Genomic DNA, 64,658 nt, shown 5'->3' with positions numbered 1-64,658 from the left:
ACACGTCAATCAAAACTCATGCATACAAAATAAAAGGACCAAAACTCAAATTTTGATCCTAATGTTCGATCTAATAATAATTTTTAATTTTTTAATGCGACTAAAAGTTAATGTGAATTGTTAGATAATAAAATAATAGGCTATGTTATTGGACTTGTTAATTTAGAGTCCATTAGGTTTTATATATATATTCTCAAGTAATGCAATTGTAATGTTAAGCTATCCTAATAATATTCTATTGAAACTCTAGCCGTCTTTCTTTTTTCTTATTTGTGTATCTTTGAATCTAACATGGTATCGAGAGCATCGTTCGATCCACCTTGAACCACTCGTCGCTTCCGCAGTTGAATTCCTAAAAGTTTGGGAATTATAGTTATATGTTTTTCGGGTCATGTGGTTCTGTTGAAATTGGTGAATATGGTTTTGGTTAATTCTATTTCGGTTTCAATGTTGTTTGGTACGGTACTTTTCTTTTACTGGCTTTTTCATTGGTATATGTTTCTTTGGTCAAAATTTGATTCATATGGTTGAATAACATAATTGAAAATTAGGAGCAAGTGTGTTCTAATATATTGGTATGATGTGTTGTCTCTCGGTACGGTGACAAATTGCTTGCTGTTGATTTGGTTCCAATTTGTTTGTAATGGCACAGAATTAAAAAAAAAATATATTTCTCCACTCTTTCATTCTTTTCAAGGCTTCAAATAGATTTTTGATGGGTTGCATGGAGTTGGTGGTTCCACTTGAAGGCCGTTGGCTCATTAAGGACACAAACCACTTGCAACTTTTGGTGAGTAAATTTTGTTGGTCTCTTTCTATTGCACTTCTCCTTGTTGATTGTTCTGATTGCATTACAATTCTCTAGTTTTTTCTGATTGCACTTCTCCCTGACTTCTTCTGATTGCACTTCTGATTGTATTGCACTTCTCCCCACTTCTTCTGATTGCATTGCACTTCTCCCATATTGCACTTCTTCTGATTGCATTGCACTTCTCCCTATTGCATTCTTCTGATTGTATTGCACTTCTCCCCTATTGCACTTCTTCTGATTGCATTGCACTTCTCCCTATTGCACTTCTAATTGTATTTCACTTCTCCCTATTGCACTTCTTCTGATTGCATTGCACTTCTCCCTATTGCACTTCTTCTGATTGTATTGCACTTCTCCCTGTTGCACTTCTGATTGCATTGCACTTCTTCTGATTGTATTGCACTTCTCCTTGTTGCACTTCTCCCTATTGAGTTTGATTGCATCTCTCTCTATTGGTTGATTCTTTTGTTTGGTCCGGTTTTGTTTGATTTGGTACGATTTGGATTGGTTGACTTTGGATTGAATTGGATGTTAGATTAATTTGATTTGGTTATCCCCTCTTTGATGGTTTTTCTGTTGACTGCGAATTGTTGCTCTCCGTTGGTCATGATTTTAATTGGTTTGATTTATTTTTGGGGTTAATTTGTAACAAGCTTAAAGCTTAGTAAGCTTTAGCTTGAGGGGTAGTGTTAGAAGTTTATTTTATTGGTAGATGTTTTTCGTATTTTATTTGACAAACTCATAATGTTTCTTGTTGATGCATCATGAGTTTGAGAGTAGGTGTTAGATAATAAAATAATAGGCTGTGTTATTGGGCCTGTTAATTTAGAGTCCATTAGGTTTTATATATATATTCTCAAGTAATGCAATTGTAATATTAAGCTATGCTAATGATATTCTATTGAAACCATAGCCATCTTTCTTTTTTCTTATTTGTGTGTCTTTGAATCTTACATAACATAAATGAATCGGCAAAAACTGCAATTTGTGATTCAACTATTTTAAATGTGTTGCCAAAATTTTCAAATAATCAATTCATAGATTGTACCGTTCAAACAGTTGAACCCTCTAATCACCTTTTAAAATTCATAGCATTTAAATTTCATTTAAAATATGTTTTCAGATAAAATTAGTTACTTTCAATTACACTAATAATATAAATTCTATATATCTAACATAAATATCTAAGTTATTTATTTAGACCTATGTTGAGTTTGTTAGACTTCATGTGAGTTAGCTAGAGCATGAAGAGAAAGAAAGAGAACTTGGAACAAAAATGAATTGTCATTGATTGAATAACCAATGGATACATACTACAAACTTACTAGTATATGAATAAGCTAATGCACAATTCTAACAAATTAAGCAAAAGTAGAAGCATTGCTTTAGCGGTGGAGTAACTCATTCCGATTACATATATGATTGAACCAATTGCTCAAACAAATGTTTAGGTGAAAACAAATGTTTGAAATAATTTACGGCTAGATTGGTTGTCAAAGGTTACATAACTAGCTTCTAATCTATATATATAATTCCTAGATAGTTCTCCTACTATCCATCTTAACCCTAATCCACATCACCCACTTACATCCAATTAAAACACACAATAATGTCACATCACTTCCTTATATTATATCATTTTCATCTCTATTTTTTTTTTTGTAATTTTTATATATAAATCCTAGATAGTTGTGGAATTGCCTATCTAAACCCTAATCCACAAACCAATGAAAACTTTTCATTTAGCCACATCATCCACTTACATCCATTTAATATGGGGTACTATTTCTAATTATTATTATTATTATTATTATTATTATTATTGTTTTGGGTTATTATTCATTTTAATTTTTTTTGTTCATTTTATTATTTTGTGTATTTTATTGTTTTTTTTTTCAAAAAAGTTAATGTTTTTGCTAATAATCTTTTGTCCAATCTTTGTAAATATAAGGAGTTGGTCGATTGTCATGACTACTTTCTAATGTTAGTAAAAAAAAAATAGATAAAATAAAATTTACTAATGGTTGTTATGCCCTGTATGATTTTTATCATATTCGATATTTGAATATGAGTTAAGTTAGTTTATCTTTGCTGCAATCAGTTTCAAATTAATATAAATGTCAAATTCGATAATACAGTAGTTTTTTGGTAAGAGATAATGAAGTAGTTTATCCAACTCAGAATCCTCCAATGAGATTTATAATATAAATAAAAACTTATGTTTCAACATCGATTGTTTTTCATGGTCAATTATATGTTGTCATTTTCATAGTTATTTTGAAGAATGAGTTAAAGATATTGCTAATCAATGTTAATGAAGAAAATACCAAAGTAACTTCAAATGTGATGTATAAATAAGTTTTTTAAATGTATAAACATCTATCTATATCTATCTATATATATAATTCCTAGATAGTTGTGCAACCACTAATCTAACCCTAATCCACGTCAGCCACTTATATCCAATTAAATCACTCAATAATGCCACATCACTTCTACTTACATCATTGTCATCTCTATACACTTTTTCATATGCCTACATTTATATATACCTATGACTTTTCATTATACACTCACTCAACTAATAATAATAGTTTTTACTAAATTATACGCACTAATTAATCTTTTATACTATATATTGAATTATAGTGTTCAATTAAGAATCAAATGCACAGTGTATGAGTATGACCACAAACCGTTTTCATAGTGACATGACAATTTATGGATTACCAACTTATTTTGGTAGATGCAATAGGATCCATTGTAATCTTTTCGAAATGTATAAATACATCTTAAATATCTATCTTATATTTACATCACTTTTATTATTATTATTATTATTATTATTATTATTATTATTATTATTATTATTATTATTATTATTATTATTATTATTATTATTATTATTATTATTATTGTTATTGTTATTATTATTATTATTATTATTATTATTATTATTATTATTATTATTATTTTGTTGTTGTTGATGTTATTATTATAATTTTCATAATACTTATTGTTTCAATTTATACGAATGATTTTTCAACATTATAATATAAAATACCGCATAACACCCGTGCATCGCACGGGTCTTACCCGTGCGATGCACGGGTTTTATGCGCTATTTTACATTATAACGCGGAAAAATTATTTGTATAAGTTGAAATAATAATTATTATCAAAATAATAATAATAATAAAAATCATCTAAATATATTGATGTCAATATGTGTTTATACATTTCGAAAAACTTCCCTATGCACCATATATTTGAAATTACATTAGTATATTACAACAAATCAATAACCCAACAACTAAAGAAATCTAGAGTAAACTATCAACAAAATTGATACTAATCACTAAGTAAGAGAATGCAAGAATATGTATGTACCCAAAAAAAGTAAAAAGAATCCAAGAATAGGACTAAAATAATTAGAGAGATTATTTTTTACAAGATATATTGATGATGGGTATATAGTTGTTGTTGGTGTTATTTTTTATTTCAAATGCATGATTATAGTTACATTTTTTTTTTGACGTTATGAATATAGTTATATTTAATTCATAAGAATGAGAGAAAATCCATTGAGTATGAATCCTCTAATTTTCAAATTTGATTTTTTTAATTTAAAATTAATAAAATATTCATTTTTTTTTATATTTTCTATAATTAATATTAATAACACTTAAATTTATAAATAAAATATAGAATTTTGAATTTTAGATTACTAAAGGTCAACAACAATGGTAAGAGGGTGCTTTGATAAGACACAATGTTTTTGCTTCGTTTTGTTTTCATATGTTTTACAAAAAACAAGTAGAAAATCCTAAAAGATATACAAAAGATGTTAGTTGTGCAACTAACCGCAATGGTGAAGAAAGCAACGACGACTCTGACGAGGCATACAACAGAGACAACATGTTTTGTAGACGGCGACAATAGTCGTGCTATTTATTTTTGCCAAAAAAAAACATTAGAAAAGAAAATCGTGTAATAGTCATGCTATTGGCTGACGTGTCATATAAAAGTCGTGTATTCATTGTTTAAGTTATAAAAATTGTTCCTTTTCACCTAATTTTTTTTGTTTAATTATTTCCTCATTTATTTCTTTAACTAGAGTCTCAGGACCACTAGTTAGCATATCCCTTATAAAATATAAAAAAAAATGTTATTTTCACCTAATTTTTACATTTTGTTTGAGTTTGAAAAATCGGTTTGCAGACTAGGTTGCTCTATTTAAGAGATTTTGTAGAGAGATAGATAGATAGAGAGAGAGATTTCAGTTTTACGAAAATTTGAAGTAGTTTGCAAATGAGGTTGACTCCTTTATTTATAGAAGAAGTCTAAAAAGGAAAAGGAGGAATTTCGGGGGAGCCTGCAGCTGATCAGGTCACACACTAACGGGTAGAAACAAAACAAATTCAATCGGAATTTTATGTGGAGCGGAACAGACTTGAAACAAGTAGGGATGCACTGAATCAGCAAAGCATATCCGCTTGTAACTTGGTCATACGCATAGAAGACCTTTGAGCAAATTTAAACGGATAGACACACACGATAATATAATATAATATAATATTTTAAACAAACATACAACATTTGTAGGTTTTATACTCAATATAATATTTTAACTAATTTAGAAGAATTGAGCCGAATTTCCTAAAAATGTAGAAAAAAGAGAGATGAATAATTTAAAAGATAAAAAATGAGGGAGGAGCGTAATAACTCATTTGACCGTTAAATTGTATTACAATGAAACAAACATGAAACAAACAATATTATACATTATTAAAAGCCTCATGATATTAGTAGTCTTATTGCACACTTGATTTTTTTTCATCTAATATCAACATCTTCAGACTCTTCTTTCATGTGACTTTAGACAAAGCGACATCTAATTGTCGATGAGTGGATACTGATTTTGGAGTCACGTCGTCATTTGCTTAGAACCCTAAATAACTACAAAAGAAATGAACAGATTCAATATAGAGAGATTATTCAGTATATATCACTTAATGGGACTGATTTGTTAGCACTTAAGGTTACTAAGAAATTAGTGATTATTATTTTATCATTTCTAAGTATTAATAATTAATACATCACCCAAACTCAAACCGAGCCGGTCGGACACACAGCGTGCATGTTATGGTCAAGAGTTATATGTTGCCCTCCGTTTACAAAATTGGATACCCATTATGGCACATCCAAATTAGTTATCCTCCGCTATATAAACACTACTAAAGTGTGTAGTCTTACTAATGTGGAACTTCATAAACTTTTTCAAATTCACACTTAGTTTAAACCATGTCTTTAATTTTCAATTTGCTCGAACATCACATAATTTTCCTCTTTTTCACATTATTTTTTTTGTTTATTTCCTCTTTTAGCTTTTTTATCTTTAATTAGTGGCCCGAAACACTAATTAACATGATCCATGATGTTTCGATTTTACCTAAACAATATGAGTTGATGTAAAAAATTGATTTTGACAACCTTCACACGCACACACAAATAAAATAACAAAGTATGAAGATAAGGTACTAGTTTGTTCTTAATTTGCTTCTACATATAGCAAAAATCATAAAACTTACTTCTTCCGTCCCAAAATAAATGACCTAATTTTGACTTTGTGTATTATTCATATGATCTCCTTTGATTTTTTTTTTTTTTTTGTTACACCCTTTGATCTTATTTTTCTACTAATATATACATGCAAATATTATCATATAAAATGTTGTTTGATTTGTCTCGATAAATATTTTTAAAATATACAACTTTTATAATTTTTAATAATACATAACTAAAGATATTAACGATTAAAAATGTGTATTGGCAAACATAATTGTGGTCAAACATGTCATTTATTTTGGGACAGAGGAAATATAGGCTAATAGCTTCAAACTTCCCTTTTGTCAATCTTATCTATCATCAAAATCACCACCACCAACATCATCATCACCATCATCATCTTCACCAGTATCTTGACCATCATCATCAAACTCTATCCCATATGAAACACTTTTTTCATCGTTAATCAAAATTGAATTGCTTGAACTTCCACCTAATTCAATATTGCCGCCACCACTAGTTTGCAAACATCGGTAACAACAACATTAACTTCTACAATGTTTCTAATTCTAAATGTGAATCATCTTACGCAATAGAAAGAGTTTAAGGACTTTTTTAAATTATTATTTTGAGTATGGAGACTTTGTGCCGTTTTTGGTTTTTTTTCAAAAAATTTGTTGTACTCGTAAACTCGCCATAGACTCATGAGTCTATACAAGGTTGCACGAGTCTACCGCCAGTCTAATAAAAAGAAATTTTATGTATAATTTAACTCGTTTTTACCTACTAAACTCGTAAACTTGTACGAGTATACGAGTCTACCGACAAGTCTAACAACCATCTAGCTTTTATTAATAGCATGTATATATATCCATATTCTGTTCCTCCCCCCACAAGGTCATTAACAGCTAAAAATGAATCAGGTTGAGAAGTAAAAAGTTACATTTTCCTTTTAAGTATGGTAACATGTACAAGTGTTTGAAAGTGCTCATGTAAATTCTTAGACCTCATTAAGATCCTGCTTTTATGTCCAATCATTGCTACAAACAAGTGCTAGACTGAAGACAAAATATTTGAAATATAAAATCTGATGAAAAAGGGTGCCTTCATAGTTCAAATTAGTTGCCAATTAATCACTAAATGAAATTGTTCAAGAAGCAATAATAGATTTAGGAACAAAGTTAACAATGATTAGGTGGTTACACCATATAATATCCTTCATGCCAAAATTAGCCATATTCATCGATATTTTTGACCTTTTATTTCTATAAGAGCACTTGGTAAAGGATGGAAGGCTACGAGGGGTGCCAACTTAGTTGGGATGTTTTCTAGTCATCCTGATACCATTATGCTCTTACTTCGGTAAAAAAAAAAAAAAAAAAAAAAAAATCATGTATGAAAATAAAAATAAAAAAACTAAATTCATGATTATAAGCAAGCCTGCTATGTGAATTCTCAAAATTCAGAAACTATAACAATATGGCTGCACTTGATAAATTATCACACAATGGAATGGATTCCAATAACTAGCTTAATTTGATTCTCTTCTAAATATGACTGCACACACAAAATACAGACATTATTGGATCATATACATTCTTTCTATAGAAATCCAATCATTTATTCTATAAGGTTCACATGATTAACCATTTTCTTTTCCTTCAATTCATCTGCAAGCACTTGTATGGAATCCGAAACTTCAACCCTATATACATAAAACCTTGTAACAATCGCGAAAAAGACTAGGTTCAACAAGTTCAACCCTGCGAAAAACGCGTAGTAGTAATCAAGATGAGAGTCATTCAGATTGTTCAAAATCCACCCTTTATGACCATGTTCCTTAGTTATATGCGATACCGTCGATAAAAGGAATGTACTGATGAAATTTCCAATTCCTAAAGTAGTTGAGGAATATGAAGTTCCAATACTCTTCATACTTTCTGGTGCTTGATCATAGAAAAACTCGATTTTCGCCACCTCTAAAAATGCATCAGCTGTTCCCATGAGTATAAACTGAGGAAGCAAAATGAATATACTTAGAGGAACTTCTCCTCCACTTTCAACTAAACCATGTTCTTTTGCAACACTAAGCCTATATCTTTCTGTGAAAGATGCAATAACCATAATGATTGTGTGAATAACAAGACCAATTCCCATTCTTTGAAGAAGTGTTATGCCTCTTGGATTCTTAGTTAACTTCTGCATGATTTTGACAAAGAAACGGTCATAGAGCACAACACATACAAGTAAGGACAATGTGACAAATGCACCTAAACTTGCTGGTGGAATTTTGAAGCTTCCAAAGTGTCTATCAAGTGTTGTTCCTTGTTTTACAAAAAGGGTATTTATTTGAGCCATCATTGTACTTGGAACAAATGTAGCAACTAAGATTGGAATCATCCTTAGCATTTGTTTTGTCTCTTCTACATGTGTAACTGTGCATAACATCCATGGACTTGTAGAGCCTGTTTTCACACATGCCTTGTCTAGGAACCTATATGATAAATTAGTATATGGTAAAAATAAAACAGCTATGTTATTTGAACAACTAAAATTTGACAATTTTCACATTAACATATTAAACTGTTAACGCAGTTTAAATAAGTGGATTTACTATGTCCAATCGATGAAATGTGGACACGGTTAACCATAATTTTCAAGTGTTCAACCACATGTAGATTTGAACACTTGAAAATTGTTGTTAATCACGTCTAAATTTGTTGTTAATGAAGTTACAATGGTAGCTAATGAGTTTCGACATATTTGAGATGCATTAAACACTTAAAAAGTTGTCTAAAATTGGCTGCAAAATATCATTCCTCAAAGTAAAACTACACTCATCGAATACAGATGAAACAATGACATGGGCACACGACACTAACACGTTGACACCAGAAATATGCATGTGCCAGTGTCAATGTCGTGTCATTCTAACACGTATTCGATCTGAAGTGTCAAAACTACAGTTAATCGATGTAAGATATATTTGAATATATATATATATATATATATATACCTCAATGTTGGAGTGGAATCAATTCTATAAGTGTTACTCCCTTTCTTAGCATACTCTTCCATATCAAGTTCATATAGTTCTTTAGTATCATGAGGAACATTCACTTTCCATTTTCTCAAAGCAGCCACAATAACCCTAGCCATTCTGGTAAAAGTACTTCCTGCAGGCAATTTATGTCTATAAAATGGTGTTCCTGACAAGAATATCATAATTGATATTGCAAGTCCTAATGTTGGCAAAGCATATCCAAGAGTCCATCCAACACTATCTTGAACATAAACAAGAACAGTGTTTGCAAAAAGTGTTCCAAAGAAGATGCTAAACATCCACCAATTGAAAAATGAGAGTTTGTGTGATTTTTCTTTAGGATGAAAATCATCAAATTGGTCAGCACCAATGGTGGAAATGTTGGGTTTTGTTCCACCTGTTCCTATTGCTAGAATGTAAAGTGCACCATAGAACACAGCTAGTTGTAATGTGGAGGCTTTTTTGCATTTTGTTACATCTATATCTAAGCATTGTGGTGGCTTTAAGGTTGGAAGTGACACTGCTAGTGTAAGCAGAGACATACCCTGCATGTTCCAAAACAGATCAAAACAATCAAATTATTACTCCAATTAAAAATTAATAAATTTCTTGTCCAAAAAATTGTGTCCCTATAGTTATATATTATTACTTTTTAGTCATTAATACTTTTAATCATAATTTTAATCATTAATACATTTTAGTTATATATTATTAAAGATTATAAATAAATTGATATTTTAAAAATATTTATCGACACAAATCAAACTATATGCTAATATTTATATTTATATATTAATATAAAAAATATGATCAAAATAGATTACATGCCTATAGTTTAATTGTGTCACTTATTTTGAGTCGAGTATGAAATAATTGACTTTGATCTCAAGAACACACATCCCTATTAGTATTATTATTATTATTATATCCATCTTTTTCATTTAAAACTTATCTAAAACGTTAAGCATGCAAACACTAGCTATTAGACAATTTTGTCACTGCTATCTAGCATAAGATTTTTCTATATTATTTGTTAATTGTCCTTATAATGCCTTAATCTAACCCACTAGCCCCACAATTACACAATGTCCTTATCTTGAACTTATAGTTTAGTGGTGTTTATGACTTAAAATTTGCTGCACATGTATATGTACAAAAATATTGCACGCCAATAGTCATTATGTTGACTATAACACATAAATACAGTACTTTGCTAAACCATGGTCCAGTCCACTATTGAATCTAAAATTAAAATCTTTATTAATTAATATGAAAAGAATACTGCATGTTTTGAAATTTGAATTAAACTCACTGTGACTGGGACACTTTCCTACTACCTTAATGTCTTTTTCTTTATACAACACTGTCATGGGTCTAATTTCTAATACTTAGAAAATTATTATTCAAATCAAACATGTTCTCTATGAAATTTCATTATAGATGTATGTACTCACCTTCAAGAAAAATTAGCATGACAAAAGTGTGGATGACAATGGATATTTACGGACACAGATAGTGGATAAAAATGATATATATGTACAGATAATCAATTTTATTTTCAAAAATACATTTATGTAAAAGAAAAATAATTAAATTATGTAAATCTCTTGCTCCTCTTTTAACAAAAAAAAAGTAATAATATATACATAAAAATATTAATATTAATACATTTCACTTTTAATTTGACAAGATTATTTAGCCAACGTCTCATAAGCTTAGTTGGTATTACCAAATATATTATCGTAGAAGCTGAACTTCTTATTTCTTCACTTTTATAGTGTGAGAGTCTATTTATTAAACTACTTATCAATAAAAAAATTATTAATTAAACAATAAACATAAATTAGTAAATTGTTATAGGGTTTAAGTAAAAACATTTTGATAATTTTACTAATATTTTAACGGCTGTGTAGATCTTTGTCAAAAAGAAAACTATTTGATCAATAAAAAAAAAATTAATTAAACAATAAACATAAATTAGTAAATTATTATAGGGTTTAAGTAAAAACATTTTGATAATTTTACCAATATTTTAACTGTTGTGTATATCATTATCTTCGTGTCCATATCTGTAACTAATGGATATTTAGAATATTTATTTTATCAATATCATTAGGTTTAATCTAATGGTGAGAAGTTTGGGTAGTACGTTATTGGTCCTGTGTTCGATTTTCAACTCATTGTAAACTATTTTTTTTTTTTTATCCACAAATATCTGTACCATGTGTCGATAGTAGATTTTAATCCCTACACAGAAGATCAAATTTTTTTTATAAGTGGTCCATTTTAATCTTTTGGGGTGTTTATATATTTTCAAAAATATATATTATATTATTAGATGATAATTTAGTCGTAGGATGAGTAGCCGAGTGGTATAGATTTTGACACCAAAAGAGTATTATTGAGGAGACCCGTGTGTCTACTAGATCTAAGCTGCTAACAAACAAAGTATCATCTTTAACAAACAAATTAATTATATCATCGACTTAATAATTTGCATTTGCCTTTTTTTAGGGGAAAAATGTGCATTACTTTTAAGTTTTTATTCTTCACTTTATAATTGGGATAATGAGGTTTGTCAAAAAAAAAAATTGGGATAATGAGATTAAATTTTATTCGAAATTTTATATTATTTATAATCTCCCTTGGTTTATTAAAATAAAATGATTTAATATTAGTACAACTTTTGTGAGACCTATATCATTCATCCATTCGTCTTAAAAAGTCAAGGATAAGTTTTGGATGAATGGTTTGTGATTCAAGATTCTTTTGTTAAACTCGTATGAATGACCAACCAAATGCGTGAATTAATGTATTATTGGTCCTATCACTATAGTATATAGTATATATATATACTACTAGTATGTATAAAAAATAAATAAATAATTGTACTGTATTATTGGTTCACCGATAGATCCCTATCCCAGCTAGCACATGCAATTGGTCAAAAAAGTTAGAAATCTTCCGTCCAAAATGTTGACTAAATATAGCAACTTAGTCAATTGGTTGTTTCATGTCATGACGGAATATTCATATTTGTGTGGACTGTGGAGTAAACTAATCAAGTTGGTCCAAGTAACACTGTACTCTATTCGTATGATAATGGAGGAAGTTTTGAGTGATCACAAAAATATGATCATTTGATTTAATCACACACATATGATAAGATAAAATATTTATAATCATATAAATATTTTTCTATAATACTCTACAAGTAAAGTCTATCGTGTGGAAAAAAAAAAAAAAAAAATCTATGGTGTGGGAGATTCACAAATAATCATCTTCCTTTCTCCCTAAGAGCCTTAATTTTTCTCTCTCTATCTTTTTTTTATCATTCATCCATTGGAGAGAGGTGTGATTTTGGGTCATTTTTTTTTTGAAATTATCCATTTTCATCGGGTTTTTTTTCATCATTTATTTAAATAAGTGTTATTCAAGTATATTTGAGTTATTATTTTTCTGTTTTTGTCGCCTAGCGTTGTTTGATTTGTTCGTCGTCTTGTGCGACATTTTTTTGTTGTCTCATCGCAGTGCGGTGTTTTATTTGATTGGAGTGGCAGATGATCATATTTGACTTGTTATAGGTTCAAACAATGATATACAAATTCAGAGGCATGTAAACTATAGTTCAAGTAAGGACCTTATGGAGGTTATCGCTATAAGGTCAATTTTTTCTCAACCTCGCAAATTTCTTGTCAGTATGTGGCAGAATCGTTCATCTCGAAGACCACATAAAGTCGATTTTTTGTGCGATCATATGCAAATGTCTTTTTTTCAAAGTTGGATACCATCAAAGAATGTGGATCTCAAATTATTTTTAATTTTTGATCCTATGTAAAAGAATTTAATCTGATTATTAAGATTTAGACTTTTGTTTTTGAATACTATATTATCGACTTAAAGTTTTATATGTATTTCTATTAAGTATTTAGCTATTTTCATCTATATATATCATTGCAATTTTATTATTAAAAAAAATCTATCATGTGGGAATTGGGAGGTAAATGAGGACAAAAGCTATGGGCCCATGAGGGTACATTTTAAATTCCCACCATGCAGTAGGAGAGGAGACAAACATGGATTCTATTGGATAGGACGAGGTTAAAATAAAATTATAAACCTTAAACCCAATGTTCTATAGACATTTAGATGTCCTTATATTGTGATTGAAATAAATTATTTGTGACATGTTATTAATTTTTTTAATAATAATAATAATAATGAGAAGCCTAACTGAATTAAGTAATGATAACAAGTTTTTGAATGATGATTGTACATTAAAAAATATTAAAAATAAATTATTGAAGTGTGAAATTTTTTTGGTTATAATTTAAGAAAGTTAATATACTACTAGTACTACTGTATAAGATTTGCTTACCGAGAGATAAATGGTGGATGCAATGAGAAAAGTCCAAAAACGACCAAGATGAGCATCAGCAACGTAAGCACCTAATATAGGTGTGATCCAAATGGTCCCAACCCAATTGGTAACATTGTTAGAAGCAGTCACTGTGCCTTGGTGAAGTTTCTTGGTCAAGTAGAGAATCAAATTTGATGATATTCCATAATAAGCCATTCTTTCAAATACTTCATATACTGCATTCATATATTTCACCAACAAACATTTCAATGCTCAATAGTAATTTATAAGGATGTCAAAATTTTAATAACAAACCTTAAACATTACTACATTAGTAATATATTTTAAAGGGCAATATTTGGAATATACTTAAAAAATATTTTGTTAGAAAAACTACTTATTAATCCATTTCATTACCCAATTTTATTTTATTTTTTGCTATTAACTCTCGGATTCTCATGGAAAGGGGTCCAGTAATCCATAGTTCGGTCGCAAAGTTAGTAAAATTTCATCGAGAATTGTTCCCATCGGAAATTACGATTCGTCCTGAGAAGAGCTTATTAACCACTTGAATCCAAATTTATCTTTTAGTGGCAATAAACTAATTGTTGCTCAAGTGGTGAAACACAACAAAACAAAGAAATATGTTTTTCTTAAAAAAAAAAACATGACCCATGCATTCATTGGGTTCAAACTCAAGGATTGTTAAAATTACATAAAATTCATTGTCTTCTCACTCCATGTGAGTATTTGTCTTTTTTGGTACCGTTAAAATCACCTCGAGTTATATTATCTTTGGATAAAGGATTTTAGAGAGGAGAGAAGTTATATTATCACATTTATTTTTATTTTTTTGGTCAAAAGAAGAAAATTAAATGCGATTGAAATATCATTTATCGGTCGGTTTTTCAATTTTCTAAAGTATCAAATATATTTCAAAATATAGAACATAGTCATTAAACTATAGACCATATATTACATGACATTCAATTTTTTGTCTAGAATATCCGATATCCAATAATGTAATTAGATACCAGAATATTCATTTAATAAATTCTAAGATTCCCATTTTCCAAACTTATAGTTAGGAAAATCGGATATCCAATAATGTAATAGGATACTAGAATATTCACTTAATAAATTTTAAGATTCGCATTTTCCAAACCCACAAAAAAAAAAAAAGAATCCGAGATACTCTTTAGTTCCCTCCCAAACAAGGCTAGAATCAAAGGAGGGCTAGGAAAAACAATGTTTGCTCATCTCTCTTTCTCTTTGAATTTCAGAGTTAGTAAAACTGATATATACAAGTTGAAGTACCCATCATTATAATCGTTCCACGTTTAAGAGAATAACCTTAATAATTTTTATATTGAGTGTGTAAATGTAAACAAATTCCTAAAAATAAAATAAAAAAAGATTGAGAGATTTTAATTTACCAACAATAAAAGAGCAAGCTTTCCATCCACCAGTTTTGGATCTAAGGACAGGTTTCCCTTTAAGATTCACAGTTCCATCTTGTGTGTATTCCTCTTTCACTTCTCTACCCTCTTCCATAGTCATATATCTATTAATTTACTCAAAACCAAAAATCTCTCTCTCACTGGTCGTTGTTCTATGGTCCCTTGGACACGGGAAAGAAAAGAGAGGTTATGAAGGATAGAATGAAACAAGAGAACGTATATATAGACACTTCTATTTAGTCCACATGGGCCCAATCATTATTATTGCTACTATTTTCAAATTTGGCGTTATGATTTTTTTTTTTTTTTTTATAAAATGGCTTTAAATTTTTTTCTTGTTCTGTTTTTACATTTATACTAGTTTAAAGGCTCGTGCATTCGAACGGATTCATTGACTTTTATTTGATATTTGAGTTTGTCACTATATTAATGTAGAAAATTTATTTAAAATTAAATATTTAAAAAATTGTTATATAATATTGTTAAAATATAAGTGGAATTATTGTTTTAATTATTTCTTGTAAATTTATTTATTCAATATTTTATGTTTCAGTGACAAAAAATGGTCTCGTGTATATTTTTAATCAAAATTAGAAATTTTATTAGGAATATTTAGGGTAATTTAGTAAATTTGATACTAATTAACTTATTATATTATTATTAATTGGAGTAGTAAACTTTGTAGTAATATTGTTTATGTTTCGTTTATTAAAAAAAATTGTTTATGTTTTTTTTTCTTTTTTTATCAAAAATATTGTTTATGCTTTTTTTATAGAGTAATTTTTTTCTATATTTCTATTTTTATGTTGTTTCTTCTTATTTTTTCTATAATTTTTTATTATTGACTAAACTTTCTATAAATTTTTTATTGTTTTTATTTCTATTTTTATGTATAGATTGTTCTGTTTTGTTCATATTTTTAAGCTTATCATCTTTCAATATTTTTTTAAGATTTTTTTTTGTGAAATTACAATGAATGATATAAAACTTGCAACGTGGTTAAAAGTAATAAGGATAAATTAGGAAACTGTAATCAATTTTAATATATTAGTAATAAATATGGAGTGAAATAAGTCAATTCGGTTGAAAATATAGTGTTTATTAAAATATTCATTTTTGTTAAGTCATTTTTTTATAAGGCCACTAAGTCAAATTACAACGAAACTCTACAATCTTAATCTTAATACTATACATTTGAGGCTTATTTTCTAAGCTCTCATTTATTGTTCATTTTCAAATGCTTTGCTCACATTCATCCTCACACAACCATATTAAAAGCATACTTTAAAAAGGAAATATTTCAAATTCAAATAATAAAATTCCAAACATACAATTATAATTATAATTAGTATAATATAAATGAAATATAATAAATAAATCACAAATATATAACACATAAATAAATAAATTATATTATAAAATATTATATATTAAATTTCGTGAATAATCGATATTCAAAGTCAATTTATTTTTTTAATAAATTTAAGTAATAATTAACCAAATTTGTTTAAATATTATAAAAATATAACCAAGTTTAAATTAATAATATATATTTATATTTCAAATAAAGTACATATTTATGAAAGATTATGGAAGAAAAAAATTTATTCACAAATTTTTTTTTCATGATTTTTTTTTCTAATAAAAAACGAATTTAAATACTAATTTTCATATTTAAATTATTATTTTATTATTATTTCAAAAGAAAATAATTTTTAAATCAAAATTATTATTTGAAAATAATTTGTACATTAATAGCATTAAATTGACTTCAATATTTCGAGATTTTTGGCTTTTTTTGGCTTGCTTAGAAAGTTGTTATAATTTTACTACCTAAATTAAAATTTTCATTGTTGTCAAATTTTGCTTATAATAAAGTCATTGTTTGTGTCTTGATTCAAATTCAAATTTCGTATCACAGATTTATTCAATATATAAAAGGTAGTATAAATCATGTGCATAGAACATTCCTAAAATATAATATTATATGTTGATTTATTTTTATTAGGGTAATTTAAAAGGAAACATTTAATTTCAAGTGATTGATATTGAAAAAATAAAGAAAAAAATTAAAAACATATTCTAAAAATTGTAGTCGGTTTATATATTTTATATAAATAAATTATTTGTTAAATTATTTTTATAATTAAAAGTAATAATCACGAAATTATTTAAAAATTATAATAATTTTTTCAAAGTTAATTTTAGTATTGCATTATAAGCATTTAATTTTCATGAGATTTTTTGCTTCTTTCTAATGTTTGTGTGTTAAATATTAAATTTTCTACAAAAAATCATAAGATGACATTCACCAAAAAAGGAATCAATATATTTGTTATTAATCGGTTTAATTACATATTATGGATAAAGTTACTTATATACCCATGTTTTTCCCTATATAAATGGTCTTTGGTTGAACATTCAAATCACACATTTTCCATCTCTTTTCTCTTTAGCTATTTTCTTTGTATTATTTTCAATTTTTCTATTTTCAATTTTTCTATTATCGATATTCTTCTTAATCTATATATTCATCATTCTTTTCACTTTTTGCAGATGTGGAACCCAAAAGAAGAATATAAGTGATATGTGAACTAGGGTTAAGTGATTGTTAATCATAATATATGAGTTTTAAGTGATTGTTAATCTTTCTCACAAGTATGAATGTAAATTAATTTTAAAGGTGTATTGTGTATTTTTTTTATATATAGAAAAGATGTAATATTTCTACCGTAAATATTATTTTACAGCTTAAGCAATGTGTTGCTTTGGTTTGAAAGATTATGTTAGGACAAAACTTAGGTACAGTTCCCTAAGTCCTGTTCTTACTGTTCTCAATCAGATATTTACACGTGTATTTTTTTTTTTTTTTTGCAAAACATCATAACCAATATCTAATCTCCCATTAGATCTCTTCTTCTTCCATTAATCTCACGAGATGAAAACGGCCACCAATGGCACCGAATCATCTCTTGCTACAACCTGCAACACCAACGTATTAATGGAAGCAAGGGATTGAGACTATTTTGTTCCTGATTTTCTTTTCCTATTTACAAATTACATATGAATTGTATATATACCTCTCTTTTTGGGCTATGCCATTGCCAAATAAATCAACCTGAGAACGAGACTATTGTGGTTTTGGAAGGATTAATTGTAGTTACAGTTAGTTGTGAAAATCTGTTTTTGGCAAATATATTGTTGTTAATTTTTGGATCTGGGAAACATGACAGATGACAATGTTCTTTTAATGGATTGAATTGACTTGTTAGTTGTGGGATGGAAACAGAACTTACAGTCACGACGGCGAGAAACGGTGGCACTCTGGTGAGGGAGAAAACTGAACTTACAGTCGTGAGGGAGAAGAAGAGTGTGTTCGGTTGCGTTCTGTTGGCTGCAGAATTAAAAATAAATAAATACACGTGTAAATATCTGATTGGAAACAGTAAGAACAGGACTTAGGGTACTGTACCTAAGTTTTGTCCATTATGTTATTGCTTTAGTATAATTAACTTTCATCTTTTTATTTATTATGATTTTTCTTTAAGAGTCTCATACATATATATCATAAGAAAAATTATAAAACGATGTTGTCATGAAAATGTGTTGTGTATATATAATAAACTATAAAATATTTTATATGAATTTTCATGTTATAAAATGAATTTGTTTTTTTTTTAATGAATTGAAATAAATAAGCGAAATAAAATTTAAAATATTTTATAGGAATTCTCATACAGGATGTAACAAAGTAAAAAATATATATTGAATTGAAACAAATTATATTTTATATGAATTCAAACTAATTTATAAAAATAAATAAATTTTAAATATTTTATATGAATTTTCGTGCAATATATGTAACAAAGTAATGTTAAATAAAATTAAATAAATAAACGAATTTAATTATAAAAATATATAATATTAAATGTTTTCTTTGTTAATTTTTTTATAATTGAATGAATTTTTATTTTTCTCATACATAAATAACATTAAATTGATTCCATGAAATTATTGAATTCCATTTTTTGATCCGAAATTATTGGCTTCCTTTAATAGATTGAATATTGAATTTAATGAATAGATCCATCCCGCAGCAAAATATAACACAGAGGAAAGGCAGTAGAAGACAACAATGTTCACAACACGTTAAAAACAAAATATTTTCTGTCAACCTGTGCAATCGGTTACCCGGTAAAGAAAGAAAAGAATTTTAAGTTTCAATGCTCCATACGTATGACTTTCACTAAAAAAAGTCAAACATAACATTGCGTTTAATTTGCATACTTAAAAAAGAAATAATTCAAATTGTTATTATCACAAATTTGTTTTCCAATAATTTGAAAACTTGAATAAATTAATTATTTTTGGTTGCAGGAATTTTTTTAACAAAATACAAGTTTAATTTTTTGTGCTTTTTTTTAAAATATGTTTTTATTTTAAACAAAAATTATTATAGTAAGGAAATAAAATGAATGAATTTATTTGTTGTTGTTGTATATATATATATATACATATATATAATCCTTTATGGTAAAATAAAATATGATTGTACCATATTAATTTTTTTTCCTATTTTGAAAATGTAGTATCCCGTCCAATGATCGACTATTTAAGGGGATCAATTCTACCGTTCACTTGTGGGGGTCAATTTAAAATTAGAGTTTTTTTTTTTTTCTCCGAGGGGAATCAAACCTGAGCCCTTTGAGATGGGCACACTTCAAAGTCTCTAGCCAACATCATTATGTGAGTTTGTACTATATTAATTAATATTACTAAAGAAATACCGGAAACATTTATAATTTATGTGCAATTTTTTTATAATTTAGATATGATTTATATTTACTACCGGAAACCATCAACTACACACGCTTAAGATACCGTGCAAAGTTATTTTCTTAAATAAATTATTTTTTTTTTATAAAAGAAATTTCATTAATACCGGTAAAAAAATCTTTTATATAGAAAATAGAAATTTTAACATCATCACAAACTAAATGCATACTCACCATCATCTCTTTTGATATTTACTAGACCAATAAGAAAAAAATTCTAAATAAAAAATCAACAATGAATTAGTAGCAATCATTTGTGTATAATTTAATTTTTACAACGTCTATAATCAACAATGAATTATCTGTACTTTTCGTTTAAAACTTGAGGTTGACACAAAATCATTTGTTGGAGTTTTGAATTAGCACAAAAGAATAGTATGATATATGTCTATATACAACTATACTACCAAAAATTATACAACCACACTTTTTAGTACAATATACAAACTCGAAATAATTCATTCATGTTACTAACTCGACTCATCTTAAATTTTGAATTATTATAATCTTAATCTTAATCTTAATACTATACATTTGAGACTTATTTTCTAAGCCTCATTTAATGCAAATTTTCAAATGCTTTGCTCACATTCATCCTCACATATTTGTATTTATTGCTCAATTTCAAATGTTTTGCTCACAATCATCCTACAATATTTGTATTGAATATAGATATTTTAAAAAGGAAATATGTTAACTAATTTTTTTTCCGAGATTTGTCACAGCATCTGTATTATGACCGAGATTTGTCACTAATTGTAGGATATACTATAAAACAGGAATATATGAGATTGCTCACTAATAATATGTAGTTTTTTTTTTTCCGGAAATTGTTATTAATTATTTATATAATTTTTTTTTACACAAAAAATTCAAATAATCAAATATATAATAATATAATAATATATAAAAAGGAATTGATTATTTACATTCAATACAAATTGATATTGATAGGCATAATTTTTTTTTTCGGCAATTGATTATTCTATATATTGACATTCATATATTTGTCCATTTAATTTAATTTAATTTTTTTTTTCCGGAAATTTGTCACAACATCTGTATTATATTGATAGACATAATATATAGTTTTTTTTTCGGAAATTGTTATTAATTATTTATATAATTTTTTTTTACACAAAAAATTCAAATAATCAAATATATAATAATAATAATATATAAAAAGGGAATTGATTATTTACATTCAATACAAATTGATATTGATCGGCAAATATGTAATTATGTTTATAAAAAGTAATATTAATGTGGTGATCCTATTTCATAGCAATCAAAGCTGTCAAATTGTGGCACAATAGTATTAAAAAGGAAATATGTGGGGAAGATTGTTGCTTATAGTTTTTATGCTTTTTTTTTTTGGATCGCAAATATGTGGGGATGGTATGGATAAAGTCATTGTTTGTGTCTTGATTCAAATCATGTGCATAAAACATTCCTAAATTTTTATTAGGGTAATTTAAAAGGAAACATTTAATTTGACCAAATTACTCATATGTCCTTTTTTCACTATATATAGGACCTTAATCTCAACCCTAAAACTCATCATTTCTCAATTCTCTTCTCTTTAGTTATAGTTATATCTCTTTGTTTATTTTCATTGTTTTTTATTTACTTGAATTTTTAAGAAAATGCCTCCAAAATATAATTATATTTCTGAAATTTCTCCATCCAAAGAAACATGGAATGTATTGGTTAGAATTGTTCGCATGTGGTTTGTTAAAGATATGAATAGAGATGTGCTGCCATATTCTTTAGAAATGGTTTTGATGGATAAGAAGGTTTATTCACATCTTGATTTTCAATTTATTTTTTAAATTTTTTAAGCAATCATATCTAATTTTTTTTTTTTTTGTGTGTATTCTAGGGTGAAAAGATCCATGCAACAGTTCGAAGAACATTAATTTACAAATATGAAAAGGAACTCACTGAGGGCCATGTGTATTCCATAAGCAACTTTAGTGTTGCCACTAATGTGGGATCATATAGAACCACCAATCATGCCTATAAAATTAATTTTCAATTTGGAACTAAAATCAAAAAATTTGATGACAAGTTGATACCTGCTAATATATACATGATCAGTGAACCTCATAAGATTTTTAATGATAACTATGATACCGATTATTTGATAGGTTTGTCTATAATATATACTTAGCATAAAATTAAATAAACTTTCGTTTGTCTATAAAACTAAGACTTTCGTTTGTCAATTATTTATTTATTTTTTTAATAAATAAATAATGTAAAGTACTCCAAATTTTTAACCCAATACATCAAGTTTTTTTCTTTTATTTTTATTTATATTTTGGGATGGAGAGAGTAACTTATTAATCTTTATGTTTTGTTTAGTTATCGATTTAAGTGTATTCTACGTGGCCATTATGTGGACAAGCTGATTAATTTTTTAAAGTCTGATGCATCCGACAGTACATGTGTTGTATTGCTTTTTGGAAGGATGAATTTTTGGAAAGGTATCACATAACCCTCACCGTGTAATTTTAATAAGGCTTCGATGCTTAAACAAAATTCAACATAACTAAATTATAATTCAGGTATACCTACTGTTCAGAATTTCGGACAATATACAAGGGTGTTATTCAATCCAAATATTGATGCCGCTGCAGAATTGAAGCAAAGGTTTATAGTTTTCTCCTATTTACAGTATATACACGGAGTAGTTTGGAATGCATTTTATGTTCACTTAATAAAATATGTCTTTTATATCTATAGAATGCTGGACAGAACAATTTCTAAGCCTCATTCGATATATGCAATAAATGAAACTACAAAAGCACATGTATTGGATCAGTGGGTGTACAAAACAATTAGACATACTCTATCAACCCTTGGTTTATGTGCAATGGTAACCATTACTGATATTGATTTGTTTGTCTATTTTCATTTTAGATTTATGAAGTTGTACCTAAGTTGTCACAATTAAATATTGCAGGGGTCGGTGTACGCTATATTGGGCAAAGTAGAACATTTGGAACCTAACTGCGATTGGTGGTATTTATCCTGTGTATGCAATACCAAAGTGATTCCTTATGATAATATGTATTATTGGAGAACATGCAGTAGACGTGTTTTAATTGTTAGTCAAGGGTAAACATTTATTTTTTAAAATTTATATCAAAAGAAAATGTGTTTATTTATGGGTCATTCTAATATATCTAATGAAAGCATATATTAAGTTTAATTTAATAGTACTTTATGCTCATAAAATACAAAAATTTTAATATGAGATGTGTGAGCTCATGTAGCACAAATCCGTTATTACTTTAAATGAGATTCACCGTTTGATGATATATTTTTGTTAATGGTGTCAATAAATCGTAAGTTTGATTTCCTAAAATTTGACCATTAGTTTAGATATCACGAAAAGAAATTATATGAGTTATTTGATTTTCTAAAAATCGACCATTATTTTTTATCATGCGTTTTTTGTTACTCTATTCATCATAATTTTTATTTATGTTGTAAACAAAAATAAGTAAATTTTTAAAGGTTTGCCCCCGTGCTTGGCACGGGTATCATACTAGTTAAAATAAACTTCGACACAATCCTGCCATAAGAAGTTTATACAATCCGACGGAGAATTATTTAACATATGAATACTGTGGAGGTTTAAGTCTTTTTTTTTTTTGAAGCAAGGTTTAAGTCATTTAAATATTATATTTTGATTTTTTTTTTTTAAGAGACAAAAATGAAATATATATTAACCAAATAATCTCATCGGCATAAGGTGTGCCAAAAAAACTACAAAAGATTGTACAATGTCTAAGTCACAATATGAAAACTATAAAATGTCCAAACAAATACACGGACTTGACCACCAACCATGGGAACTGGAGACTAGATTAAGGTAATCATTATGTTTTGATTATTTCACCTTTTTTTTTTAAACTAATTTTCACTTTGTTTTTTTTTTATGACCGATAAATAAGGTAAAAAAAATATTAAAGAAGGGAGAAAATAAGTAAATTATAAGTGGTATTTTTTTTTAAACTAAAGGTATCCTCCGCGCGCAATTACAGAGAGTAATTTTTTCGAGGTAATTGAGATTCATTTAAGTGGTTGACCTCTTCCAATAAATGTTTCTCCATACGTATCGATCGGGGATCCAAGCCAGGACCAAATGGTTATGCATTTTTGTTTTTCATACATAGGAATTGAACGTGACCATTTGTTTAAGAGTCTAATTAGCACTCTTACTATTTAAATCAATTTTATTGTCGATTATAATAGCTTTTTATAATATACTAGGGGTAAACTCGTGCGTTGCACGAGTTCGATTAAATATATAATTAAAATATTTTTATAAATGAAAAATAATAATTGTTATAAATATAATAATATCATATAGTTAAATAATATATATTAAAATAGCTTATTTAACTCATCTTCAATGTATTATTGGTCAAAAAAGAATAAGAAAATATGAGAAGTTTTCTAATTTAAAATTTTATGCATTATTATTGCATATAATTGTATGAAGCCTTTTTAGAGGCGGCACATCAACAAAATCGAGACATAAGAGCAATTTAAAGTTCGCTTATAGAGATGTCGTAAAATAAATTATAATCTTTAACTTCTAAACTTTTGCATAGGTCATATACATTCAAATTATTTCTAATGTAGTTGAGACATACATTTTTTTTTTACCAAACATATCAAATCTATGGTTTAAATAGAAGGAAAACTTTCGATCAAATTGATGTGCTCCACAATCATCACACTGCAATGACCACGTTTATTCCATAAAGCAATCTTTAAACTTGAGTCTTTAAAAAGGTGAAAAATGGATATTAAAAATAGAATATCATTCATATATATACTTAAAAAGATAAAGATATATAGTGATTGACTTACTTATTGAGAATATATATACACATAATTTGCTAAAATATCTATACATAAAAAACATACAAAATAATTTAAATACAAAAAATGAGAGAGCATGACTAAACAAAAAGTATGTGATACAGGTGAATAGATATTAGATTTAATTGTAATGAGTGTTTAGTTATCATTGCATTATATTTTTACAAATTAACTATGCAAAGGTTAATTTATAGCATAAGAAATTAGAACTCTTCATGCAAATACCACAATATATAACACATGGAGTTTTATTCTTTTCATTTTAGTGTGTCGTTTCTTTTGCAAATAATCAAAAGTCACACTATTAATTACTGTTTTCAATTATTTGCAATTAAGCATAAAATAAATCTCATAATCGATTTCAATTATTTTTTCTTCTATGGACTAATAATATACATGTTATTGTTCTTGTATTTGTCAATTCTTTTTTCTAAAATGTCTGATATCAAATATAAAATTATATTCATAGTTATACAATAGCTTTAGTAAAATTACCTATTATTAATTTTTTTTCTAAGGAAGATTTTTTTTTTTGTTTATCAGAGAATTTTTTAGTAAAGATGGACGCAAAAATGTCAATATTGCGCAATTCAATTTTTTCTCAATTACATTATATACTATCATTTATCATTATAAGTCCAAATTTAGTAGAAAACTGAGACAAATAATATAAGAATACATAATTGTTGGTTGATATATCTTCTTGTGAGAATTTCATTTTAGAATTCCAACAATCATGAGAATTTGATGGTCATAGTATCATTTATGTCTCTCTCTAAACCATAACCGAAATATAAATTTGTAGGTCTTATAATATTGGTTGGTCACTTTTAATTAAATTTTTCATTTTTCATTATTGATATATTCTTTTGTAAGAAATTTTTTTAGAGGTGTCACATCATCACAAAGAAGGTCTAAGAGCATTTCAAGCTTTCTTTTAATATTAAAAGATGTTATATCAATTTTCAAGATATAATTTGGCCGATCAATATAATAGATATCCAACCATAAAAATTATACAATAGACAATAAGATATTCTTATATGAGTGACCATTTGTTTTACAAATTTCTCGTAAGGATGCATGAAAATCAATAGATACTTTAGTCAATATTCTGACATAGAAATCAATAAATTAGTGAAGGCATACATGAAAAGTAAGAAAAGAACATAAGACATTATTAAAAGTTGAAGAATACGTACCCAAGAGTTATTTTGGAGAAAGTAAATGATGACTCAAACAAAAAATCTATAAATTAGCTAGTATATACCTTTTTCTTCCTCTGGTTCTATCGCATGGATCTGAAGTAAGTAGACTAAAATAATACAACGGTTCTATGTTCTCGATAATAAAAAAACAACCAATATCAGTAAATAAATGAGAAAAATAAGTTTAAAAAAACATTAGCACAAATGAATATTGTTGGATATCAATACATAGCACCATGGTAGAAATACGCTCAAAGATTGAGTGAAAATGTCAAATATTAAGATTTAAGAATGAGTAGAAAAAGAATGTGGGGTGGTGGTTATAAAGAGTGAGAGTGAATGTATTAGTCACTAAACTTTCTCATTTCATAAGTTATATTTGGAGGGATGTAAAAAGATGCATATAATTATGATGATTTTTTTGGTTACTCATACAATTATGATGATGCTAATTTAGTTTTTTTTTAGATTTAATTTAATAAATTAAAAGAAATAAGTAAAAGATTTTAATAGAGATTAGAAACATTTAGTTTTTTTTTAGATTTAATTTAATAAATTAAAAGAAATAAGTAAAAGAAATAACACTAATATGCAATTTTTTTTAACAATACTATAGGCAATTAGTTATAAATGAAACAAATGTAATTTAAACCTTAAAATTTATCCCAAAATAATTTTAAGGATTTCTTTGCATCTCTCCATATATAAGGTGATATTTTCTCTATTAATTCAAGGTGCTACTTTTGGAAAACATAATAAAACTTTAGAATATTTAACATGGAGATACTTTTATTCTATTGACTTTGCTTGTCACGTTACTGTTTTCTTTAGACCTATTATAAAGATGAATCACTTTTAATGGTTGAAGTCTCACCAAGATAACTATAAAATGATAATAGAAAAATTTGGCAACATGAGAAATTTTCACGAAAATGGATCCATTGCAATAACATTTGGTACAATTAAGTTGTTTGGAGCTGTCTAATTCAAACTTTAATACAGTCCTCATAAACATAACTCAGTTGATAGAGACATTGCATGTAATATGCAGGAACTGATATTCAAACTCTGATACTTCAACTTATTTGCCAATTTTAGCCACTAGGCTATTTGACAACAACAAAAATTGGTTGTTTAAAAAAAATCCTATTATTTTTACTACTTTATAAAGGTTGTTTAATTAGAAAATAATTTGAAAATTAAAGTTGAATTTTGAAAGAAGAAAAAAAAAGTATTCAAATGGACTTTGTAAGTGATGCATTTGAGCCTCCGTTTTTTCAAATTAAGTTTCAAAGCCCATATATTTCACTTCTCATCCCATGTGATATATGGAAAATATTCCAAGAACCTCTACAATTATACCCTCACCCCCACTATTTTGTCTTAAATGTCTATTTTGTTCTCATAATATAAACTAAAACTATTATTTATTTTTTTCGTTTTCTTACAAATTTTACAAAGTTTTTTGGTACACTAGAGAGAAGTAGATATAGAGTAGTAAGTTTAAAAAAACATATTGGAATAGATTTTTAAATTTTTCTTGGTGTAAAACAAGTCTTAGATAACTTTGTGTAATCTTTTCAGTTCATACTAGTTTACTAGAAAACTTTTTTAAACAAGTTAAGTTTTTTTTTTTTAATACATGATTTTAGATTTGTATGAATGCATAAACACGTCTTAGATACTTGTAGGACTAATACTTGAATATTTTTTTATTGGATTAACACTAAAATGCTTGATATTTTTAGGGATCATTTACATATTTAAACCTAGATTATAGCTAACAAATTAATATAATCTAGGTTATAGCTAATACTTCTATTTGCATAACCTCGTAACACTAACAAATTAAATCAACCACCACAATTCTAATTTTTATTCTTTCTGACCGAGCATATAAATATAGTAGAAATTTTTTCCCAATTTCTTCTTTAGTCTATGTGAATTGATATTCTTGTTATTATCATGATAATCTCGTACACTTGTTGGACTCAGGGGCGTCTCTGAGTTTTATGAGACTCTGTGCAAAATATAAAAGTGACCTCTTAATAAAAAAATAATTTTTTTAAAAAAAATCGATTTAAATTGCATATAATATATATATATATATATATATATATATATATATATATATATATATATATATATATATATATATATATATATATATATATATATAAGTCATTCTTATTCTTTCTAAACATATAAATTATCAATATTAAACCAATTGCATTAAATCAAATGGGACAAGAAATACAAAATAATTATCTTTGTATATAACGTCAAAAATGAACCTCCTAATCTAAAGTTAAATTTTATGCAAAGATTAAAAGGGACTAGCTAGAACCATATTTACGAGTATAGATAACTAATCTATTGATACTCATATGATATTTTATGAACATTAACAATATATAACTATTATTTCAGACCTAAAAATTAATCTATTAATATACATCTGATATTTTATAGGTATAAATAATATATAAGTAATATTATAGGACCTCAAAATTTTGAGTTGAGGCCCTCAAAATTTTGAGGCCCGATGCCGTCGCACATCTTGCACATGTGTGCAAGCCGCCACTGGTTGGACTATCAAATTCTTATACTCAATAAAACTCCAAGGTACATAAGAGATTACCTTGATTTATTTTTAAAAACAACATTAAATTTATAATTAAGTTTTTGTTATTATGCGTGACATCCAAAGAAAAGTAGAGAGAAAATTGTGAAACTCTTTGTATCAATGGTAATGAAACTACTAAACGCAAAAATTTAAGTAAAAAATTACACCAAAGCCTTTTTGTAGACATCCACTAACTACTAACCAATACTCATAATGACTAGTTAACTATATCTTCAATAGCCTCTCTCAAGTTGAGAGATGTTAACAACACTTCTATTTTGAACAGATCAGAGATAAAAGACTTCGATAGTGAAGTTCATCGCACGAAGGTTCTGGCATGGATGAGATTGATTTTTGATGGTTAAGGTACCTGCAAAAAATGTTAGCACTCCAACATGTACTCAAGTCAATGTATGATAGAGGTTGAGAAATTTGCAAGTAAAGAGTGAATCATATCTTGATGTGACGAGAAGCCACACTTATATAGGTGATAATGTTATAACCGTCTTTGTCTGGTGTGGCGTGAAGTGCGAATGATCGTTGAGATGATATCTAATGGCTCTTGAGTGATTAGGAGAGAATCTGGTGTGGTGAGATGCACGAGAAGTTTTCCTGGTCAGTTGGTGTGGACGGAGCTTGTACGCGAGCATCGTTGATGTTATTGGGCCTTGATGAATTGTTGATATGAATCGTAGTCTAACCTAGAACGAATTCCAACTTGGGATGAGCAATACAAAAATACATCAAGTTGAAAGAAACTACAATTAGATGTAATACATCGGTAGAAATCAAAGCCAAGATGTAAAACACTTAACCATCATACAGAGGCCACAACACATGTTTAACCACTTGCTAGAAACAACAACCAAAACTTATCCACTAAGCCGAAGTCATAACTTAAAAGCTTAACGACTTAACAAAAGCTACAGAGCATAACCACCATAAGACAAAGGGTGTGTTTGGTAAGTTCAATAAGTTACCTTATAGTTTATTAGACTAGCTTATAAACTTGTTTGATAAAAATGGGTGTGTTTGATAAAAATGGGCGTGTTTGATAACAAGCTTATCTAAATAGTTTATAGCGTTTTTTTGAAATGTCATTTCATGTAGCGTATGAGTTTGTAGCTTTTAGCTTTTTACATTTTATTCCATATTTACTTTTTTTTTAATTACAATGACTACCCACTAATCATGTATTTTATGTCATTTTATACTCGCAACAAATAAATTTGTCAAACACTTTAATTTTATTCTATTAACTTTTCAGCTATAAGCTATCAGCTATAAGCTAACTTTTCAGTTATAAAATAACTTATAAACTATCAGTTAACTTATACCTTATTTTTATCGGAGAAAAAAACACAACATTAAAATAAATTAAGGCAACAAACTTAACCATTAGAGTACAAAACACTCGAGGCAAAAATAAATTAGGGAGTGTTGACATATCTAATGACCTAGAAAATAAAGTAACAATGCTCATGTGCTAAATTCGACTTAACCCACTTATTTTTTTACTTATTAATTTAATAGTTAAATATATTTTTAATCTCTTTAAATATACTAATTTTTAATTATGCTCATTTTATGCTTCAAAAAAATTATGCTCATTTTATTTTACAAAAGTATGTATTTCATGTTGGAAGTGACTTTTTTTCATGACATTTCGTTGTTAATATCTCAAAACATCATTAACTTTTTTTTTTGACAGAAAAAAAATATCATTAACAATTTAATCTTTAGTTTGATAATTTATTCTTTGATTTAAATTTATTCTTTGATTTAATTTCTTTAAAATTATTTTATAAATAATAAAAAAATTATGTAAGTGTGACTATATGGTGACGTGAGTATGAAGTGTTAAAAGTTGGTTGAATCAGTCATCCAAATACTAAAAAAGTTAGTATTTATTTGTTTAAGGAGAACTAGCTGGATATCCGTGCGGACGCATGGGAGGAGCGGCGTCGCCGTTCCAGAATATGTACTATAGAATATAGATTTATTGGTTAATAATAAAATATAAAGGGTGAAAAAAATAAAGAAAAAATATGTTGGCAATTTAAAAAAACTGAATAATGTATATAAGAAGGAAAAAAAATAAAATAAATGTTTTCAATAATTTTTTAAAGTAGATAAACGAAAAGTAAATATGAAGTTAAAAATAGGGGTGAAATAGTGAAAAATATTTAATGACGTGGGCCTTGAAATGTGGCTTTGTGAATAGTGTGAGTAGTTAATTGTTGTAAATATAAATAAAATTAAGATTCCTTTTATAAGAAGGAGACATTTAGGTTAGAAAACAGTTGTGGTAAATTGATTGCGGCGAGAAGTTACTACAAATTTTATGGAAATCTCCTCTGTTGCCTCCAGGTATTTGAAAAATAAGATTTCGGTTATTGATTAGATAATTTTTGTTGGTCGGTTTAATAAATGTATATGATATGTAACACTGTAAATTTAAATGTTTCAAATATTTAGGGAGAATGAAGAGAATGTAGTTCGTATTGAAAGTAATGGTGTCCGAACACCTGTGGTATTTATGTGGGAACAAACTGTTTGTAAATATGAAGGCGAAGGATATGGTGTAATTGTAAGAATATTTTTTTTTTGAACAAATTGTGATGTATAGTTTAGAATCTATTTTTAAAAATTGAATATTATTATTATTATTTGTGGGTTGTTTCAGGAATTCCAAAGCGTGTTGTAGACCAGTGTTTGCTGAAGGATCAGAAGTTGATAACATTGATTGATGAGACAAATAATAAGTCATATGAATGTGATGTTGAGACTGTTAATGGTGGACTTAATGAGAAATATGTGGCTAAAGGATGGTTCGAATGTTTGGAAGATATGAGATTGGAAGATGGGGATAAGTTGTTGTTCGTTGTTGAAAATCCCCCAACAAAAATGTATGTTTATCTTCTTGTATGGGATTGATGTAATATTTATTTATGTGGGTGGTTAGGTGTTTTGATTATTTTTAGCTGTTTGTCAGGTATGATGTTATGTATTTTATAGAAGTTGTTAAAGTTTGTAATGTGTTTAAGTATGAAGACTGTTAAATTAAGTTTTTTTTTTTTTTGCTTATAATAATTACCAGAGTACATGATATTATTTGATATGTATAAAAATAATTCAAAAATCCATATAAAGTTGTCTGAGGTAGCTGTTATACAGCATGAAGGAATAAGTGGTTCTATTAAAATCATAGACTAAAATCCAAAAAATGCATTGGTGAATACAATAAGTCATGTGATCATGTAACTATTACAACCTTAACAAACTATTGCACCGTTTGACAAAGGCATTGGTGATATTTTTTGATACAAAAACTTGTATTGAATTCTACAGCTGATTGTAGAAACATTTACTACTGTTGTCATTGGTTATACTTCATATGTTGCTGACTGCTATTTCGTTTAAAACGAAGAGATTTCGCATAATTTTCCTGTAAAGTAAAGTTAGTACTGTCATGATATTTAGATTAAATGTAACGATGTAATGAACATAATGAAATTAGACTAACCTAAAGATTATGGAAGATTTCTTTGAAGACAACATTCGTTGTTGAGTTAGGTTCATCTGAATTTCCATTGTTGATTAAAATCTCCAATCATTTTTTACTTTTAACTCTAGAAAGAGCGACGTACAATTGACCGTGACTAAAAAGTGATTTTGGTAAATACAGTCCTACACTGTCAAGTGACTGACCTTGTGACTTATTAATTGTCATTGCATATGAGAAAACTATAGGAAATTGTGTTCTTGACAATTTAAAAGGCCACGGGGATTGTGATGGTGATGTAGTCATTCTTGCAATACATGTGTCATTCCCAGCATGTTTTCCTGACATAATTTTTCCCTCTATCACATGTTCAGCCATTTTTGTTATTATTAATCTTGTTCTGTTACACAATCCTTCGGCTTGGTCTAAGTTTCTCATCAGCATAATAATCGGGGTACCAATTTTCAACTTTATATGATGATTTGGTAATCCTAACGTGTGAAGAGAGTTTAAAAACTCAGGTGTAATTGCCTCATAAATTTCCGGGTCACTAACATCAGACATATCAACACTATTGGAACTGAGATTCCTGTAACATATTTAAAGTTACACAAGGAAAAGGTAGTTGGTTAATATAAATTAAACATAGAATGATTTAACATTATTAAGAAAAAATGTTAACAGACAATTGATAAGATTGATACCTGGCATAATGCTTAGCATGTAATCGTTTATTTCATCAACAACTTCAATAGCAGATGCAAGTATAGCTTTTGAATCAAGATACAAAACATCGGCGAAGTTTTGCAAAAAATTTGGATATGTACTATCAATAATTGATTTGATTGGATTGTCTGATGTTGGTATCAAAAGATCCTCAGGTATTTCAATTTCTGCATTGCCATCGTTAGGTTCTGACAGTTTTCCTTCTCCAACCTTAAGAATCCAGTTAGAAAAATAGGCATGGTACGCACTTCAGCACAACTCATAAGTTTAGAAAGATGTTTAGGAGGTGCATTAAAGGCATAGCGTGATGCAACTGAATACCGAGAAGCTTGAGAGTTTTGTGATGACTGCATATTTCCAGAAATTGCTTGTGTTCCAATTAGAGTTGGACTTCCAAAAGCAGCAGACAAACTATAGAATGACAAAAAATAAGTTCAATTTAAATAAATGTGACATTATAAAGGTTTATTAAAAAAATAGAGTTAGTTATAGATGACCTTTTTTTGAAATCACATGTTTCCTTTAGCTGAGGATCCAACATTAACTTACTTCCGGTCTATGCATTTGAAATACATAAATCATATTGACCTTGGGGTTCTTTGATTCGAGCATGCTTAATAATAATGACTACCGGTCCATCATCAGATTTTTCATTGACAAAGTCCATGAATTGAGTTCCAAAATCACTCCACAAAGTACATGGTAAATCATTCATACTACAAAAAATATTGAAAAAGGAATAAATTTGTTAGATTGAAAGTCTAAATAACAATGGTCAAATACGAAAATAATGTAAAATAAAATATTATATTCTGCATCTCTTAAAGAAAATAGAAAATCTTGTAGGTTGTTTTTTCCCTCCAGCACTTTGCTTTGAAGGTTTGATATCATAAACAACTCAAATAATGTCTAAACAACAAAGCAAATTAAATGATTAATATATATATACAAAAAAAAAATGAAAACACATATTCATTCTCAAGGTTGACATTGGTGGACTCACCAACTAAAAGTTCAGGGCGATATTTGCCAGCCATGATTTTAGAAAATGACTTGAAATGAAGTTTGTAATGAGGGATATCAGGCATGGATAACAGAGTGATTTTTGAACCTCCGTTCCCTCCAACAAAAACTAATTTAAAAGGATGGACACATGACATGAGAGAAAAGTCGTTTTTGTGAACTTTGAAGTTTTTCATGACATATGTTTCGCCTTCTTTTAAAGATGTCTTCCACATAAGACAAATTTTAGAGGGTAAAAGTACCTGAATCTGGTCACCCTTGATACACAGAACAAAAAAATATTAATGAATTGAATATGAAGTAAAAAAAAAACATACATTTGATAACCAAAAAAAATATTGTTATGTTTTTGAAACATATATGAAACTTATTATACCTGTTTGTCCAATATAAAAAATTCAAGATGCTCTTTTCCACCATTAGTTACTGTCTAGATGTCTTCAAGCCTCACAGCAAGTTTCCATAGCTCTTTTGAATCATTGATAGATTTCACGTCATCAAAATCCCTTGACATCGTCGACTCTACATTTGAACAATGTTATCTCAGAAAGTTTTAAAATAATAATAGAAAATGAAGTAGAAAAAGGAGAGAAAGTCATAAAGTATGAAGAAAGTATCAAGAAATAAAGTAGGTACGAGTTGAGATCCTCTCCATTTTTTATGTTTTCCATTTCTTCCATTACCAAAGTTTTTAAATATTTTGGGGTGTATAAATGACATTTGGACCCACTTGATGTCACATTTTTGCATTTATATTCCCAAAACTATATAATAATGGAGGAAATGGAAAGAAATTGGAAATGGAGAGGATCCTAACTCGTCCGAGTTAGGATCCTCTCCATTTCCAATTTCTTTCCATTTCCTCCATTATTATATAGTTTTGGGAATATAAATGCAAAAATGTGACATCAAGTGGGTCCAAATGTCATTTATACACCCCAAAATATTTAAAAACTTTGGTAATGGAAGAAATGGAAAACATAAAAAATGGAGAGGATCTCAACTCGGAAAAATATAGAAAAAAATATCAACAAAAAACAAAAAAATAGGAAAAAAGGGGAAAATTAATTTTGATAAGGATGTAACAAACTTAAAAGAGCAACATAAAATGGAAAAATATAGAAAAAAAAAAAACAAAACAGTTTGTTTCTAAAAACTTCAGTATAAGAACAATACATGAAATAGAAAAAAAAGTTTGTTTCTGATAACTTCAGTATAACAACAATACATGAAATATAACAAAAAAAAAAAACACAAAAAAGAAAATCATGATTGTACCTTCTAAAAGATTGATAAAAACACTAGAAGTTTCAATATGCTTATGCTATGTTTAAGTTTCCAATCATAAATGATTGAAGTAGAAGAAAAATAAGTGAAAGTTAAAATATGAGTAATATAATGAGAAGTTTTTTTCTACAAACTTTAAGAGAAACCATCAGATAATGGGTAGTTATTTTATACTAACTTTGAATAATGACACAAATAACCCTAAATTAGATTATGTGTCAAAAAATTAAAAAGGGCAAATTAGAGATTTCATTAGTATCTTATTTTCATTAGTATCTTATCTTATTTGTTTAAAGTTTATGATTTAACATATTAAAATAGAAATTTTATTTCAAAATACGTGCAAAGTTTAAAAAATTGTCTTTTCAATATTAATTTTATTTTTTATTTTCTTTTAAAATGCACGTAACAAGTGCACCGAAACACCGTTTAAAATTACTCTAACAAAATCATCAATTTTTTTCTGACAAAAACAATACAAATTCATTTTTTATAAGCGGATGAATCGGTATTCTTAATTTTCTCTTTTTTTTTTTCCTCCATATATATATATACGACAGGAAAAACCCTAATCTCGCAAAACCCTCATTTTCCCTTTCGTTCTCTCCTTCAGATCAATCATGGCGAGAGCAATTGCATCATCCTTCACACGCCTCTCCACACAATTCACAACGCGCCTTCTCTCCACCACCACTTCTGGCGCCGCCGCCGCACTCTCCAAATCATCATCCATCTCATCTCGTCGTTTCACTGTCCCTATGTCACAAGCCATCCTCCAATCGCTCTCTCCGGCAGCCCGTTTCGGCGGAATCCGTGGCGATTCAACATACTCGCCACTCAACTCGGGATCATCCCCCTCCAATTTCAACGAACGACCACCTAATGACATGGCTCCACTCTTCCCTGGATGCGATTACAATCACTGGCTTATCGTTATGGATGGCGGCGGTGAAGGTGTTACCAAACAGCAGATGATTGATTCTTACGTCCAAACCCTCGCAAAAGTTCTTGGAAGGTATAAGTGTATAACCTTTTTCTTACTCTAAATTTTTAGGGTTTTAATTAGGTTATCAAATTTACGCATTGTCATACTATTTTTGGATTATTGCTTGTTGGATCTTCTGGGTTGTGATAAAATTGGATTTTTTTTTTAATTCTAAGTGATTTTGGCCTTTGTTTTTCTATTTTTGTTGTTTGGATTATAGTGAGGAGGAAGCTAAGAAGAAGATTTACAATGTCTCTTGTGAGAGGTATTATGGATTTGGCTGTGAGATTGATGAAGAGACTTCTAATAAGCTGGAAGGTATAAAGGATTCATTTCAATGAATTATTTTGTTGTTTTTTAATTTATTTTTTGCTTAATGTGTTTTGTAATGTTGTTTCTCTTTGAGCAGGGTTACCTGGAGTTCTGTTTGTCCTCCCTGATTCCTATGTTGATCCTGAGTACCAGGACTATGGTGGTAAGGATTTAGTAGCGCTTTCTTAGTTTTTTATTTGTTGAACGGAAAAAGCTTGATATATTGAAATGTGATAACGAGCACTCCACCAAATAGTCTAGATAAAGTACAAGGTGTACTCTAACCACCAATACAAGATGAATTAAACCAAATCCTAAGGTTCAACCACTTTCGATGAATGCTAAGACTATAGTTTTTATCATTCATAATGAATAATGAAGTGTCTTGTGTAAAAGTGATTGTTATACCGTTCTTGTTCTAGTTAGATACTCGGCAAGCACTATTGTTTTTATCATAGAATGTTTCTCTATATCATGGAATGTTTTTATCATTTAATGTTTCTCAATAGTCCAAGACTATTGTTTTTATCGTGGAATGTTTCTCAATAGTCCAAGACTATTGTTTTGATCGTGGAATGTTTCTCAATAGTCCATCTTGGCAATGCTAGTAACTCTCCGAGTAATGTCTAGCTTTGAATGCTAATGGACTGACAAAGAACTTCCCTCCTCCTGTTGTGTTCCTTCACATGTTTATGGATTTGCAGATTCATTGGGAGTTGATACATAAATTACTTAGCATAGAATATGTTTACTAGAAGTCCATCTTGGCAAAGCTAATAACAATCTAAGTAATGTCTAGCTTTGAATGCTAATGGACTTACAGGGAATTCCCCTCCTCCTTTTCTGTACATTCACACTCTTATGGAGTTGCAGAATCATTGGAGTTGATACATAATTACTTTGATATGATAAGAGAGAGAAAAATTTATGTTTCCTAATGTTTACTTAGATAAGGGTGATTTTGTGAAAGTAGCTGTTAATTGTATTTGAAATTTTGAAAATGATCTTATATTAAGGGACAAAAAAAAAAATTGGACAGGGTTTCCCGATGTTTACTTAAATAAGGGTGATTTTGTGAATGTAATTGTTATTGTATTTGAAATTTTGAAAATGATCTTTATATTAAGGGACAAAGAAAAATTGGATAGGGTTTTTTAATTATGGACTAGGAGAGTAATTACTTGGCATATCACATGATTGTTTGCAGTCCATCTTGGCAAAGCTAATAACTCTCTAAGTAATGTCTAGCTTTGAATGCTAATGGACATACAGAGAATTTCCCTCCTCTTTTTTCTGTTCCTTCACACTCTTATGGAGTTGCAGAATTATTGGAGTTGATACATAATATATATTTTTTTTTGACGGAAGGAGTTGATACATAATTACGTTGCATAGAATGTGTTTTTGTGTGTTTTTTTTGAAGTCCATCTTGGCAAAGCTAAAAACTCTCCGAGAAATGTCTAGCTTTGAATGCTAATGGACTTACAGAGAATTTCCCTCCTCTTTTTCTGTTCCTTCATACATTTGTGGAGTGCAGAATCATTGGAGTTGATACATAATTACTTTGCATAGAATGTGTTCTTTTTGTAGTCCATCTTGGCAAAGCTAAAAACTCTTTGAGTGATGTCTAGCTTTGAATGCTAATGGACTGACAGAGAATTGCACTCCTCCTGTTTTGTTCTTTCACTCGTATGGAGTTGAAGAATCATTAGGAGTTGATACAAAAATTATTTGGCAGTGTCTCGTCCCAGTGTGTTAGTGTCTTCTGCTTTAGCGACATGTCTGTGCTTACTAGTCAAACAAGACATATTGGTTAAAGTTTGTTGTGTATTTAGTGACACTTGTTGGTGCTTTTTTTTGTTTTACTTTATTCAACGGTTGAGTATTATTCAATTTTCTTATCTACAGATTGGTTTTTCATTTGTTCCTTGATGTTGCCACATGCATTGATTTCTATTTGGAATATCTGGTGTATAGAAGTCAATTTTTATATTGTCCTTGTCCACCCTCAGTAGTTTCCTGTTTCATAGAAGGTTTTGAATTGCTGTCATCTTGGCAAAGCTCAGTAGCTCTCTCTGTTGTTTCTAGCTTTAAATGTTTAATAGATTAACATGAATATCACCCCACCACCCCCGGCCCATTTATCTTTCATTTCCATCTGTTTATTAGTGCTGTGTTTGTTCTTTGCTACTGCTAGTTATACAATATATGGGTTCTCTGTGCTTGCTCTGACGGTGTTTTGTCTGTTTTTGGATTTTCTTTTTATAGTTTTGTTCTTGTTTACCTAAGTCCTGTATTTTTGTATAAAATTTCTACTCGGATTAATTATTACCTACCTCAATTATGTTGGTACAGCTGAACTATATGTTAATGGAGAGATTGTCCAGAGATCACCTGAAAGACAAAGAAGGGTGGAGCCACAGCCACAAAGGCATAATGACAGGCCAAGATATAATGATAAAACAAAGAATGTCAGGCGCAGGGAAAATGTGCGTTGAAGGTCCAGTTTGAATGAAGGAGAGGGACCTGATGTACATAATGTGGAAGTCCTGCATTATATGCAACTTCCTTCATGCCTATGGAATTCTGTTGTGGTAGTTACTGAATGTGTTTGTAATTGGACCCATGTCAGGTGTATTCCTCTCTGTTTTCGCTTTATTCATAAGAATAGAATCTTGATCATGGCCCTAAATCAATTTAAACTCTTTTAGAATCAAAAAAAGAATCTTGAGCATGCATATTGAATGTTGAGTTGATGTATTGTCATGAAATAGGTTATTAATTAAGATGATTTTTATTTTACATTTACTTTCAGACAAATTGATTGGTAAAGGATGGAAAATGAAAGTTTGTGTTTCACATGATTCACCTGCCCTACTCACGATTCACCTATCCTAGTCTCTCCCTCGCTCTCATAAATCCCTCGTTTCATGCCTACTCATTTCTATTAAAATAATCTTTCCTCGTCTATTTTGGAACATACAATGTGTTCATTATTTTGCTCTTGGTTTATATTGGGCGATTATAAACGTTGCATTTTGTAACGATGACCAATTATATTAACTCAATCCAATTGATTTTGTTATCATGCTTAACACATTTTATCTTAGCTAGTTCTTGAGGGAGTCAACTAGGTAAAAATGTTGCACAAAAACATAAGCTTGAACCTATATTTCAATCAACCCAAAGGGAATATAATGATTACTTACATAAACTAATAAGAAATATTTACCAGAGTTGTTTCTCCTTTTACTATTCAATAAACCAACTTTAGCTTAGTAAGAAAAACAAAAAACCAACTTTACAATCACCTAAAGTAAAATGAAAAGAAAGTGTTATCTAAAGGGTTCAATGGGAGAAGATTCTTCAAGAAAAACAGCTGCTTCAAAGCACTCAGCAGCTTCCAATGCTGATGACCCCAAATCAGCTTTGTAGAGAAGTCCAAGATTGTACCATGCAGATGAGTTTGTTCTGTCAAGCCTTAATGCTTCTGTCAGAAGGTTTCTAACAATTGAAGATGATGATTGACCACCAAGTTTTCTCAGAACACAGGCTGTTGATATCAAACTTTCCACATGGTTTGGCTCAATATCTAATGCTTTTCTAAATGATTTCAATGCTTCTTGATGAAGACCTCTTGCTTCATAAAGTAAACCTGCATAAACCTAACTTAATTAGAGTGAACTTTGCGATACGAGGAATATTGTATTTGAACATGTTAATTTTCACTTGTTTCCTCCACATGAGGTAATACTGCTCAAGGTACTTTCGGGGACTAAATATGATCGACCACCTCTTCTACTTAAGATTGTACCTCGGTCCGCCACATTGTGGGAGACTAAGTCTTTCCGCTAGACATAACCCTAGTTGGTATTAAGTATTAACATGCTTTTGGTATCAATTTGAATTATCACAGAGTGTTTAAAGAAGGAAAAGTTTTCTTTATAAAGGGCATCGTATAGTAATGCATGTTTGCTCTTGCTTTGATCAGTATGAAATACAATAACATCTCTTAATCTAAGTGATAGTTTGATTCTGTGGCGAGAAATTTTTTTTGAATGAATTGATACTGATTAAAAGTGAGTTGAATGTAAACTGACTTATGTTTGGATACATTCATCTAAAAGTTAGTTGAACAATAAATTCAAGGCTTAAAAATCAATTGTAGAGGCAAAAGCTCCACAAATCAGTTTGAGTCAAAACCAATTTTACTTGAAAACATCGAAACATGTCAAAATCAATTCTTACACCTTTAAAATAAGTTATTACACATCCAAAGTTGAACCAAATATAAGCAATATATACCTGTGGAGTGCCATCTAGAAGCAGAATATGAATCAATAGCTTGAGACTTAGCAAGACAAACTTCAGCATCGCGCCAATGTGATAAAGCTGTGTACACATTGGCTAGATCATGCCACACTTCCATTTCAAGTCTTCTGTCGCGATTTCTCTTACACTATACAAAAGAAAAGCAGAGAAGTAACATCGTTATACATGCATAGATTTAAAATGAAGCTTCTCTAAGTTTCCTTTTTCATCAGTACTGTGTTATTCAAGAATGAAGGAATGTATCTTACCTTCATAATCTTGTTTGCAGTGCCTAGACTTTTGTTTTGGACTTGAAGAACAGCAAGAAAAAAAGTGTATGTCTCAATAGCATTTTTCAATCTTCCCTGTGCAATCTGAATCTTAGCTTTAGTTCTCAACAATTCTCCTTGATCCCATTTTCCGCATTGATCTAAAGCAGCATCAATAACAATCTCGGCATCAACAAACTTTTTTTGAGCCGATAAAATCCGTGCTAGTAGTATATATCCACTAATACTAGACCCACCTTCCAGCTTAACCAATTTCTTTGCATGATTATAAGCAATTCTCAAATTCCTATGTTCAGCATATTCCAGACAAAGATTAAGAACAATATAAGGATCATTTTCCATCATCATTCTCTCAGAAGCTTTTAGAGCACTGAATGCTTGAGACTGCATCAAAGCTTTTTCTGATTCAGAAGAAGCTGATTTTGATTTTGCAGACAGTAGAACACCTAGTAAACAATTCGCAATAGCTTCAATTTGATTGCATTTTCCATTCATCTGAGAAATAGCCTTGCTTGAAAATTCGATTCCGTCTTCGACACAAACCTTATTGTCTGCACAAATTTTCGAAGCTAAAAGTAATTCCTCTATGCAATCTGAGTATACTGAGTTCTCTCTATTATTCATAAAGTTCCTCAAAAGATCCAATGCAACTATATGCTGACCTTCGCCGCAGTAACAAAGTGCTAGAGTATAATATCTTTCTCTTCTCTCCATTGTTTCTGGAAGTAATTCCTCAACCTCTTGAGCTAGCGTCACGAATTCACCACAAACACTTAGAGCAAAAGAAAGGTGATGAATTATTGAAGAATCTTTTGATTTTCTCAGCAGAATCAGAAGTAGAAGAATAGCTTCTTCTATGTTGTTTCTTGGCACAAACGAACCGTCCAATTGCGACCGAAGTGAAGGAGAGTCCGCTTCGTAACCACTGTACAAAAGAAACAACGCAAATTCCTTTTGTATTCTTGCAGTTGCTTCATTGTCAAGATTCCAATGATAAATTAATGCTTTTCTAAAAGATAAGATAACATCTTGAGGTGAGCCTGCAAGTTTCCATAATTCTGGAAGCAGTTCAACAGCATTTGTTACCGTCTCTTGTAATTTACAATCCGAAACAAAGTTTTCAGGCCAGCCTTCTGGTAGTGCAGATTCAATAGTGTCTAAAATAGTTTTGCATGATTGAGCAGCTTCTGCAGATTAATAAACTATTAGTCAAGTCACAAACAATATGTGTCAACCATGTATGCAGAAACTACGGCTTATGAAGCATTGACACGGACACCAGACATGACACTGATATTGACACGTCGCACTAACACAAACACCGACATCAGACATAGCACTGGTAGTAACACATTGACACAGGTAACACATGTGCCAGTGTCGTGTCGGGCACCAGACATGTCTGTGATCTAAAGTGTCAATACTACAGACTACATAAAGTGCAAAATAATTAAGATGGTTGATGAATATATAGTTAAATAAGAACTGAGAACAAGATGAAAAAGCACCTTGAAACCTTCCGAGAGTCTGCAATGATTTAGCTTTGAGGAAAACAGCTTCAAGAAGTAAACTAACAGCATGTATTGACATAGAAGGCGCTGAATCACTTTGCGGACGGTGTTTATTATTGGATTCACATCTTTTAGATATAGACATTTTCATCTTGGGAATGACAGAAGCAATGTCTATTCCTTCAAATACTAGAAGTGCAGCTTCAATGTGGCCTTTCTGATACTCAAGTCTTCCTAACAAGGCTCTAGCTTCCTATGAGAGGGAAAGTTCATTTAGTTTTATCATCTTATAATGAAGATGCTTTAAGTATTTATAAAAATCAAATATTGGGATAAGGTCCTTTTTTTATGGACATTTATATGCATGAAACCTTGCCAACAAATCAAGTTTAGTATCTACAAATCAACGACAATAACACGGACGCCAGAAACGATAATAACTTGAGAAAATTGATATTTAAATGCAACCACATATGTTAGTATTGTGTCGGCGTCAGACACTGATATGTGTCAGACACTGAACATACCTTCAATTTGAAGTGTCAGTACTACATAATTTAGTATCACTAACACATGATTGATGGTAGGAAAATACATTTTTCTTATTCTGCTTAATTTGTCATTGTGAGTGCAATTTTTTACTTGTACTTTGTCACAACCATATTAAATCTTGTTTGATTGATTTGACTTATTTGAGTTTATAATCTACTAATATAAGTATTTGTGAAACTGTTTGCCAGAGTTTATGGAAACAACTTAAAGACAGGTTCATAAGTTGTTTTCAGCTTATTTCGTAAAGTTATCCAAGATAACTTATGAAAACAACTTATATATGAAATAGTTATAAACGCTGAATTAAGTTGTTTATTCAAACAACTTCCAAGTACCTAGGAGTTTAACAGCATGCAAAACATCTAATAAAAGATGAAACAAACTTGTTGATCTAACCTCATAGTTCAAATAACCACTTTCACGAAGAGATGACTCTGCTTCTTCAATGTTACTATTATCAACCTTTGTTCCATTTTCACCAGGATGAGATGAATAACCACTTGCTGTTGCTGAATAGTCCCTAGTTGCAAGAGATTCTGATGAATAATTCATTTCATCGACACTTAACTTATCCCTTGAACACACACACTTTATCATCTTCTTCAATTTCCTTCTAATACTAAGCTTCCTCTTAATTATCAAACTCTTAGCTCTCATACTACTTCCTGAAACATCATCAATATAAAACATCAAAACAAGCACTTCATCTTACATAATCTTACTATGCCTATGTTTGATATCACAGTGAGTATGTCACAATCACGGTGATTCATCGTGATTTTACAGAAGCAACACCCATCGTGATACCAAACATACACTATATCTTACATCATCTACCTAACACATACATGAAAACAACCTTAAGAAAACATACACTTCTAAGTGCATATTTGATTGACGGTGAATTTGGCAGAATCATAATATGCCACTGTAATTTCAACAAAAACTATACTTATAAACTTTTACAAAATTACACTATCACTTTAATTTCATCAAATTCACCGCCGGTCCAAAACATTTACTAAAGTCCTACATCACTTTTGTGCATATGCTTGTTTAGAAGTACATAACAAAATTACTATCAGCTAAACCCCATAAAGGATTTAGCAAAAATTCATCAATTACATAACAAAATTTATGATCAACAAAAAAAAGAAACACAAATTTGTATTTTCTTAAGAAACTATATAAAACTACACCTATGTTATAGATACTGAATTCAATGGTGGCTGCTGTAAAAAGGAAAGAGAATGGTACACAAACCTAGAATTGAATGTTAGAAAACCCTTTTAATAGCATCATAGAAAGAAGAACAATGATTTCATCATAAATTCATAACAACTCATAGAAGAGGTGAGATAAAAAAAGGTAACTTTTCAATATCACAAAAGTATATAAACTGAGCCCACAAGACAAAATGAAATAAGCGTGCAAATATCCTATTAAATTCACCCACAAAGAAAGTGTAACAATGATTTTTGTCTTTGTTAAGCAAAGAATCCAAAGCTGAAAATGATTAAGTTAAAAACACAACCTTTTTATTTTGTCTGATTTGGTAATTTTCTTCAATGTTTTTCATGAGTTTGATTGGTTGTTAAGTTACAAATTTTCAACGCAATTTGTGATTCCAACAGTTATGTGACAGTGCATTTAATTAGAAATATCTAACTCCTGAAATGTGTAGTCTGAATGTTTTGAATATTCAGCCAAAAGTGTAGAACACTTGAACATGACTTGTTCAGTACTATTTGTCCTTTTATTTTTATTTAATTAAATAATACTCTGTTGAAAAATTAGTAGTAGCACTTAGCACCAGCACCGTTAATACTCAAATTAAATTACAATTTCACCCTCAAAGTCAAATATATTAAAGTAAGCCTATGCCTAACTAATAAATAAATATTATGATGGGAAGATAAATTATTGCTTATCTTTTACAAAAGTTTTTTTTGGTCTTTCACCAGGAAGGATACTCATTTTGAGAGTATTTTGGACAGTCTAAAACGAGTACTGTTCAGTTTTATAAGAAAGACACAGTTCCTCTTAAAGTTCAACATATTTTAGCGCGTATTCTGTTTGGTAAAAATTTTCAGGACATGAAAGTTAAGTTTGTAAGAATAAAATAGGATTTGTTAATCTCTCTAATGATTTTGATGATAACAAAGTATAAAATAACAATTGGTGTTATTAATATTTGTTCAAGTGTGCAGGACCGAAAGACCTAATCATTATCCACTTGAACGTGTGAAAAAGAAGAAGCTGAAAGCCAACCTTGAGTAGCAAACTCTGAAGACGTTCAGAGGATGCTAAGCTTCAGAAATCGAAAAGCTTCTGTGGTTGTGAACATCAAACTCTAAGTAAGTCTGTCTCTGAAAGAGCAGGCCTCTCAGAGGTTCACATCAGAGTTGACAAGAGGAAGAAAGAAAGTACAACATAGATAGTAGTTGTCATTTTCACCAAGAATGTAAGAACATTTATTCTCCTTATCAAAACTTGGAGCGATTATTACCCAGATTGCAACAGCTATGAAGAAAGCAAGGGCCGTTTCTAAGATTTTGGTCGTCTATGGGTGAAGTCTCTTATACGTAGGTACTTGAGCAAAGAAGTCCTAGGCTAGATAGTCTGGGCAGGGAAATCTCTTGCACGTGGTATCAACAAATTCTTAATTATCGAAAGATCGACTTTAAAAACGGTGAATATTAAACTATTATTTAAAATACTAATTACCTAATATTTATAATTCCCGTTACAAATTCTTAATTATCAAGAGATTGAAAAAAAATTGGAAAAAATTAACATCTATCAACAAAGCAACTCGTCTCCCTCAACAAAGATGAATTTTTAGATAAAATCAATTCTCTCACTAGAACTCAATGATGGACACAAAAGGATCCAGAAACTTATTATACGGGGATCGAAAATAGAAATATAACAAACTAATTTATTTATAATTATATTATTATATTTATAATATGTTAATATAAGAAGAATTATTTTGATCTTTAAACTTAGTCATTTTAATTCTCAAATGTATCTTTTACTTGTTAGTTTGATCCTCAAATATGCTTTATTTAAAATACACCATAATTTATGAATTTTAAAATATGAATTTGAGAGAGATTGAGACAAATAGAGATCGAGAGGATCCAAATCCGAAAATTTCATACATTAATATGATAATCAACATAATTATTTAAAAGAGTAATATTTTCACTCCACTCATACAATTTTTTTTATATATATAGGACTATTTATGAATAATGCAAGTTTATTAAAAATGATATATTAGACTATAAGTTCATGGATCCAACCATCAACGACAACGATGATGGTCAATGGTGCAACTGTCCAATTCCACCACCTCCTCCGCCACCGCCGCCAAGTCCACCACCAAAACCACTTCCGACTCCTCCACCAACACCTCCTCCAAAGCCACCTCCTTTGCCGAATCCACCAATACCACTGCCAGAACCTCCTCCAATACCACCACCTTTGCCAAATCCTCCTCCAATACCACCGCCAAAACCTCCACCTTTACCAATACCACCGCCTAAACCTGCACCTTTGCCGATTCCACCGCCAATACCACCTCCTTTCCCAAAGCCTCCTCCAACACCAAGACCTCCACCTTTGCCGATTCCACCTCCAATGCCACCACCTTTTCCAAAGCCTCCACCACCACCAAGTCCTCCACCTTTGCCAATTCCACCTCCAATACCGCCGCCTTTCCCAAAGCCTCCTCCAACACCAAAACCCCCACCTTTGCCAATTCCCCCTCCAATGCCACCACCTTTTCCAAAGCCACCTCCACCACCAAGACCTCCACCTTTGCCAATTCCCCCTCCAACACCACCACCTTTTCCGAAGCCTCCTCCAACACCAAAACCTCCACCTTTGCCAATTCCCCCTCCAATGCCACCACCTTTTCCAAAGCCACCTCCACCACCAAGACCTCCACCTTTGCCAATTCCACCTCCAACACCACCACCTTTTCCAAAGCCTCCTCCAACACCAAAACCTCCACCTTTGCCAATTCCACCTCCAACACCACCACCTTTTCCAAAGCCACCACCACCTCCTAACCCTCCACCCTTGCCAAAGCCACCTCCAAGACCTCCACCCTTTCCATAACCCCCACCAACACCTCCTCCTATGCCACCACCTTTTCCAAATCCACCACCACTGCCAAGTCCCCCGCCTTTCCCAATCCCACCTCCAATCTCATGTCCTCCTCCGACACCTCCACCAACACCACCCCCAAATCCTCCTCCTCCACCAAATCCGCCGCCACCACCAGCTCCTCCTCCTCCACCAAACCCACCTCCCTTGCCAAATTCGAGAACAAGGTTTTTCTCATCTTCATTGTTTATATTTCTTGCAACGACATTGGCCACAAATACATGTGCACAAAGCAAGAACAAGAAAGATGCTTTCTTAACCCCTAGCAACATCTTTACTATATCAAATCACTCACACTCTCTATTTGTTTTTGGTTGGTGTGTAGTATACATGCTAGCATGAGGCTTTTATAACCCGGAAAAGGATATATGTGGTATACTATGAGTATGAGGCTTTCAACTACTAACAATAGTAGCTCATTATGCATGTACTGTTTTTCCGAGAATTATTCACGCTGTGTTTGTTGCACCTATTTTTCACACATAAAGAGTATGCTTAAATTTGTAGTAAATTAAACCTTTGTGTGTATAACTTGATCAACCTTACCTGACACAAACTGACACTATAGCAATTATCACGACGAAATTTCTTTGTCATTGGCCAAACTTTGAATCACCAATAAGCCATAATTAATTGTTATAGCAATTATCTAACTTCAATGTCGGTGCAGTTTCTTTTCCATTCATATCATGTGTACTTAGTTTGTTATAATATTGCGGTGTTTGTGTTTCAATGGAAAACAGAAAAAGCATCCCGTACTTTGTCTCTTTAATTTCTATTAATTTAACTATATACTGAAGAAAAATATATATATTTGTATTATACATAAACTATATGAGTTTTTTTTTTTTAGGCAAATACTGAGTTATAAACTATGAGTTATCAAAATATATGTCATCATCATTCATCAAATTGGTGTACGCGTGATATATATATATATATATATATATATATATATATATATATATATATATATATATATATATATATATATATATATATATATATATATATATATATTATTTAATGTTAAGTATTGTTATCGATTGTATATTAAATAAGGTTAAATATATTTTTAATCTCTATATTTTGGCGAACTTTAAAAAAGTTCCTACATTTTTTATATTAGATTTTTAGTCATAACATTTTTGCCGTTTTTATTGGTACCTATTGTGAAATACGGAAAGTGCCACATAGATGTCACGCAGACTCATTTAATGATGTTGACGCGCAAAGAGTAAACATTAAATGAGACTTTGTGGCATCTATGTGGAATTTTCTTGTCCAGGCAATCAAAATTTCACAATAGGGACCAATGTTAGAAACGACAAAAATATAATAAAAAAAAGATAGGGACTTTTTTAAAAGTCTGCCAAAATGTAGGGACTAAAAACATATTTAGGGTCCGTTTGTATTAGCTTATTTTTGAGCTTATGCAAATCAGTTTATGCAAATAAATAAAGTTTTATATTAATTTATAAGTTCACGCTATCAAAAACTGTATTTTTATAAACTATTTTTCATAAACAACCTTGACAAACTTCTAATAATGCATAAAAACTTATTTATTTGCATAAGTTGTTTTGCATAAACTCAAACATAAGCTAATCCAAACGAACCATTAAGTCTATTAACTATTCAAAGCTTTGTAAAAAAGTTGCATTTGGTGCAATGACGGATTCAGGACCCTGGCCGGGTTTAGGGGTGCAAACTGGAGTATTTAATTATTTTTTAAAATATAATTATTGGGTATCCTTCGTTCGTAAATGTAGAGAATAATTTTTCAAGTTGGATCAAATTATAATAGGAAGCAACAATATCTCTCGATAATGTTCACATTGTTTGTTGGACTAAATTCGAAGAAGGAACCGAGGTCCCCGACCACTCCATTTTTCACCTTAAGGATGTAATTCTAATCATTAAGTTACCTGACCAAAATAATTCTATTTTTGATGGCATAAATATATAAATATTAAAATCATAAAATTTTACTTTCAATTGTGTCTTTAAATAATTGACTATACACCACTTCTAAAATATTACACAAATAGTAAATAAGATTAATTTAACAAAAAATGTATGTAATTTAACAACATCATTATATTTTTTAACCTGCATAAAAAATTTAAACGACACATATTTTAAAATAATAGGAGTAATAATATATAATCTGTCAAAAAAAAAAAAAGGAGTAATAATATATAAGAAATGAGAAGAAAAAGAAGCAAGTAAAAGTAAAAAAGTATGATTGACTTGATAGCATGGTACACTTGGATCAGACTTTGTGTTACTAGAAGCATAAAATAGAAGCACTTCCTGAAAACGCATAGTTTTTAGTAGGGGTGTACGTGGGCCGGATTGGGTTGGGTTTGGCCAAAACTAAAACCCAAATCACATATGGTACTCCGGGTTGGGTTTAGTAAAATAACCACCCGTTATAACATTGGGCCGAGTTGGGTAAATCCACTAATTTCCGGGTTGGATTGGGTTGGGTTGTGGGTTACCCAAATTATTTTTCTATTTTTTTTATTAAATATCTAAATATTGAATCATCATATTTTCTCATAAAAAATAATTCAATCAATGTATCTTCTTGAAAAATAGGGTAACTTTTTTTCACTATAAAAAATAATCACCCATTTTTTTGTGTAAATCTACTAATTTACAGGCTGGATAGCGTGTTATCCAAATGATTTTTTTGCTTTTTTTAATATCAAATGACTAAACCATGAATCACTATATTTGTTTATGAAAATTATTCAATTTTTTAAAATTTTAAAAAATTAATGCGAAAAGTTATCATATTTGTTTATAAAAATTATTCAATCTTTTTTATTTTCGTAAAAAATAGTATAACTCATTTTCAATATAAAAATATTTAATAATCAAATGAAAAAATCTTTAGTATTTTCATAAAAAAATTTCAAGAAACATAGCACTAGTGGGTTAGTGGGTTTTTTGGGTTGGGTCCGGTTTTACCCGAAACCCGATTTTTTAACGGGTTTTTCATTTTTGAAATCCATATCCACCCACTTGCCCGACCCAACCCACTTTTTTGGGTTGGATTGGGTGGGTTTGACCGGGTCGACCAGATTTGCCCAACCCATATACACCCCTAGTTTTTAGTAATATATTAATAAAGTCGTCCATTTTTATAGAATTTTTACAAGACCTATATTGAGCAGTTCCAAACAATTGAGGAATGATTTGGAAGATTTGAACTATTTTAGGGATTCATAAACGATTGAGCAGCGATTCGAGTGTGAAATTGTGAGAGCGGACATGAACATAACGAGTGGGAGATGTTTTTGGATTTTGATGGGCCGATCACTTTTACTTCGAGATTGGGAGTTAGAGTTTAGTGGCGTATCTATGGGTCGAGTTGGTGTCTTCTTTGGTAGTCCGAAGGCTGATGAGTGTCTTTCTAAGTATGGAATTAGAAGTTGACGTCTATTAGGCAGTGCCAGTTTTGATTTTCTTCATTGGTGTTCCGCTTATATACGGCACCTCTGATTTTGTAGTTCCGTTTATCCCGATCTCTATTCGCCTTGTACGGAGACCGGTTATTATTAATAATAATATATTTTGCTGTTAAAAAAAAACATAACGAGTGGGATGAACGAGTGAGATGAATATGAGTGTGAATCTGTGAGAGAGAACGGTGAATATAAATCTGAGTGTGAAATTGCATGTGGATCTATGAGGTGAAATTGTAGATTTGAGAGATAAACGCGAAGAAGTGAAAATGTAAAATTGATATGGATAAATTAATACTAAATTAAATTAAAATGAAATAAATAAATAAAAAAGTAAAACTCTGATTTTAGTGATAGTTATTAGGATGTCCATAGGTAAAACTATTCTGCACTTTGAAAATGGTCGTGGGCACATGACAGGTTTATTTTAAAAGATAATTCTTCATTTTTTTTAACAAGTCAATTCTTCATATTTTATTATCTTAAAAAAAAATGGAATATTTGAGTTATATTCATGTGCATCAATTTATAATATAATGGAATGGAATATGCCTTATTTACAAATATATTTACTAATACGTTTTTTAAATTGAAAATGGAATCAATATATTTGACTTTAATGAATTTAATTTCACATTAAAGACAAAATTACTCATATGTAGTGAAGGGCAAAATAGACCAAAGAAAAAGTCAACCCAAACTCCTCTATCCCCTTTATATATTGTTATAGATTTCATCTCTCTCAATACTCACAATTTTTTTTGTCAATTGTCACTTTTTAAAAATTTCTTTATTATTTTTTCTTTGTTCGATTTTTCTTATATTGTTTTTTTTTTACTATTTAGATTATTTTCTTTTGGTCTTTATATTTTTATTTATATTTATTAATCCAATTTATTATTTGTGACACAGAAATCATTGAAAGACAATAAGAAATGCATCACATTCTGACAAAATGGATTGAATTGAGATCAAACTTGGAGTCTCTTTTTTTCTTATCTTGCTTTATCAATAATTATGAGTTGGATGCAACTTGAAATATCAATGATGTATTCTCTTAATGAATGAATCAACAGAGTGATCAAATGATGTATTTTTTCAATAGTGTTATGTTCATCATTATTTATATATGAAATTTTATATGTACCTCACTATGCAGTTTTCTTACGTATTATTTTAGTTTTTGAATTCATATTAGTTATTTGTATAGTTTTTTTTTCACAATCAGTGGACTTTGAATTAGTTATTTGTATAGTTAAAAATATTAAAATAAAATCCAAATAATTATGTTTAATGATGCATAGTTTTAGGTATTAAAATTAGGTTAATTAAAAAAAATTCATTGGACTTTGAATTAGTTTACTTTGTTTTTTACAATTTGGTACTAAACAAAAATGAAACTTTCTCTTCATCAATTTGTTTATTTTTATTTAAATACATTAATTTATTTTTGGTCTTGCAATACTATCATTAATTTATTGAAATTTTCATATTTTATGAGATTTGACTTTCTCAAGAAGTTTGTATATTAATTTCTAGCTTTCTATAGAAGTCTTTATATTAATTGTGTGTTAATTACGAATTAATTATTGCACCAAAAATATTATGTCAAACTTTGGTATATAAGATAGCTACACTCAAGGAATATGATTTGATGATAAAACAAAATTTTAGAAACATTGCCAAAATTGACTAAAAATATTTTTGCTCTCAGCTTTCTTTCATCTCTTTTTTCTCATCACCCTCATATAGGATTGTTTTTCAACCAATTTGTGAATTATTTTTTTTACATATTCTTTTCTCTTATTTAGTTTTTTATCATTTCTCATCTCTATGGCCTATATGTTTTTTCTATTGGGTCTAAAGAGCATATTTAAAGACGAAGAATAAATTTATTTATTCAATTTTTTTAATATGTTGATGAGATCCTTACAGAAACTGATGCAGATGTCAATGAGAGAAAAAATAATATGTGAGTTGGGAACGGGGAGTGGAAGATTAATATACACCCTTCCCTTTAAAATATGTAAAATTTGTATTATTTTTCATATCTAAATAAATTACATTAAATAAAAAAAATTATAGATAATTAAAAAATCACAAAATATTAAAATTTTAATAATTTATATTTTTTATTGAATATTAACCCGTGCAATTGCACGGGTAAGTTATACTAGTAAATAAATAAAAAAGTAAAACTCTGATTTTAGTGATAGTTATTAGGATGTCCATAGGTAAAACTATTCTGCACTTTGAAAATGGTCGTGGGCACATGACAGGTTTCTTGTAGTGCTAATTTGATCTTCATAGATTTTTCGAAAGATTGATCTTAACATGTTTTAAGATAATTACTAGGCTTAGGATTGATCTAAACCAGCTCATTATGTAGATGACTCACTATGCCAACTATAAAACAATTTATTTTTCATTTTTATAGGAACTTTTGTACCATAAACAATAATATCTCCAATTAATTATAACCCGATTGGGTGTAATATACTCCCTCCGGTCTTGAATATAAACAATAAAACAAAAAATTGAAAGTCTCAAATATAAGCAAAAATCTATCACATTTATTATGTTTATTATCAATATTCCATGTTTATCCTTAATGATTACACTGTTTTCACGGTTTTCAACAAAAGATAAGGATAAAAGTGAAAATGTGGTAGTTTTTTCTCATGATTCAATGCACTTTATCCACTTTCTTAAAGGGCGTATTTTTTTAGTTTTGCTTATATACAAGACTAGAGGGAATATCTTTTCTCACCATCACCATAGACATAGTGTATGAGACAAATGTGTGCATTTAGATTAGGGTCGTATTCTATAGTTATGATTCTACCATATATGTTTTTTTTTTGTTGACAAAATATGTCTTTTTCATTCCGTCGAAAATCAATTTTAAGGTAGCGCAAAAATAGGATATGCATTTGAAATGGGGGATTGAGTAATCTTTTCCTTTATCCAAGAAAAAGCATTTTTAGTTTGCATGGTCTCAATCATTGATCTTGAAAATTTCTACAATAAGATTAGGTAGGTTATTGGCACAATTCTCTATCCATGATTCTTCTATTTATTTTCCTAGAATATAGGAAGAATACGAGTAAAACTAAAAAGAATAAGTTTCATTTTGAATGTTTAACTTTAATATACAAAAAACTTAATGGAAAACCAAAAGCTACTCTTTGTGTTTATAATGCCAAAATTTCAAGTTGGATTTATGACCGATAGCTACATAAACGCATACTACATTTTTCCTTGTTGATTGAGAATCGTATTCGTTGCTACTACTATTTTACATGGTTGTTCAATTCTTTCGAAGTAATTGGATCTTTTTCCTTGTTCGATAATCTCTACTCTTTCCCAAAAAATAACGAGAACTAATTCAGTTAATCACTGGAGTTAGATCATCTATATATTTCTCATTTCAATTCAAGAGTTCTTATGTGTTTTCACTTCCCCATCCTGAAAAATGGACAAGTGGTGGCTCACTTTTTCTATCTACACCTACCCCGGCCAACAAATATAAGCATATAGTAGAGAAATACCAACAACGAGTTAGACTAAGATGTTTGATACAGAGAAGCATTAAAGTCATATCCTTTCTCATTCTCTTAACAAGTCATCCACTGAGAAATATTGTTTTCTCGTAACCATGCATGCATGTCTACCTCTCATATGTTTCAAAACATAATTCATAATCTTAGCTTTTGCTGATGATGTATCGCTCCTTGAAGTGTACTAAAATATTAATGAAAACAAGTAATTAACAAACCGAAAAACTTTTTTGAAAACTTTGAATTCATTGATAGAGAAGAACAAAGTATTCATGAAAGATCTGATTTTTTGTTCTCAATATATAAAGTCCATTGATGAATGCTTGTAACCATGAGACAAAATTGAGTTTTGGATTCTTGATTGTGGTTGCAAAAAAATTGGTTTTGAAGAAAAAAGGAACAGTGTGCTTTTTTTTTTTTTTCTTTTCAAATTTTTATGTTATTTTATTAACATAAATTTTAATCAAATGAAATATTAATTATTAATTAAAAGTTGGGCTCAAGACTATTGGGCTAGAATGAACTCTAATATTTTTTTTGTCCCTTTTAGATTTTTTTAAGCAAAGCTACAAAAAATAAAAATTAAACATTTTATCATAAATTTTGGGAAATTTTAAAAATGTCTGGATAAAATTGGGTTACTAAGTACATTTAATAAGAACACCCCCCTAATCATAGTTATATAGATAAATTAATTTAAGATAAAATAGTCAATTTGTCCGTACTTGTTAAAAAACACATTTGTTATAATGATCTTATAAAAACGTGAGCACTAGTCAACTTGATACGTCCCACATTATTACCGTCAAATTATCTTTACACAAACAACCAAGAAGAATAACATAAGTTATAAACTGGAATGCGCTTATTAACATGAATGAGATTTTGTTAAAAAATAAAATTATTGAGAATAAATTACAAGTAAATGCAAAAATATAATTTTTTCATTTAAAGCTATTAGAGAATATTTCATATATTATCATGATAATCAATATAATTTAAGAGTAATTTTTTCGGCTCCACTCATACAAATTATATATAATAGGACTATTTTATAAATAATGCAAGTTTAATAAAAATGATATAATAAATTTATGCATCCAACCATCAACGACAACGATGATTCTCAATGGTGCCATTGTCCAATTCCACCGCCTCCGCCTCCTCCGCCACCGCCGCCACCACCACCACCGCCAAATCCACCACCAAAACCACTTCCTGCTCCTCCACCAACACCTCCTCCAAAGCCACCTCCTTTGCCGAATCCTCCACCAATACCACTGCCAGAACCTCCTCCAATGCCACCACCAAAACCTCCACCTTTGCCAAATCCTCCTCCAATGCCACCACCAGAACCACCTCCATTACCACCACCTAAACCTCCACCTGAACCACCTCCAATACCTCCACCAAAACCTCCTCCTTTTCCAATTCCACCACCAATTCCAGTACCAGAACCACCTCCAACACCTCCACCTAAACCACCACCTCCGCCTGAACCGCCTCCAATACCACCACCTAAACCTCCACCTTTACCAATACCACCGCCAATACCACCGCCTTTCCCAAAGCCTCCACCACCACCAAGTCCTCCACCTTTACCAATTCCACCTCCAACGCCACCACCTTTTCCAAAGCCTCCTCCACCACCAACACCTCCACCTTTGCCAATTCCACCTCCAACGCCACCACCTTTTCCAAAGCCTCCACCACCACCAAGTCCTCCACCTTTGCCAATTCCACCTCCAACGCCACCACCTTTTCCAAAGCCTCCTCCACCACCAACACCTCCACCTTTGCCAATTCCACCTCCAACGCCACCACCTTTTCCAAAGCCTCCTCCACCACCAACACCTCCACCTTTGCCAATTCCACCTCCAACGCCACCACCTTTTCCAAAGCCTCCACCACCACCAAGTCCTCCACCTTTACCAATTCCACCTCCAACGCCACCACCTTTTCCATAGCCTCCTCCACCACCAAGTCCTCCACCTTTGCCAAATCCACCTCCATGGCCACCACCCACACCTCCTCCAACACCGCCACCTTTTCCAAAGCCACCACCACCTCCTAATCCTCCACCCTTGCCAATGCCACCGCCATGACCACCTCCAATACCTCCACCCTTTCCATAACCCCCACCGACACCGCCTCCTACACCTCCACCTTTTCCAAATCCACCACCGCCGCCAAGTCCCCCGCCTTTCCCAATCCCACCTCCAATCCCATGTCCTCCTCCGACACCTCCACCAGCGCCTCCACCACCCCCTAAACCTCCTCCACCTCCAATTCCATGGCCTCCACCTGCACCACCACCAAATCCTGCTCCACCACCAGCACCACCACCAAATCCTCCTCCTCCACCAAACCCACCACCACCGCCTCCACCGCCTCCTCCTCCTCCTCCTCCACCTCCACCAAATCCAACTCCAAACCCACCTCCCTTGCCAAATCCGAGAACAAGGTTTTTCTCATCTTCATTGTTTACATTTCTTGCAACAACATTAGTTACAAAAACATGTGCACAAAGCAAGAACAATAAAGCTGTTTTCTTGCTCCCTAGCACCATCTTTACTATATCAAATCACTCACACTCTATTTGTTCTTGGTTGTTGTAGTATGCATAAGCTAGCACGAGGCTTTTATAACCCGTAAGAGGATATATGTGGTATACTATGTTGGCCCCTCAAACTCTTTAATTGGCTTCAACTACTAACAATAGTAGCTCATTGCATTTAATGCATGTACATGTTTTTCCACCATTATTCACATTGTGTTCGTTGCACCTATTTTTCACACAAAAGGAGTAAAGTTAAATTTGTAGTAAACCTTTGTTTGTACAACTTGATCAAGCTGACACACACTGACACTATAGAACATTTTGCAAATTTTAATTTGTTCTTTGGTACCTCTCATCACGACGAAACTTCTTTCTGTCATTGGCCAAACTTTGAATCACCAATAAGCCATAACTGTTACAGCAATTATCTAACTTCAATGTCGGTGTAGTTTCTTTTCCATTCATATCATGTGTACTTAATATGTTATACACGACGGTGTTTCAATGAAAAATAGAAAAAGCATTCCTTACTTGTTTATTTAATTTCTATTATTGACGTGTACTTTAAGAAGAAAAAAAAAATTGTATATTATACATATATGAATTATGTTATGTGCATATAATATGTAATATCATTCATAAAATTATTCTACTGTCTGTTATCAAATAGATAATTTATATATATACTTAACAATGTTAAGTGTTGTTATCAATTGTATAACGTTTGTTTTGGTTTTAGTCGGTAGTTAAAATTTCAGCCTTAAGATAAATAAGAGCATTTTTAATGGGAGGAGTAAACTAAATTACTTTTTGTGGAGACAAAGTGGCACGTACGATTTAAATGATCCATAGTTGATTCAAGTAGTTTTTTCCATCAATGGTGGTTGCTTATCGAGTTGCAGTGAACTAAATTTTAGTACCCAACGGTCTCTATGAGCATATCTCAATTGGCATGGACGTTGCAAATTACTGCAGAGATCGGAATTCGAACCCTGATATTTCTACTTATTTAGTACTCCCACCGCTTACTCCAATGCAAGTTCCATATAACTCACATCAGCTATAAAAAATCAAAGCTTAGTGAACGATGCGCTAAAGTCGCTTTAATTAAGTGGAATGTCTGGTGTTTAAACTCCGACTATTTCATATAACAATATCTCTACCAAAGCTAAGTTCACAAGAGAGACAGTCAAAGCTTTGTTTAATTTGGTCAAATTAATTATTCAAAGCTGATTTGGTTGAGACGCACATTTCTTGGAGGTCATTTACTTTAGTCCCTGCTTGGATGGAATAACTTTGTATGGAGGGGTTGAGAGGGAAAAGAGAAAACTTTGAACCTTAATTAGAGTGTTTTGTGGAGAATAACTTTAAGATAAGATTTTATTTGAAGAGAGAAGTAAATAATTAGTGTCTCTCATTTGGTTAGTAAGATATTATTGTTGTTGGATGCTAATTCTCAAATTTATATATAGTTATATGTTATTTTGTATTAAAAGTGAAAACTATAATTATAAATGAAATGAGTTGATTATGTTTATGCCAAAAAATAATTATAATATATATTTTTAACTTAAAAAATATATTTTATAAGGTTGTTTGAAGAATTTATTGAAGTCCTCCAAAATTTTATTCCAATACACATTTTTTGTTGTTGGAAAGTTCATCTAATTTCATTATATTTTTATGACAAAAGTTGCATTGATGCAAAGATGAATTGGAGACACTTAATAAGAACATATATAAAAAATAAAATAAAAAAGTTGAAAAGAGGACCAATTTTATGAATTCTTCCATGCATACTAATTAAAGAAATTTTTGTATTATGAAAATAGATAAATAAACAGTTCATTCTTCTTGGGTTTTTTGCTTTCCTCTTTTGTTAAATTAAGTCCTCACTTCCCCTTTTAAACTCTTAGACAAAATTTTAAAATTTTGCAGAAGCATTGTATATTGATTGTGTTAAATAGTTTTACAATAAAAATTCATGATATTGTCACATATCCCTAATCTGTAACCATAATTTAAAAAACGGTCTTTATACATTTTTTTTGACATGATTTGATACCCCCATAGTCTTTTTATATGATCCCCCATAATTTGCATACACTTATTTAACGTCCACCCCCATAGTCTTTTTTTTTTTTTGGTAAAGATTTGATACCCCCATAGTCTTTTTATATGATCCAAAAATAAAATAAAATAATGAGTGTCAATACATAGCGTACATCAAACATTTATCTTAGGTAAGTTTTTTTTTTTAATTAATCCTCTGGTTTTTGAAAAAGGTTCCGATAATTCAGAGTTTGACGGTGAGATAAATATAGTATAGCCAATAATTATTTCCACCAAAAATTAAACTCAATTTTTTTCGAACGATTTGTTGTACGTAAAACTCATTAACTACTTAAATTCAATGTCTTGATTTTTCAGGCAAGTTCCTATTTTGGACATGTAAATAAATTACCGTGTAACTCCAATTATTATTATTTTGGCGATTCAATATTCTCGTTACTTTATTCCCTAGTTGCAATCACTTGTGAAAAAAAAGAAAAAGTTGCAATCACTTGTGGGCTTCTTGTTTTGACAATTGAAAAGTGTATTCAGACAAGATTTTATGGGTACCGGATTATCATATGGAGTATAAAATAATATTGTTATAATTGTTTTCTACAAGATCTTATCATGGTTATAAATTAACCAATTTAATCTAAAATTGGTTTAATCGGTTAGGCAATTGTATAGAAAAGTAGTAGTATTATTATGGGATATATATAGTTTATAATAAGCCTAACTTAGTGAAGCCTAAAAATTAAGTGCTATAGAGGGATTGATCATCAAGTTTAGAAAGAAAGCTGTCACTTTAATTTGTGGAGTCATTGCATGTGCTTGGTAGATGAAAAATTTAATGACATAATGAATAATGGTTTTGTTTTCTTACTTCAAATCTGAGGCTGGCATCCACATCCTAGCACGTTAAGTAGTATAGGATAATAATGGAATTTGAAAGAGATGTTCAAATTGTTATAGCCGATCACTTTCAATTTGCATATATTACATTGTATCTTTCTTTCTTTTTTTGAAATAAAGGGGCAAGCTTCAAAAGAAAAAAAAAACTCTAAATATGTCGTTAAAAAGCATATATACTTTGAAGCTTTCTAGGAGGAATTTCCAGAATATGAATTTCAAAAGAATCAAGAGAGTAACTAAAATTAGCAAGTCAATCTGCGCTTGTATATCCCTCGCGGCTCGTGCCAAGTATAAGACAAAATGGCTTCCCAACTCAAAGCAAGAAGATGTCTAATGCGAAACACCAAAGTGAGGGAACTTCCATTGAGCTTAACATACTCTATTAATCACCATATCTATTAACACTTTAGAATAACTTTCAACATGAAGATGAGTGATTTCCTTCATTCAATCAAGGTTCATTCCTAAGTACATGTCTCACATCTTTGTATGAAGCGCATCACAACATTCAATTATTCGGAAAGTAGCCCTTTAATTTGCTTTAAATTTATTTCATAAAATACACCTAAGATTATGTTAGTATTAACTCATCATACTTTTTTCTTTGAAAATATATCCTACAAAATTTTATGTCTAGGTACATTAGGATCAATCTAATTTTTGTAGGTGACCATCAGTAGACCATGTTTGTACATTATGATCAATCTAATTTATAAAATGGTTGGACCCACATGCATTTCAACTCAATAAGAGAATAAGTGTTAAAAGATCAGTGTTGTTAGCAATTATTGTTAGTGTAAATTAAACTGAATACAACAACCACTAATTGGTAGAACCATATTATAGAAAATAAAATTCCTCAAAAGTTTTAATAATGCTGTTGTATTTTTGGGTGGTCAAACCTCAAACTTTTACGTAAACTGCGTCTCATTTTATTAAGAGTGTGTTTATATATGAGGTGATTAGTAATTTTACAGAATTTAGAATTTTAAATAATTCAAATGATTCAATAATTACTTTTACTTTTAAATGTATTTGTTTTGATAGAGTAATATATAAAATGTCGTTGTTAATATTTTTTGACTACTTTTATAAATTTTGACCCAAATTTAAAAGTTAAAAAATAAAGACCAATTTGTAAAAATTTAAAGGGAACAATTTTCATTTGTGGCAACTTTTAGGGTTCAATTTGTAAAAATTTTATAATTTATATAGGAGCCAATTTAAAAAAATTTAAAACATATGAGATAACTTGAAAAATTTAACACCTAATATGTGATTCAGTTAAAGAAGCTTATGTGTTGTTGGAGAAACGCTAACATGGGCACAAGCCTAAATGAATTATTCTTAGGCACATTCACATAAGTGAAATTTTTTTAAAAAATATATGATTAAAATTATATTAATTGATGTGACCATTTTTTTTCTTTTAATTTTTTTGATTGATATTTGTATGCCTAAGTTTGTGCCTAAATGTGTTGTGCCTATGCAAGAATGTCTCGTGTTGTTGATATTAAATTTTGAAGTTGTAGAAGACTCCCCTTTATCTAGAGTTAATTGGAACAAGATGGTTGCATTGAAGGTTTCTTAGTTTGCTCCGGTTAAAAATAATTTAATTCACAAAGGGATTCAAAATTTAGGATCACCATATTGTGTGTGGAAGGGTGTAACATAAGCACGAACTCCGATACGAACACCGCGACATGACATGAACACTCTGACACTGTTAATGTAAAATTTATAAGACACCGACACCGCTACATATTTATAAAAGATCTAATTTAAGAATCAAAATATATACATGTGCATCTAAGTTGAACAAAGTTTTTCATTAATTTTTTTTAAGACAATATATGATAGTACATATTATCTAAAAATAGTTAATATCAGTGTTCTACCTCAAAACATAGTATTTGTTAATAACAACACTCTAATGTATCAGGAGCGTACAGAATTATTGAAAGCATTAAATTACGTTAATTCTAAAGGTCACAATCAAAAGTTTGATATGTCTAAAAGCAATTATGTGATTGAATAATTATCCCAGTTCGAGTTCTAAAAATTATGGTTAATAATCATTCGTTACTTAAGATCAATTCACAAATACGTCTACTTATGAAGAGCATTAAACACAAAGATAATTAAATTAATATTAAGACTAAAATTGCAATATATTTGAGCCTCTTCAATTACATGGTTCAAATAGATCTATAGAAGTTTAGCTACTCATGTTTTTTTTTTTTTTTGACAGAAATACTCATAGTAATAATAACCCTAACAAAAGAGTTTTGAGAATTATAAATGAATATCAAATGAAATTTTATCTTCACTGATGTTTCCAATGATGAAAACTCGGTATTATACTCTCAGGAATCACGTTGAGGTTACATTAGCTAATATGAAGCACCAGCTAGACCAACTCAATGGTCGTCTCAACTTCCACAATGCAAAAAGGGTGGCCAGTGTTGAGTATCTTCGTCTGTCGGCTCAAACGGGCGTATTATATTCAATAACATGAAATTTCAAAATGAGGACGACGTGAGAACCGTGTTCTCTATTTTTTCCTAGTATAGTACGAAGGGACCGATCAAGTTAGACGCGACGTTAGTGATATCAGTACAAGATATTTGTTCAAGCTTGATCCGTTCGAAGAGTTTTGATAAAATCGCGACGTGCATGGTTGAACCCAAATATGATGAAGTAATTAATTTATGTGATCCATATATAGTGTTGTTTGTGTTTAATTTAATTTTTTTTTTTTTAAATTTATGTTATTGTTTCTTATCTTTATTTCAATGTACTATTATGTTATTGTTGTTAATCAAATGTTCATGATTTTTTTTTCTTCCTAATTCTGGTTTGGGAAGGGGTTAGTTGGTTAACCAGCGAACTCTAGGGCGTTTGGCAGGTTAACAAGTGAACTTTTATGGGTGCACAAGTTAACCAAGAATCTGGACATAGGAATAGCAAGCGCTAATCCTATAAATGGACGCAGGTTCGCAAACAACAAACCTGTCAGATAAGGCTCTGGAACCCACCAGATTTCCGGAATCCACCACAAAGAATATTTTGGAATCCACCAAACTTGAGAAAATTCTCTATATTTTATTGAATCAAAATATTGCCTTCAAGGCTACGATTGTTTAGCTTAAATAGTAGTGAAAAATAAAAATAACAAATCTACGTAAAAGATAGTAAAAATAAAAATAACAAACCTAGCTAAATAAAAATAACAAATCTACCTAAAATATAAAAATAGGTGAAATATAAAAATAACATCAAATTTAATATAAAATGGAGACCTCAATGGAATCTCCTCCATTTGGGAAGAACTCATTTTGGATAGTCACAATGTTTTCAATTTGGCCACAAAAAGTCTCTCGTTGATTACCATAATATTTCCAATTATCGTCGTTAAAGAACATCAATACGAGCGTTATGAGTAACCAAAGACGGACTATGTGACCGTTTATAAAAAAAAAATGAAACTAACAAAACACAAAAATTGAAAATGTGAGAATATGAAGATTTTCTTTTTACAAGGGTGTCAAGTTATAGAATTCGCCAAGGCTTGTGATTGGTGGATGCTTTATAGAATTCAACACAATTTTGACTGCAACAGTCTTTTTCGAAAATTTCTCATCCCACCTACCCACTTTCTCACCACACCCCTGAAAATTCGATTTTTGCCCTTGGTCAAAAAATTCGGAACGCGTTTTCCGAATTTTTTTTGCCTTCAAAAACAACTTCGGAATGTGTTTTCTGAATTTTTTCCAAATTTGAACTAAAAAAATTCGGAAAACGCGTTCCGAATTTTTTGACCAAGGGCAAAAATAGAATTTCCAGGGGTGTGGTGAGAAAGCAGGTCACAATTTAAATGAGTCTCACCCTAGTAGACGATGTGATTGGTGTAGGATTAGTTATTTTTGGATCACATATCAACTTTTTTCTTTTCCTAAATATTGATGATGCTTATGAAATAAACTTTTTTAATTAAAATTATTTAAATCTTATTTACAACCTACTAGTATGTTACAAGATATAATAAATATTCATGCTTTTTATTGACAAATAAATAGTAGTCCCTTCGCTCTTGTTTTGACCATTTCATACAATTTAAGTAAAGTATAATAATTAAAGTAGCAATGTTTAGAGGAAATGGTTATAAAATATTACATTGAAAATTGAATATGTTAAATATTTTGGGATACATTTTTGCACGCATAAAATAATACTGTACTTTTTTTTTAAGAGAAAATAAATAGTATCCCCTTCTTTTTTTTTTTTTTTTGACCGAAGTATCCCCTTCTTTACTTCTTTACAACCTAGTGGTTTGCTGTGAGACATTTTATGTTGATATTTGGGTTCAATCATAAGTGTGTGTGACTACAAGGCCACTCATCTATGAAAACATGACTTTGCAACAAAAAATAAAAGGAGAAGAATTTTTAAAATTTATAATAAGAGCTCTAAAACATCGATACGTTAAAATGACTTTCAAATTATATTAGATATGTATCGATACACTGATACATTGCGATACGTCGTCGATATTTATTGAAGAAGTATCTAAATTTATTTTTTAAATAAAAAAATTCCGA

General features: G+C 29.9%; 8 protein-coding genes across 17 annotated transcripts; 3 read left to right on the top strand and 5 right to left on the bottom strand.

Moving 5' to 3' along the window:
- Positions 1–7,781: 7,781 nt before the first annotated feature.
- LOC123902408 (protein NRT1/ PTR FAMILY 5.2-like) lies at positions 7,782–15,438 on the bottom strand. The gene is made up of 4 exons (XM_045952129.1): positions 15,219–15,438; positions 13,801–14,018; positions 9,396–9,967; positions 7,782–8,873 (listed from the first exon to the last, which is right to left on the bottom strand). The coding sequence occupies exons 1-4, from the start codon at positions 15,340–15,342 to the stop codon at positions 8,000–8,002; spliced, it is 1,788 nt and encodes a 595-aa protein (XP_045808085.1). The 5' UTR covers positions 15,343–15,438; the 3' UTR covers positions 7,782–7,999.
- Positions 15,439–21,951: 6,513 nt separating this feature from the next.
- On the top strand, positions 21,952–23,294 carry LOC123902407. 2 transcript variants are annotated; one of them, XM_045952128.1, is made up of 4 exons: positions 21,952–22,566; positions 22,648–22,732; positions 22,826–22,958; positions 23,046–23,294. In XM_045952128.1, the coding sequence occupies exons 1-4, from the start codon at positions 22,551–22,553 to the stop codon at positions 23,202–23,204; spliced, it is 393 nt and encodes a 130-aa protein (XP_045808084.1). In that variant the 5' UTR covers positions 21,952–22,550; the 3' UTR covers positions 23,205–23,294. The 2 variants fall into 2 exon arrangements, 1 of the variants encoding a protein (XP_045808084.1); XR_006807569.1 differs by having other exon boundaries at positions 22,342–22,566; positions 22,665–22,732; positions 23,046–23,197.
- A 7,863-nt stretch (positions 23,295–31,157) lies between these two features.
- On the top strand, positions 31,158–31,750 carry LOC123889442. The gene is made up of 3 exons (XM_045938783.1): positions 31,158–31,183; positions 31,292–31,395; positions 31,500–31,750. Exons 1-3 carry the CDS (start codon positions 31,158–31,160, stop codon positions 31,748–31,750), a joined length of 381 nt encoding a protein of 126 aa, XP_045794739.1.
- Positions 31,751–32,426: 676 nt separating this feature from the next.
- On the bottom strand, positions 32,427–34,581 carry LOC123889435. The gene is made up of 6 exons (XM_045938775.1): positions 34,519–34,581; positions 34,310–34,324; positions 33,542–33,600; positions 33,366–33,455; positions 33,001–33,291; positions 32,427–32,907 (listed from the first exon to the last, which is right to left on the bottom strand). Exons 1-6 carry the CDS (start codon positions 34,579–34,581, stop codon positions 32,427–32,429), a joined length of 999 nt encoding a protein of 332 aa, XP_045794731.1.
- Positions 34,582–35,900: 1,319 nt separating this feature from the next.
- LOC123902406 (multiple organellar RNA editing factor 2, chloroplastic-like) lies at positions 35,901–39,453 on the top strand. Its single transcript, XM_045952127.1, has 4 exons — positions 35,901–36,369; positions 36,560–36,657; positions 36,749–36,814; positions 39,007–39,453. The coding sequence occupies exons 1-4, from the start codon at positions 35,975–35,977 to the stop codon at positions 39,147–39,149; spliced, it is 702 nt and encodes a 233-aa protein (XP_045808083.1). The 5' UTR covers positions 35,901–35,974; the 3' UTR covers positions 39,150–39,453.
- Positions 39,454–39,792: 339 nt separating this feature from the next.
- LOC123902405 (protein NPGR2-like) lies at positions 39,793–45,017 on the bottom strand. 8 transcript variants are annotated; one of them, XM_045952125.1, is made up of 7 exons: positions 44,515–44,763; positions 43,712–43,980; positions 42,761–43,016; positions 41,489–42,439; positions 41,232–41,392; positions 40,957–41,110; positions 39,793–40,306 (listed from the first exon to the last, which is right to left on the bottom strand). In XM_045952125.1, the coding sequence occupies exons 2-7, from the start codon at positions 43,970–43,972 to the stop codon at positions 39,987–39,989; spliced, it is 2,103 nt and encodes a 700-aa protein (XP_045808081.1). In that variant the 5' UTR covers positions 43,973–43,980; positions 44,515–44,763; the 3' UTR covers positions 39,793–39,986. The 8 variants fall into 8 exon arrangements, with proteins under 8 accessions (XP_045808081.1, XP_045808080.1, XP_045808079.1 ...); XM_045952124.1 differs by having other exon boundaries at positions 44,579–44,763; XM_045952123.1 differs by lacking the exon at positions 44,515–44,763 and adding an exon at positions 44,059–44,466 and having other exon boundaries at positions 43,712–44,022.
- A 1,434-nt stretch (positions 45,018–46,451) lies between these two features.
- On the bottom strand, positions 46,452–48,036 carry LOC123902404 (glycine-rich cell wall structural protein-like). 2 transcript variants are annotated; one of them, XM_045952117.1, is made up of 2 exons: positions 47,334–48,036; positions 46,452–47,252 (listed from the first exon to the last, which is right to left on the bottom strand). In XM_045952117.1, exons 1-2 carry the CDS (start codon positions 47,764–47,766, stop codon positions 46,648–46,650), a joined length of 1,038 nt encoding a protein of 345 aa, XP_045808073.1. In that variant the 5' UTR covers positions 47,767–48,036; the 3' UTR covers positions 46,452–46,647. The 2 variants fall into 2 exon arrangements, with proteins under 2 accessions (XP_045808073.1, XP_045808072.1); XM_045952116.1 differs by having other exon boundaries at positions 46,452–48,030.
- Positions 48,037–55,456: 7,420 nt separating this feature from the next.
- On the bottom strand, positions 55,457–57,182 carry LOC123902403 (glycine-rich cell wall structural protein). Its single transcript, XM_045952114.1, has one exon. The coding sequence runs from the start codon at positions 57,097–57,099 to the stop codon at positions 55,657–55,659; it is 1,443 nt and encodes a 480-aa protein (XP_045808070.1). The 5' UTR covers positions 57,100–57,182; the 3' UTR covers positions 55,457–55,656.
- Positions 57,183–64,658: the final 7,476 nt, after the last annotated feature.

This window comes from Trifolium pratense, linkage group LG1, assembly GCF_020283565.1.
Source record: "Trifolium pratense cultivar HEN17-A07 linkage group LG1, ARS_RC_1.1, whole genome shotgun sequence".
Taxonomy (NCBI): Eukaryota; Viridiplantae; Streptophyta; class Magnoliopsida; order Fabales; family Fabaceae; genus Trifolium; species Trifolium pratense.
Note: the sequence above shows the minus strand (reverse complement) of the source record. Positions and strands in the feature narration are given on the sequence as shown.

Coding starts and splice junctions, on each gene's coding strand:
- LOC123902408 (XM_045952129.1), bottom strand. CDS start 15,342: ATGACTATGGAAGAGGGTAGAGAAGTGAAAGAGGAATACACACAAGAT. Junction 14,019..15,218: donor AGCTTGCTCTTTTATTGTTG/GTAAATTAAAAT, acceptor ATATGAATGCAG/TATATGAAGTATTTGAAAGA. Junction 9,968..13,800: donor CATCCACCATTTATCTCTCG/GTAAGCAAATCT, acceptor TGGAACATGCAG/GGTATGTCTCTGCTTACACT.
- LOC123902407 (XM_045952128.1), top strand. Junction 22,733..22,825: donor GCTGCAGAATTGAAGCAAAG/GTTTATAGTTTT, acceptor TTATATCTATAG/AATGCTGGACAGAACAATTT. Junction 22,959..23,045: donor CCCTTGGTTTATGTGCAATG/GTAACCATTACT, acceptor TAAATATTGCAG/GGGTCGGTGTACGCTATATT.
- LOC123889442 (XM_045938783.1), top strand. CDS start 31,158: ATGGAAATCTCCTCTGTTGCCTCCAG. Junction 31,184..31,291: donor ATCTCCTCTGTTGCCTCCAG/GTATTTGAAAAA, acceptor TCAAATATTTAG/GGAGAATGAAGAGAATGTAG. Junction 31,396..31,499: donor ATATGAAGGCGAAGGATATG/GTGTAATTGTAA, acceptor GGGTTGTTTCAG/GAATTCCAAAGCGTGTTGTA.
- LOC123889435 (XM_045938775.1), bottom strand. CDS start 34,581: ATGTCAAGGGATTTTGATGACGTGAAATCTATCAATGATTCAAAAGAG. Junction 33,456..33,541: donor ACATGTGATTTCAAAAAAAG/GTCATCTATAAC, acceptor GTCATTCTATAG/TTTGTCTGCTGCTTTTGGAA. Junction 32,908..33,000: donor ATCAATCTTATCAATTGTCT/GTTAACATTTTT, acceptor AATATGTTACAG/GAATCTCAGTTCCAATAGTG.
- LOC123902406 (XM_045952127.1), top strand. CDS start 35,975: ATGGCGAGAGCAATTGCATCATCCTTCACACGCCTCTCCACACAATTC. Junction 36,370..36,559: donor CTCGCAAAAGTTCTTGGAAG/GTATAAGTGTAT, acceptor TTTGGATTATAG/TGAGGAGGAAGCTAAGAAGA. Junction 36,658..36,748: donor GACTTCTAATAAGCTGGAAG/GTATAAAGGATT, acceptor CTCTTTGAGCAG/GGTTACCTGGAGTTCTGTTT.
- LOC123902405 (XM_045952118.1), bottom strand. CDS start 44,005: ATGTTTTATATTGATGATGTTTCAGGAAGTAGTATGAGAGCTAAGAGT. Junction 42,440..42,760: donor GACTCTCGGAAGGTTTCAAG/GTGCTTTTTCAT, acceptor ATTAATCTGCAG/AAGCTGCTCAATCATGCAAA. Junction 41,111..41,231: donor CTGCAAACAAGATTATGAAG/GTAAGATACATT, acceptor TCTTTTGTATAG/TGTAAGAGAAATCGCGACAG.
- LOC123902404 (XM_045952116.1), bottom strand. CDS start 47,766: ATGTTGCTAGGGGTTAAGAAAGCATCTTTCTTGTTCTTGCTTTGTGCA.
- LOC123902403 (XM_045952114.1), bottom strand. CDS start 57,099: ATGGTGCTAGGGAGCAAGAAAACAGCTTTATTGTTCTTGCTTTGTGCA.